We start from the raw sequence: 72,089 nt of genomic DNA, 5'->3' as shown, positions 1-72,089 counted from the left end.
GACAATTTGGACTCTGAGAGCCCACGTGTATGACATGATATGAATGCAAGACTCCGATTTTTATAGGGAACAAACAAGCAATATTCTTAATCTAGAATACGAAAAAAGGACCAGATTTATTGGGGATACGTATCAAGATTCATTATGAACTGCTTCTGCTGCTGGAGAGACTCACCACTCATTAGAACACATCCTATCTTGAACTGTCTTTGTCGCTGGAGAGACAAACCATTCATAGGGATAAACAAACACCATTATGAACTATCTCTGTTGCCAGAGAGACTTACCATTCATAAGAGGTAAGATAAGTTTCATCATGAACTATCTCTGACGGTGGAGAGACAAATCATTCATGAGAGGTCATCGGCCTCGACAATGAATTGTCTTTAATGCTGGAGAGACAAACCATTCACTAGGAAAGAACAAATTTCATTATGAATTGTCTCTGTCTTTAGAGAGACAAACCATTCTAAGGGATAAACATCAAATTTCTTAATGAACTATCTTCATCATTTTGAGAAGGCTACCCATCCATAGGAAAAGAGTGAGTTTTTCCATGAACTGTCTCTGACGCTGGAGAGACATACCATTCATAAGTTTTTTCACCGGAAATAAATAAATTGCTTCGTAGAGACTGTCATCTTCTTTCAAGAAGGAAATCTGGGACATACAAGTTTCTCAAATAAAAAGACCATCACTTGTTGTCGGGTAATAAATCTAAAAGTATCTACAATAGAAATTGCTGGGAAATAAATCCAAGTTTCTAGAGAAACACAAACAAGTTCTTGTTGAGGAGACCAAGTCTTCAATTGTGCAAAATAAATGAACTTCCAATTCAGGATTCGCTGATCCAAATAATCATATCTACTGAATACAAAGTTCAATCCAAGAAGGAGTTGGAGAGAGACATCCAAACAAGATAATTCTCAATGAGGAACAAACTCAAATGAGGGCTCATCCTAGCTTAAGATAGATGAATAAGCTAAAAAAAATCCCATGAGAAACAAACTCTTTGGGGAAACACAAGGGTATAGGTCTTTCTTCCTAAAGTTGACGCTTAAATGGAGGGAGTAAATGAAGGTGGAGAAAAACACAAGAAAGGGGGGTTTAAATTGTGTTCTTCAATATTTATTTCCCTTTCAATAAATCTTTTCTTTCTCTTAGTATCGCATCTTCTTGGATATGCTTTACATAATATTGCAGAAGCATAACAATGCATAACCAACGAGATATACATTCATTTAGATTCTTTTCTTCCTCAGAACTTTTGACTTTGTTAAGCACAATTCTGAATAAGGACTGTGTGGAAATTCTGGGTTAAATGAAGGTTCGGAAATTAAAAGACACATTCATTTTTATACTGGTTCACCTTCTCAACAAGTCTACCTCCAATCCACCTTCCTCAGGTGATTTCGCCTCTCTCAGCGAGGACTTAATTCACTATAACCAAAACTAATTACAAATGCACAACCAACTGTCGTGACTAACAATACAGTGCACAACCAACTGTTGTGACTAACTATACAATGCACAACCAACTGTTGTGATTAACTATACAGTGCACAACCAACTGTTGTGACTAACTACAATGAATTGTTCAGTGATCTGATCCACAGATATAACATTCATTGATCCCTTTGAACTTCTGACCTTCACTCGGTTTTCTAAGAGGATTTCCATAATGACCACAGTTACTGTCACCTCAAGCTTCTGACCTTTACTTGGTCACTTAAAGAATAATCGACATTAAGTTTGGTTGCAGTATGATGCTTCTCAACAGGCAGATTTTCTTGTTATCTAGGTACATATTGTTTTGACACATAGATAAGTAACCATTTCTGGTGTCTAAACAAGTGATTAGAAGATTCTTAAGAGATAACACAATATAAGTAACAACTCTTGTGTCATACATATTCTTATAGGAATTATCTTGTAGTCTTCTTGTCTTTATCTTCAGGACGAGATCTTCACTTCTTTGTTGATAAGCAGAGTAAGAGCATTAGCTCTTTGTATTGAGTGCTTCTTCAATTTGATCTTCGTCTTCATTTTTCTGAAAGTAGATTGAGAGCAACGACTCTTATTTTAAATTTCTTCTCGTGTAATGATATTCCTTTTCACTTTTAATACTGATCATGGAGCTTGTCAAGCTAGAAACACATTAATGAACTTAAGCAGACATACAACACTATAGAGCAACAACTCAGTGTATTTAGTTTCTTTAGCCATCTAATGTGAGGATTTAATATATTGATCATGTATTTATAGATTTCTTTCAGATATATTTCTAACTTTCATTACTCCACTAGAGCATACTGCATAACATGCAGAATCTTCTTTTCTTCACTCAGTTTTTCTTTATATGAATATGTTGTAATACTTGAAACACACTTACTTTCTTACTTTTCTTCTTTTTGTATTTGTGGATCTCTCTAGTGTAACTTGGTGCAATTATGCATACATTCCACACGTTTTGATTTGAAGCTCTTGTTCTTTTATAAGCAATTGAATAGTACTGTTGGAACATTTTGAATGTTTCAATAAATGCATTGTAACACGTGTACTGCAAGGAGATGATTCCAAGGCATATCTTATCTTGAATGTAGAGATAACTTGTAAGCTGAGCTTGTATATACTTTCGCATGGTTCCAAGGTTCACATGTGACTTTATCATTATTGTTTTTATTGATCACTGTGTTTGACTTATAGATGTATTGGATGTGCTGAAGCTTAATTCTTCGGAACTTCTGATCTATCTTTTGGACCTTCTCTGAACTTATGGACCTGGTAGATTTTTGATATAATTATCATGCTTGTTTCATATCCTGCATGTTGAATGAGTCTTGTAGGAACATCTGCACACTTAATGAAACTATTAGTAATAAAATTGTTACTAACAAAATATATGCTTGTTATCATAAAAACCAGATTCTGAACAAAGATCCCAATCTTGTTCTAACAATCTCCCCCTTTTTGATGATGACAAAAAAAATGTATTTTGATGGAACAATTTTATGAGGTGATAATAAATAAGCAAGTAGACTTAATGATATGCATCGATTATAAACATTTCTCCCCCTTTTTGTCGTAATGAAAAAAAAAATTATTTTACATGTTCAATCAAAATTCTATCTTTCTCCCCCTTTTTGTCATAATCAAAAAGCTTAATGAAGTTAGGCAGGTTAATATCACTTTTCTCCCCCTTAGATGTCTAATATCCCCCTGAAATGAATACTTAAAGAGAAATGTAAAAGATAACTTCCCTGAGTTCTATAATATAGCTTTTCAAAAGCGCATCTTTAGAAGTTCTATAATATATTCTTTCAGAACCAAAATTTCCTTTCCTGCATACTCTTTCAAAACAAATACTTCTTGTATACAAGTTAGAAGTGTTTGAGACTAAGTCCCATAATAACTGTCAGATCAGAATAACACTTTTGCTTTATATTCTTTATTAGATCATCAGAATGTATCACTTTCTCATATGTTTAATTAGATCAGAATGTATCACTTTCTCATATGTTTAATTAGATCAGAATGTTATGACCGTAAGTACATAGGAATGAGACAGAACTAATTTCATTGAAAGAAAATTACAAGGATAACATAGAAAAAGATTACAAAGACTTAGGCATAGAACGCTTCGCAGTTTTCTTCAACAAGAATATCATTGCTATCCGGAAACTCTGCATTACGAATAATCTGAGTTACTTCAGCAGATTCTAGCAGAGCAGATAGAATTCTCCCATATGGAATGTGAAAACTCTGACCACATCCAAAGGCGATGAGAGATTCTTTTAGATGACAGAAGATGATTGCAGGAAGATTCAGTGGACAACCATTTTCAAGTCGATGAATCAGAAAGCGATCCCTATTATACAGAAGTTGATGAAAGTTTCCTCTAGGCGTTAAGTTAGACAAAACTAACCTAAACAAAACTTGTCTAAAGGGAGTCAGAAATTCTGCATTGTTAAAGATGCGTGCGATATTTCTACTCATAGTGTGAGATGCATTCCAGCGATCAAACACAGCGATACCGACAACAGATGGGTTAGGAGCATATCCAATCGTTTCAGCGATGGATTCTTTGGTGATAATAAAAGGGATGCCATGAATGTTGGTCGTGATGCTGCGGTTGTCATCACTAACAGATGCTCTTAACCAAAAGGTTTTCACCAGATTGGTAAAGACTGGACCACAGAGAAGAACTATATAGTTAAACAATCCTTGTGTCTCCATAAGTTCCATGAAATGCTCATTTCTTTAAGCAAGTCCTATGAATTTTTCTTTGATGATGGTGAGACATGGTTGGAAATCCATTGAAGAAGGAAACCGTGGAGTGATAAACAAAATTAAGGATAAATGGATGGAGAGAGATGTGGGAGTTGCGAGAAGAGGAATGGTTGGTGATATAGATAAATGAAGAGACGATGTATTGAGAACAAAAAGAAAACAGTGAATTAAAAGGCAATTATTACTTAGCATTAATTGATTTTGACTACTAGGAAAGAGTATTGTGATTTGAAGAGATTGTAACAGTTACATATGGATTTTATCTCAGTAGCTTAACCGCATGTGACTTTTCAGAAAATGTTGAACACGCGTTCAATAATCAAGTGTTTTTGCATGCGTGAGACTTTTCACATTTAGAACTTTTGATTTTTGTAATTTTGAGTTGTTCTTCTTCACGACTTCAGCTTTATCCTAACTTCTAGATCTGACTTCGTAAACATAAACTTCTTGCTCTTTAGTATAACTGTTTCTTTATCCTTGTTAGTTTATTTTCACACGTAGTTCAGATTCTGATGATGCTTAGTTGAGACAGGAATGTGTTTGAACAGGTTTATAGAAATAGCTACATATGGAAGGTAACAATTAATTAATCTTCAAGTTCTTCAATCTTGTTCACACGGATACACTTTTCAGCAGTAAGTGCATGCTTAGGCCCCACTTTTCCAACTAATCCCCAGATTCCATCGTTCATGATTATTTCAGACAGGGTTCTTCCATGCGGAATGTAAGAATGTGTCTGATTTCTGGATATCTCAATGGAATGCCTTAAATGGTTGAACATTTTTTAGGAAGGTCAATCCTATGGTGATGTGTCAAAAGAAATACGAAAATTCTATCATCGTGAGTTATGACATTCCTTGCTGAAGTCCTAGGACAAAGATTAGTTAAGGAAAATTTGAACCAAATTTTGGAGTATGGAAGTAGGTTCTTAGGATTGTTTGATTCATAAGGAACAGAGCTATCAAACAGGATTTTGAAAGAGTTTACCAAGCTTAAATCTAATTGAAAATCATTGATGGTATCTCCAGATGAGATTCAACTAGTGGCTTTGACAATCGACAAGATGTTAACAGCAATGGGTAGTATGAAGATTTCAGAGATAATGGTTTTTCTGTCCTCACTGATTTTAGCAAATTTCCAGAATTCTTTGATCAACATAGGGAGAACTGGACCTCATAGCATTGAGTAATAGTTTGACCAGTTCTGGGTTTTTGAAGTCCATATCATTTCCTTTGCATCATCCTTGAGAGACGCAAGATTGTGATCCTTTTTCGATATAGTGTTCAGATAGTTCACATCTCCAAGGTAAGTCATGGCATACATGATTTTTAATATGGATGAAAAAGATTTGGATGGAAGAATGAGAAGGGGAATGGGTGAACTTATGTAGTTAAGATTAAGGGAGTTTTAAAGATAAGAAGCTATCCTTATGACCTATATAGGTTATGATAGTCTAAGTCAAGATATGAAGGAAATGCTCAATTCTAGTTAAAATTACTGACACACGCTTAAGAGTCTAGTCATATCCTATTACCTTAGACAGATGTGCAGGAAGAGTCAATATAGTGTTAGGGTTTGATTTATTCGAGATAAGGATAATAAATAAGAGAAATTCAATTAAACTATCTCAGAATTACAACTTATGGGAGTGTGATGCATACATGTTAATTCACTATATTTATTAATTTCTAAAGATGTTACCCTTATTCTTAATAACATATTTTCAGGATAGTTTTATGTTTCATCTTCTGCTATCATTTCTTTGATGCTTTCCACGATTCCTTGAATAAAATTTATGACAGCACTCTTCCGAAGGGAATGTAAGACTTAGTGCGATTTCTGGATTCAGAAATGGAATTCCATAGATGAATGAACATGGATTGAGGAAGATTTATCCGCATGTCATTCATCAGAAGATAGATGAACACTTGATCACCATATCTTAGAAGATCTTGGTTTTCCCTTCTAGGAAGGAAATTTGATATAACGAGCTTAAACTAGGTCTTTGGAATGGTTAGGAGATTTTCAGGATCAACGGAATTGTATACTGAAGAAACATCATGAAGAGTGCTCAACATCTCAGGCTTAATGAATTGAGTCTCAAAGGAGTTAACAACGATTCCTCGGTTCTCACAGCCAGTCGCAAGAACAAAAAAGAAACAGTTAATGGAAATCGGAATATCGAATATGAAGGATGAGATGGAGTTATTCTCAGGGTTAAGATATGCATGTTTCCAGAAGTCTTTAACAATATTCTCATAGATAGGTTTCTTGAGCATTGAAAGGTATCTTGTCCATTTTTTACAGTAGATTACATCTACGAGACTACAAGCAAAATTATTTTCAAGAGATGAAATTTCAACTTGATTTTCTAAGATTATTTCAAGAAGATTTTCATTTCCTAGAAAGGTTAGTGGAGGAATGGTGAGAGAGAAGAGAAAATAAGTTGTTGAAAATAATTGACCTTCAAACTCGTATTTTAAGGTACTCAACATCAGACAAGAGAGTTAATGAGGTGGTTGATTCGATTTTCGAGAGAGATAAAAAGACAGCGCATTGAAACTTAGAGCTATGAATAGGATAGTCAGCAATGAACAATATATCTAGTCATTACTAAGGATATCATAGAGTGACCATAATGTTTTCATAAAAAAAACTTTTAACCAGCAAGATAAATAAATAGGGGGTTTAGAAGGATCTGGCTGTTTTGAAGATATATGTTTATTTCTATCTCTTCTTTATCGCTTTAGAACCTTTGTTCTGACGAGTCTTCCTGAATTTTGATCTGATGTCTTGAGCATCCTTAAGGTTTCTTGTTGATTTACAAGTTCTTCTTGTGAAATTTGGACAATGTCTTCAGAGTCTTAAGCAAGAACTTTGCAATGATATTTCTTGAACATGGAATGTCTCTGTTCCACTTAGTTTCTAATAACACTGAGAGTAGGAGTGTGGATTCGTTTTCTCCTCAGTGTGGTTTTTCTCCTTCTGGATCTCTCTACACGGTTAAGTGTTTGATTCCAAGAATCAATAACAGAGCCATGCTATGATACCAATTGAAGGTAGAGAAAAACACAAGAAAGGGGGGGTTTAAATTGTGTTCTTCAATATTTATTTCCATTTCAATAAATCTTTTCTTTCTCTTAGTATCTCATCTTATTGGATATGCTTTAGATAATATTGCGGAAGCATAACAATACATAACTCTGAACTTCTGACTTTGTTAAGCACAATTCTGAATAAGGACTGCATGGAAATTCTGGATTAAATGAAGGTTCAGAAAGTAAAAGACACATTCATTTTTATCCTAGTTCACCTTCTCAACAAGGCTACCTCCATCAACCCTCCTCAGATGATTTTGCCTCTCTCAGCGAGGACTTAATTCACTATAACCAAAACTGATTACAAATGCATAACCAACTGTCGTGACTAACAATATAGTGCACAACCAACTATCGTGACTAACAATACAATGCACAACCAACTGTCGTGACTAACTATACAGTGCACAACCAACTGTCGTGACTAACTATACAGTGCACAACCAACTGTCGTGACTAACTATAATGAACTGTTCAGTGATCTGATCCATATATATATAACATTCATTGACCCCTTTGAACTTCTGACCTTCACTTGGTCTTCTAAGAGGATTTCCACAATGACCACAATCACTGTCATCTCAAGCTTCTGAGTTCCGACTTTTACTTGGTCACTTAAGGAATAATCGACTTATGGTGTCTAAACAATTGAAGACTGTCATCTCAAGCTTCTGAGTTCTTAACAAGCAGACTTTCTTGTTATCTAGGTACATATTGTTTTGACACATTGACAAGTAACCACTTATGGTGTCTAAACAATTGATTAGAAGATTCTCAAGAGATAACACAATATAAGTAACAACTCTTGTGTCATACGTATTCTTACAAGAATTATCTTGTAGTCTTGTTGTCTTTATCTTCAAGACGAGATCTTCACTTCTTTGTTGATAAGCAGAGTAAGAGCATTAGCTCTTTGTATTGAGTGGTTCTTCAATTTGATCTTCGTCTTCATTTTTCTGAAAGAAGATAGAGAGCAACAACTCTTGTTTTAAATTGCTTCTTGTGTAACGATCTTCCTTTTCACTTTTGATACTGATCATGGAGCTTGTCAAGCTAGAAACACATTAATGAACATAAGCAAACATACAACACTGTAGAGCAACAACTCAGTGTGTTTAGTTTCTTTAGCCATCTAATTTGAGGATTTAATATATTGATCATGTATTTATGGATTTCTTTCAGATATATTTCTAACTTTCATTACTCCACTAGAGCATACTGCATAACATGCAGAATCTTCTTTTCTTCACTCGGTTTTTCTTTATATGAATATGTTGTAGTACTTGAAACACACTTACTTTCTTACTTTTCTTCTTTTTGCATTTGTGGATCTCTCTAGTGTAACTTGGTGCAATTATGCATACATTCCACACGTTTTGATTTGAAGCTCTTGTTCTTTTATAGGCAATTGAATAGTACCGTTGGAACATTTTGAATGTTTCAATAAATGCATTGTAACACGTGTACTGCAAGGAGATGCTTCCAAGGGGCTTTGGCTAATATGCATAAGGATTTTCCTTATGCACCATGCATAAGCCTACATAAGTCATTGGATCATGTTTTTAATCCAGTATTGAGTATTGAGTATTGAGTATTGAGTGGTGAGTATTGAGTAATAACAATTGATGTCTAGAATTTGATCCAACGGTCCATAATAATCTATGCATGGTGCATAGATTTTTATCTATGCACGGTAACTGCACCCCTTCCAATTCATATCTTATCTTGAATATAGAGATAACTTGTAAGCTGGGCTTGTATCTACTTTCGCGTGGTTCCAAGGTTCACATGTGATTTTATCATTATTGTTTTTATTGATCATTGTGTTTGACTTATAGATGTATTGGATGTGCTGGAGCTTAATTTTCGGAACTTCTGATCTATCTTTTGGACCTTCTCTGAACTTCTGGATCTGGTAGATTTCTGATATAATTATCATGCTTGTTTCATATCCTGCATGTTGAATGAGTCTTGTAGTAACATCTGCACACTTAATGAAACTATTAGTAATAAAATTGTTACTAACAAAATATATGCTTGTTATCATCAAAAATAAATTTTGAACAACTATCCCAATCTTGTTCTAACAGTAAAGACATCACTTGGGGAATAATCATAATAAATTTCTCATATCAAAAGGATGCAAACAATGTGCATGTACGGAGGGAGTAAAGAGGGTTAGGTATTGATCATTCTCACTCTAACCTCTTGTACTTGCGCTCCGTTTGCTCTCCTTCTTACTTTGGCATTGGAGTACCTTGCAGGTATCCTGATTCTCAGAAGTCCAACAGGTTAACAAGTTGTAGGCCATTGATGATCTATTCTGATCAGGTACGATCAAAAGTTTTATAATTTTTCTAATTAATTCAACTTTGTTTATACTACTTTGAACTCTAATTAAATTTCAAGATTATTATTACAATGTCTCAAAATTTTAAAGGTCTTATAATTTTAAATATATTTGTAAAATATAAATATTTTAATGTTTATATCACTCGATCAGTATAATTGACACACAATTATTACACAGGTTATTTATGAGATTTATAAAACCAAAGGGCCGTGAGATATTTTATTATTTTATGACTTCAATTTTTTTTATTAATTACAACATTTCATTTTTAACATTGCAGGAAATATTTAAATAATCAATTTTCTTATATAAATGATACAAATTTCTTCATATGCATTTTTATATTTATATATAATAATCATCTTCCAATCCTTAATCTTGAATAAAACACTTGATTATTTTCTACAAATGTAAAAAACATGAGTTGTGAAAGTTGGGCCAATTCACAAAAGCCCAATCCAATAACTTATATGTTTTACCCTAGTTTTCAGCCTTCATATATATATTCACGCGGTTCTATCATTTCAGTCTCTTGTTGATACCGGCGCAGGAACACCGTTGTTAGGGTTTGTTGTCGTTCTTCTCCTCAATCAATCATCATGGGTCGTTTGCACTCAAAAGGGTATCATGTTTCAAATTTCTCTCGATTTTATAGATTCGTTTAAACTATTAACCTTCTTATTTTGTTCTAACGTTATTAGTGTTTGCATCTTTGTTGAATGTGATTTTTTCCTTCAGTAAGGGTATTTCCAGTTCAGCTCTTCCTTACAAGAGAACTGCTCCATCATGGCTCAAGATCTCTTCCGCGGATGTAAGTAATCGGAACCCCTTTTGTTAATTTTTTTTGTTATTAATTGATAGAATTATAACTTGCTGGATGTTAACTGAATCTGAAATCGAAAAATCTGTTTTTTTTTTTTTTTTGAAACTTAGCTCTGTTGTTCTACTTTTTTGAGTTATTTGTAGTTTTATGCGTGTAATTTAGGGTTTGTTAATTTGATTTAATGCGTGTAATTTAGGGTTTGAAATTTAGATTTTATTTTCTTTTTGTTATGTTTAGATTAACGAATTACAATTAATTTTCCCCTACATTTCTTAGTTTTAGTTGAACCAATTCTTTGATTTTATATAGAATCGGGCATAGAGGGAGTAGAAGTACATTGTTTGATTTCTATTTTTTATTATCTTATCTAAAAGAAGGTGTGTGGGAAATGTTGCGGTGTGAGTTAATCACCTTCTGCTACTGTTTCGTGATACTGTTTTCATGGTTTGCTGAAGCCCATTTTTTTGAATCATTAATTTTTCTGTTATTACTATTAGATTTGGCATGAAAAGCTGTAGCTTAAACAATAAGTTTTCAGATACTCTTTTTTAACTATTCAATTTATTAAGCCTAAGAATTTGTCTACTACATTTGGATTTGTATTTGGCGATATACTTGTTATACTACCATCGTGCATTGAAATTTGATTTTTGTTCTGTTTTTTATTTTGTTAAGCTGATAGGTTAATGGATGTGTGAATTCTGTTGCTTATGTTGTCTGATGTTCTTGAATTTCACAGGTTGATGAAACCATCTGCAAGTTTGCCAAGAAGGGTTTAACTCCATCTCAAATTGGTGTTATTCTTCGTGACTCCCATGGAATTGCTCAGGTTAAAAGTGTAACTGGAAGTAAGATTCTGCGCATATTGAAAGCTCATGGTATGTTCGACACCTTTGTTCATTATCACTTAACTTTCACTTATTGTTTTCAATTTGATGACTAAATTATTCGTTAATTTCTCTTTTCCTAGGTCTTGCTCCTGAAATTCCTGAAGATCTGTACCACTTGATCAAGAAGGCTGTTTCAATCAGGAAGCATTTGGAGAGAAACAGGAAGGATAAGGATTCTAAGTTCAGGCTGATTTTGGTTGAGAGCAGGATCCACCGTCTTGCTCGTTACTACAAGAAGACAAAGAAGCTTCCACCAGTATGGAAGTAGTAAGTATTCTGTCTTTAATCCCATGTTTAAAATGCTTAGTTTTCTAACTGAATTTGTTTTCATCCCCGGCCCATTATTTTTCACATTTACTGTTATATCAAATAGCATTGCAAAAAACCAATGCTTGTTAAGTGCTTATATGTAAGCTATTTTTTGAAGCTTGGGAAGTGTTTCATCTTAATTCTAATACTTGTTTGGTGTAGCTCTATTTTGCATTTATCTTCATATATATTAGAAGTATCTTAGAAGTTTAAACAAAGTATTGTGTTTCATCTTATTTCTAATACTTGTTTGGTTTACAACTATTGCAGTGAATCAACAACTGCCAGTACCCTTGTTGCTTAAGAGAGGATTGGAGAATGGATTAGTTTGTTGAGGTTTTAAAAATTTTGGAATATTTGAAGTTTATGTAAGACTCATTTATGATGTTGGATCTTCTTAATTTGATATATACTCATTTTCTCTAGTTTTTAATTTGATGATTTGGTTAAAATCAATATTTAAGAAATCTAACTAGTTAGTACACCTTAAAATAGAACTTAATTCGTCAAATAAACTACTCATGCATTTGCTTGTTGAATGATTTACTGAAAGAATATTGCATGTAATGAAAATATTGATTTTTAACGTTGAAATTATTAACACAAGGAAATTTAATTCACAATTAGATGTTTGAATGAATTTTTATTTGTTAAACGCTTCACTATTAAAAAAATTCTTTCAAAAAGTTTTTAATATAGTAGTTTTTAAAATGTATGGGGATGGATTGATTTGCAAGATTTACTTAACGAATAGAAAATAACCTATGAAAAAATGTTAGGTGATCTAGAAAGCAATAAAACAACCTGAGAATGTTAGAGGGACAAAGAGAATTATGCACCAATAATTATATTAATTATATTAGTTCAGTATGTTGTATGGTAAAAATAGATAGTTAAAAACTGAAATCTTCACTCTATTTTAAATTAATTCACCGGAACTAAGGGTGGTAAAATGTCTTGTAAAAAAAAAGAGTGGGGCCGAATAGTCACTTAGCCAGCTCTGCTTTATTTGACTAATTTTTAAATAGTTTTTTTTTAATTTTTTAATAGATTAATATCTTTTTTAATTAAATTTTTTACTTAAAAATAAGAACAATTTTTCATAAAGTTTTTTTTAACAAGTTTTACTTGAAAATATTAATGCATGTATTAACAAACAAATGAATGTATAAAATAAAATTATTAAAAATTGAAATTATTAGAATTAATTAAAAAAGGACGGACTTAAGGCGGAACGGGCTAAACGAGGTGAGACAAGCTTTGTCGGACAGTGAGTTTGGCGGAACGAGTTTTGGGGGGGTGGACTTTGGTGGGCGGAGACCCAATATCCCCACCTAATCCGCCATTTTTTGGTGGGTGCTCGAGCCGGATTAGCGGACCATGACCTGTTTTGCCACCCCTACTTGAAACCTAATCATCCTAAGATTTAGTCTACATGATATTTACTATATTCAACCGGAATTTTTTTGTTTAAGTCTTTGAATTGCAGGAGAAATTAGAAACTCTAAAATTCCGTCTTCAACAATTCACTTGATTTTATCAAAATTTTCATTCAGGGAAGAATCTCTTCGTTTGCTGTCTTCAACCATCTTCACTTGATTTTAGCAAAATTTTCATTCAGAGAAAAACTCTTCATTTTCTTCTCTGGATGTCAGCCTTCATACCAACAAAACACATTGAATCTTCAATTTGAAAGCAAAACTTTGCAAGACATTAAGACACTATTGAATCTCCTCACAATAGAAACACACGATGAGTTTTTGGCTAGAGGTTGAAGATAAGAATTTCAGAAAGAATCTCAAACACACGTATTTCAATCTCACAAATTCAACACAATAACATTTTTTTCTTCAAGATTGAATAGAGCGAGAAAGTTGTCCTTTTGAAAAATGTGAATGAGTATGCAAAAATCCCTTTGCTGCACAATTTTTTTTGCAAGCTATGTGTTATTAAAAAATACCTTTTTAATGGTTTTTATATGTGCTAGAGAATTGTATTAGAAATGAGTAAAATTTGACACTTTGATTCAAGTCAAGAGCAAAAATGGTGATTCGGGTCAAATGAGAAAATGACTTAAGTCAAGAACATAAAATTTAGATTTTGCACCCGTGATTCGAGTCAAGAAATTTTAGGATTCGAGTCACATCACTCGAAATGAATTCTAAAATGAGAAGTCCAGTCATGATTCAAATGAGGCTGTTATGAGATTTGAATCAAGCTCTTCCATGATTAGAATTAGGAAATCTTTTGATTCGAAACACACTTCTAGTGGCAATTTCCAAATTATTCAATTTGTCCATGATTCGAGTTACTCAATTTATTGATTCGAATAATGATTCTAAATTCACAGTTTTGAGGAAATAAAGTGTTCATGATTGAATCGAGAACTTATCTGACTTGAACCATCTATGTGCGAGTTTCTAAATTCATGCTTTAGACTTATTGACTTGAGTCATTTTCATTGACTTTTGGTTAAAGACTCATTTTATGCTTGCGAAAATATGTTTCAATGAACATGCTTAAACCTAAGAGGTGTGCAAAAACCTAACGATGAGGAGACTAAATTACTAAAATGACGAACAAAATAAACAAGCACACATAAGATAAGCATAAAAAACTCGCTGAAATATTGGTTTGAATTTGAAGGGTACCATGAATTTGACAAATGTAAGTGGAACCAATACAACCATCGAGGGGTGGAAGGGGGGGGGGGATTTGGCTTAACAGTTGAAAAAAATTAAGGCTTTTATGGACCATTGACATCAAAATCTTACCAACAATATATTGGAGAAAATTTAAAAGGTTAAGTAAGATCTTAATAAGGGTGGTCTTAATCTAGACTTGAAAGGGAAAACGAGATATTTAGATGAGAGAAGTGAAGGACATGTGTTTTCTATCTGCTCAATAATTTTCTTTGTCTAGACTGCAGTATTCAGTGGAAAAAATCTATAATCGTATGATTTTAGAATGAAAATGATAATTCCGAATATTTTATGAGGTGATTTCAAGTAAGAGAAGAAATAATTCTATCTTAAGCATATAAGTAGGTGGTCTTAGAGTGGAAGAGGTCGAGAATGTTAAGGAAACTATGTTTAAGCACTTTGAATCGAATTTAAAATATTAAAATAGGGTTAATACCTATTTTTACCCCTGCCATATGGGATTGGTTTGAAAAACCCCCTGCCAAAAAAAAAAGTTGTAAGAATTTCCCTAACATTTGAAGATTCTCTCGTTTTAAACCTTGCAAAAAATTTGTTTTTAAAACCAACCTTGCCATTTGAAGATTCGGTCATTTTAAACCCTATAATCTTGTAGATTATGTCATTTTAAACCCTCTGGAATATGACGGGTAAGGTTGGTTTTACTAAAAAATAATAATTTACAGGGTTAAAAATGATAGAGTCCTTCAAGTGGCAAGGTTGGCTTTAAAAATAAACTTTTTACAAGGTTTAAAACGAGAGAATCTTCAATTGTTAGGAGAATTCTTGCAACTTTTTTTTGGCAGGGGGATTTTTCAAACCAACCCCATATGGCAGGGGTAAAAATAGGTATTAACCCTTTAAAATATTTTGAATTCTAATCCTTTGATTAGAGAGTTCGATAAAATTGAGATTAAGAAAGATGTGAATGTGATAGTTTCAAGAGTAAAATATTCCACGATGTTAATTCTGCCTTCTTAAAAGAGTTCAGGGATTTAGTGAAAAATAATTTCATGAAATTTTTTCAAGAATTGTAGGTGAATTGAAAATTGATGAAAAAGTCAAAGAATACATTAATAGCCTTAATTATAAAGAAGTAAAATCATCAGTGTTTCAACGGTTTCACATCGACATCTCTAGTTGATTGCATGTATAAAGTGTTTGCCAATGTTTTGACAAATATATTGAAGTCTGTCAAGGGTAAAGTAATTTCAGAAACGCAAATAACTTTTGTGAAAGGAAGGCAAATTTGAATGGTATCTTAACCACAAATGAAGTGGTGGACAATTCATATATTAAAAATAAGGATGCTATTTTATTCAAGGTTGAGGAGAGAAAAATTGTTATGACTGTGATAAGTGGTTGGGTGTGTTTCAATGGTTTCACACCGATATCTCTAGTTGGTTGCATGTATAAAGTGTTTCGAGTGTATTGTCAAATATATTGAAGTCCGTCAAGGGTAAAGTAATTTCAGAAACGCAAATAACTTTTGTGAAAGGAAAGCAAATTTTAATGGTACCTTAATCACAAATGAAGTGGTGGACAATTCATATATTAAAAATAAGGATGCTATTTTATTCAAGGTTGAGTGTGAGAAAATTTGTTATGATTGTGATAAGTGGTTGGGTGTTCATAACATTAGTTTTTTTTAACTTTTATTCTTTCTACTTTTTTTCTTCGTTTTTTTTGCTTTATCCCTCTTGATCATCTTCATGTTCATAGTCAATTAGATTGTCATGTTCATCTTCCTCAAGTTCATCATAATCATCTTCAAAAGTTATCTCCAAAGCATTATCATAATTGAAGCTCTCATCCTCAGTATCATCATAACTAACATCATAATGCACCTCACCTCCCCCATGCATATTATCTGTTAGAACAAAAATTGGTTTTGCATTCAATCTTTAAGTTTTGATGATAACAATACATACATTTGTATGAAATAATTTATACTCTAATAGTTTCTTAAGTGTGCAGATTCACTATTTTAGTTGATTAGGATTGCTGTCCAGATAATCATCAGAATCAACGTCATCACACATTAGAGAAACTATTCATCTCAATTTTGAAGAGACGTCAGCAGTTCCGAAGAATGTTGAACAACTAATCAGAAAAGGATTTACATATATTCTGAAGCAAAACGACTATTCAGATACAAGAATTCAATTCAGAAACGTTTGATGCTTCCAATTTAAAAATTAGAATGCATCATTCAGATAGGCTGTTGCTCATGACTCTGAAGACCTCTTTATGTTTCCGAAGGTTTATCTCTCTTAGAACGTCTGCGTCACTTGATCTCCTCAACACATGCTCTACTTCAGATAAGAAGTGTAACACCCCCAATTCTATACTAAACAAATAAGGCATACATTTGCATAAATCAGAGTAAAGAAGCATGCATCTCACGAGGGCGCTACACATATTTCAAAATAAAACAACATTTTATCTTTAAACATGCAATGGTCATTTCCAAATAGCACGGGATTTAAAACAACATGCAAAACCACAGCGGAATAATCATCTCATCAAATAAATGGTAAAATCGGATGATTCCCATACATCATCCACTATATCTCAACATCTCGGCTCAAGGCCACTCATCAACAAAATAACATAATCAAATACGAAATACAATATGAGTAAACAAATATCTCCTAACATCGAGTCATAAAAATATAAACCCAAATCCCATGTGTTACATATGACCAGAGCACAAATGACTACTTAGTCACGACACTATACAAGAGATCTAATCTCTAAGCTAAGCTTCCTTCGAAGCACCACTATCCTCGAAAACCTGTGCGTTACCGACAAAGGATAACATTCAAACAGAAGGGTGGGAATTCAAGTTATTATAGATAAACATAATATGATAAATGTAAAACACAACAAGAATACATTGCAAGAATTCATCACTCTTCACATAAACATGCATCATATGCAATTAATCAAGATTCACATATTCATGTCATACAACCTAGCTCGTTCAATTCGACATAATCAAACATGATTACTAAACAATGTACATAATTTGATTTCGCCAACATATAGATTCTAAGTACATATAATTTCACATCTACATCACATATGTTTCAATCACATATATCACAATCATAACACAACAACCATTCATATCAAATGAATCATCAGATTCACTTATCACATCTCATATACACATAACAATCACATAATTGCATATATTCAAACATCACATGACACGAATGGACTCAATGCAAGACATGTGACTCTATGCATGTGGTACCCAATGTGAACCCAATGTTTCACCGCTTTTCGATTCAATATCTAGAATCCAAGCCCAACTTTCGATCCGGACAAGATCAAAGACAACACGCCTATTTCCAATTAAGGATCACGTCTGCTACGCCTGTTTCCATTCAAGGATCAACGTCTCTTACCACGTGAACCCAAGTTTCACCGCTTCCATCATAAAGCCGACCATGCTATGAATGTATGTACAATTACCAAAAATTTATGCAATTAAGATTATCTCATCAATCTTAACTTACCGCATACCACAATAATCCAACTCTATGAATTATCTACCAATTGTACACAACATTCACAACACAATTAACAATTACAAAAAACACTATCACCATCATATATCCAATCACAATCATCATGAATATATTACCACACATCGTACCAATAGTTGTTATTCATCACATACCAAAACGTAACGCACATAAAAGCATTTACATGTATTCAAGTCTAGCATTATCATTATTCAATCCACATCTCAATACATACACATTTAAATGATCATTATCTACAAGACACATTCAAATAGTATATATATATATATATATATATTCATACCAACATATCATGGATATCACATTCACTTAACAATCTATGAATATTAGTCACAAGTCATTAATTCATAATACACGCATAAGTAATCACATGTTATCCATATATTATCATCAAAATTAAACAACTCAACATCAACCAATCCTATCCTATCATATATATAATCTCATTAGCTTCCTAACGCTTTGAACTGCGCATAAAACGGAGTTACGGATCAAAAGTTATGGTCTTTACAAAAATCTGCCAAAAATGGAAATCTGCAGGTCGACGCAAGGGATTCATAGGTCGACGCATGGATGTTTTCTACCCCTCTCGGGTTAGCTCAAGTCGACTAATGAGTCGACGCAAGGCATTCTATAGGTCTACTCACAACATTCATAGGTCGACGCATGCTGAAGGAAAATGGATTTTCTACCGTTTTGGGCTGCTCAGGTCGACTCATGCTTCTGTGTAGGTCGACCTACACTGCATAAAACTTAGAAAATCACCATTTTTCTTTCCCATTCCCCTCATAAAACAACCATTAACCCATATACAAATTATACATCAATTGAAAGCAAATTTAGCACACATATAATGTTCCTAAACATGTTTCTAACCATGGGTCATTCATACAACACATCAAACATGAACAAATCACAAAATCCAATTGATTTCACATAATATTAGGGTTCATACATTTTCATGGGATTTCAAAGATTAAAGAGAATCACACAAACACATACATTACCCAATCATATAAACCTATAAGAACTTGGATTCTAACCCTTACCTCAAGTTAATCTCCTTCTATATTCAAGAATCTCCCAAAATCCTCTTCTCTTCTCTATGCCTCTTTTCTCTTCTCTTCTCCCTAACTTCCCACAATTATGAGAAATGACCTAACTTAGTTCTTACTATCTTTCTCTCTAATTTGGGCTTAACCCAATTATTACCCAATACCTTATTCCACTAATTAGGCCCAACAACTTATTATTTCATTAATAGCTCTATTAACCAAATAACACAAATACACATATAATTAAATACTCAATTAATCATTATACCACATAATAATTAATTAGAATAAATAATTAATAAAAACACCTAATAAGCTAATTAAATAAATATCTAATAAAATTGGGATGTTACAAGAAGTATATGACAACTGAAGGATGGTCAGACAATTGCAAAAGAAGCAACATGGTACAAAAGTACATTACCTTTTCTATTTTTTCAGAACACAGTTGTAGCGGGGAAAATTTGAGATCAAAGCCATTGATTGACTTGACTCATATTTAGTGAAAGTCGCCACTGTGCTTTATTGTTTCCAAAGGAAATGGGAAAAGAGCAAAATAAACCAAAAAGAATTTTTTAAATGAAAAACAACAAAAAACAGATATCTTAGGTACGAATGTTGATTATACAATGGGAAGGTGTTAGCACCCCTCATATCTGTGGTAATCCATAATTTTCAAAATCTGTGTGTTAAAAGATATTGTGTGAAAAAAATAAGGGTTTATTTTTTAAAACAATACTCGGCAAAACATAACATCTTGTGCCTACCTACCTCCTCAGTGAAATGGAGAAGTCAAAGCAAATGTAGTTTCACTTAAAAGGGAAACAAAAGATTTTAAAACGAGATAGACACTTTGTCATCATAGTAGAGAAAACTCAGTCAACCATACTTGAACATGAGTTGAGCTGTCAAGTGGGCCGGCCCAGCCCGCTTCGGCCCGGTAGGCTAACACATATAAATGGGTCAGAGTGGGTCGACCCAATTATTTTATGGGCTGTCAAAATTGAGCCTGACCCAGTTCCTTATGGGCCATGAAACCCGATGGGCCTGGCCCACCTATATATTTCAATAGTATTAATTTTAATTTGTAAATTTAAAGAAAATAAAATACATTCATATAGAACAAAATAATTACCCATATAACAATTCAAATTTGATAGCAAAATAAATTATAAAGGAGACAATTTTGTGGTCTAAGTCCCATGAACACTTGGTGAATCCAACAATTGTCACATAGCATAACTTAAGAGATAATAGAATACATTCTTTCATACATACATAATAAATTGATTAATCATCTAACAATTTAAAATAGATAACAAAATAAATTATAAAGTAGACAATTTTGTGGTCTAACTTCAAAGTCCCATGAACACTTGGTGAATCCAACAATTGTCATATAGTGTAACTTTAGAGCCAATAGAATACATTCATTTATACATAACAAAATAATTAATCATCTAACAATTCAAAATAGATAACAAAATGAATTATAAAGTAGACTGTTAGAACAAGATTTGTTCTGATCAATATTCTTAGTTTTGATGATAACAAGGATATGAATTTTGTGTGAGATAATGTGGTACTCTAATAAATTGCAATTTCCCTTTCAGGAAATATACAAAGAGTATGCACAAATCAGCGCTCAGAAGCTTTGTCTCAGAAGGTTCAGCATGCAACATCAGAACATGGTCTGGCAAGACATCAGAAGATGGTCAAGGCAGAATCAGAACATGGGTCTATGGAAGCATTAGAAGAACTTGAGATCAGAAGCAGAAGCACTGAAGTTCTCATGGTATCACGCTCAGAAGCACTTCAAGGTCAGAAGACAAGAAGATGCTATGCACCAAGCTGTTTGACTCTGATGATATTCAAACGTTGTATACACAAACATCAGATCAGAAGAAAGTACAGGTGGCAGGCTACGCTGACTGACAAAAGGAACGTTAGAAGCTATTAACTGCAACGTCAGTAGTCACTGCAAACGCAAGGCTCGAGGTAGTTGACAAAAGAGTGAAACATTAAATGCAATGCTGTACGGAATACGCAAAGCATTAAATGCTCCCAACGGTCATCTTCTCAAGTGCCTATAAATATGAAGTTCTGATGAGAAGCAAGGTTAACAATTCTGAAAGAACTTACTCTGAAAAACTTGCTGAAACGCTGTTCAACTCAAAGCTCAGAAACTTCATCTTCATCAAAGCTCACTACATTGCTGTTGTAATATATTAGTGAGATTAAGCTTAAACTTTAAGAGAAATATCACTGTTGTGATTATAGATTTTCAGAAGCATTGTAAAACTCTTATTTGATTACATTAATTTGTAAGTAACTAGAGTGATCAAGTGTTGATCAGGATACTCTAGGAAGTCTTAGCTTGTGTCTAAGCAGTTGTAATTAGAGTGATCACGTGGTGGTCAGGATACTCTAAGAAAGTCTTAGCTTGTGTCTAAGCATTTGTTCCTAGAGTGATCAGGTTGTGATCAGGATACTCTAGAAGACTTAGTCGTGGGCTAAGTGGAAAACCATTGTAATCTGTTGCGATTAGTGGATTAAATCCTCAGGTGAGGTAAATCACTCCGTGGGGGTGGACTGAAGTAGTTTAGTTAACAACGAACCAGGATAAAAATAACTGTGCAAATTGTTTTTATCATTCAAGTTTTTAGACTACACTTATTCAAACCCCCCTTTCTAAGTGTTTTTCTATCCTTCAATTGGCATCAGAGCGCCGGTTCTAAGGTGCAAGCACTTAACCGTGTTTAGTAAAGATTCAGGAAGAGAAAAACGCTTCAGTAAAAGATGGCTGGTGAAATTCCAACAGATCCACCTGCATCTACATCTGGCTCTGCTGAGCAATACAATGGTAACAATGGTTATACTAGACCACCAGTATTTGATGGTGAAAACTTTGAATACTGGAAAGATAAACTGGAAAGTTACTTTCTTGGTCTAGATGGTGAATTATGGGATCTTCTGATGGATGGTTACAAACATCCAGTGAAAGCCAGTGGCGTAAGGCTTACAAGGCAAGAAATGGATGATGATCAGAAGAAGCTTTTCAAGAATCATCATAAATGTAGGACTGTTTTGCTGAATGCTATCTCTCATGCTGAGTATGAGAAGATATCTAACAGAGAAACTGCCCATGATATATATGAGTCATTGAAAATGACCCATGAGGGAAATGCTCAAGTCAAGGAGACTAAAGCTCTTGCTCTAATCCAGAGATATGAAGCCTTCAAGATGGAGGATGATGAAAACATTGAGAAAATGTTCTCAAGATTTCAAACGCTAACTGCTGGATTAAGAGTTCTGGATAAAGGCTACACCAAGGCTGATCATGTAAAGAAGATTATCAGAAGCTTACCCAGAAGATGGGGTCCAATGGTGACTGCATTCAAGATTGCCAAGAATCTGAATGAAGTTTCGTTGGAAGAGCTTATCAGTGCCTTGAGAAGCCATGAAATAGAGCTGGATGCAAACGAGCCTCAGAAGAAAGGTAAGTCTATTGCATTAAAATCTAATGTTAAAAAATGCACTAACGCTTTTCAGGCTAGAGAAGAAGATCCTGAAGAATCAGAATCTGAAGAAGAAGATGAACTGTCCATGATCTCCAGAAGGGTAAACCAACTCTGGAAGAGCAAGCAAAGGAAGTTCAGAAGCTTCAGAAGTTCAAAGAGATTTGAACGAGGAGAATCTTCTGGTGACAGAAGATCTGACAAGAAGAAGGCTGTCTGCTATGAGTGCAATGAGCCTGGACATTACAAGAACGAGTGTCCAAAACTTCAGAAGGAGAATCCCAAGAAGAATTTTCATAAGAAGAAAGGTCTTACGACAACATGGGATGATTCTGAATCAGAATCAGAATCAAACTCTGAAGAAGAGCAAGCCAACTTCGCGCTGATGGCTACAGAAGATGATGGATCAGAATCTACATCAGAATCAGATTCTGAAGAGGTATTTTCTGAACTATCTAGAGAAGAGTTAGTTTCCAGTTTAACAGAACTTCTGGAACTCAAGGCTCATCTTAGTATCAAATACAAAAAGCTGAAAAAGCAGTTTGAATTTGAAACTAAGAAGCTGGAATTGGAAAATTCTGAACTGAAGGAAAAAGTTTTAAATCTATCCAAAGATAGTGGATCTCCTTCTGAAACAGAAAAATCCATTCCCAGCATGAATCATATTCTGAAAGAATATGACTTGAGTTTCAGAAAGTTTTTATCTAGAAGTATTGGCAGAAGTCAACTTGCTTCTATGATATATGCTGTGTCAGGAAACAAAAGAGCTGGCATTGGTTATGAGGGTGAAATCCCATACAAGCTTGAATCTGTGGATGATATGAAAATATCATACAAGCCTCTGTATAACCAATTTAAATTTGGCCACTCCCATGATATTAGGCACACATCACATGCTCAAAGCTTTCACATAACACACACCAAGAAGCATGTGACAAAACCTAAGAAATATCATGGAACTCATAACATAAACTATCATTCTGTTCCTCCTATTTCATATAATGCTAAACCCATGTTCAATCAGAACTTGAGGAAAACTAACAAGAAAGGACCCAAGAAGATGTGGGTACCTGAGGAAAAGATTATTCCTATTGCAGATATCCTTGGCTGCAAAGAAGGAAAAGCACAACATGTCATGGTACCTGGACTCTGGATGCTCGCGACACATGACAGGAAGAAGGTCTATGTTCCAAGACCTGGTGCTTAAATCTGCTGGAGAAGTGAAGTTTGGAGGAGATCAGAAGGGCAAAATTATTGGCTTAGGAACTATAAAGTCTGGTAACTCTCCTTCTATTTCTAATGTTCTTCTAGTAGATGGATTAGCTCATAACTTATTGTCCATAAGTCAATTAAGTGACAATGGTTATTGTCGCAGGGAAAAATCGTATCCTTTTTCGGGATGAGACACCTGATGCCTTCTTTGGGCTCGAGTGCTCAAAAAAATGATTTTTCTTTTGTTTCGACCAAACTTTTTATTGTTTCCAAAGTAGGAAAAGGAAAAAAGATGCAATAACCTTAAAAGTGGGGGAGAGATCTTTGGGTAAGAGGGTTGGTTATACGAAGGGAAGGTATTAGCACCCAACGTATCTATAGTACTCTATAGGTTTCTTTTCTATGTTTTTCATTCCATGTTATTGAGAGGTTCTTGTGAAATAGGTGGGACCTAAGGTGTTTGTTTGATTATGCTCGCAAAGATCATCGCGATCCTCTGCATACATATCCCTTAGAGGGAATCAGAGCATCTGTAGCTCGGGTCTACGGGTGCTAAGGTTTGAATGGTTTGAGGGAGAAGTTTTGCTCGCCAAGGATACGACCTTGTGCCTACGTATTCTCAAAGGGATGTTGAGAAAGTCAGAGCAATCGTAGTTCCCACTTATGCTAGTGGAAGCAAAGGATAAGAGACAAATGTCATCTAAATGTTCGATGTATCTAATCTATATCATCACATACATCTGTTTGATTTTGTTTGAAATCTTTTCATTATAAGCCCTGGGCCATGCCACTTATGGTGCTTAGAATGATAAAGATGTTTTTTTAGCCAGCCTTGTGGTAAAAACTTTCAATGAAGTTAGCCTTGTGACAAAAAGTTTTGATTAATCAGCCAGCCTTGTGGCAAAAGTTTCAATGAAGTCAGCCTTGTGACAAAAACTTTGATTAATCAGCCAGTATGGTGGCAAAAAAGGGTTTGATTGATTAGCCAGCCTTGTGGAAAAAAGAGTTATTTGATTGATTGATTGTTTGTGATGATATAGAAGAGATACTCCTATCATAGAGATGAAAAATGTCTAATCTCCTAGGGTATTTGATTTGGATATTGGGGATGCTTATAAGAAGCCCGTGGGTCCTTGTACGAAGCCCAAGAGGAGGCTATCCGAGGGTCCTTGCATTGTAAGCCAAAGAGGAGGCTATGGGAGGGACAATCGAGGGTCCTTGCATTGTAAGCCCAAGAGGAGGCTATGGGAGGGACAAGTCGTTTGTACAAAGCCCAAGAGGAGGCATGGTATAGTTGGTTTGAGCTCTTAGAGAGATTTCACCGGGAAACCATACTCTATGTCCTAACCTAAACTAGGGAGATTCTTTGCACGAAGCCCAATAGGAGGCTATGGGGAACCTAGTGTTGTACTAAGTTGAACAAGCATATATAACATGAACAAACACATGAACAAGTATGAACAAACATGGACAAACATGAACAAGTATGAACAATTACATATATATGTCAAGGTGTGTGTATACAATGGAGTTTATGAAGGAAATATACCTGTAAGCATGATCCGTCTGTAAACACGGGGGCTCGGGACTTATACTCGGGGAGAGACCCACTTGAGTTTGTTCAAAAGCTATGTAAACAGGTATTTGCAAAGGGGCTTGGGACTTATACCTACATGGAGGCCCATGGTATTTTTGGGAAGATTTAAAGAAAACCTTCATTTTTGATTTGTTGTTCGAAGTTAAAAAAAACAAATTGAACGAGATATATACAAAAAGGTGTGTGTACAATGAAATACCTAATTTCATGTACAGGAATGGGACTTATACCTACATGGAGGCCCATGTTTTATTTTATAAAACATGGTTGATTGTTTTATTAAAAGCGCGAGGTTTTGAAAACAGTTTGAAAGTTTTTGTTTTGAAAGAAGTTTTCTGTTTAAAGAAAAACTGTACAAAGAAAAAGGAAAGGGACTTATACTCTCTAATATTCGAGAGGCCCATGTTTGAAAATCAATTGATCAATCCAAAAAAAGATTTAATCAATAGTTTCTTTTGAAAAGAAAAACCAAAAAGAAACGGTTTATCGTTTTGAAAAATTGTGATCGTTTGTTTTAAAACGGTTTGAATTTTGACAAGAGTCAACTTAATTAAGATAAAAAAACAAATTTCATGCTTAATTAAGACCTAAATAATTAGGGTTTGATCACAAAATATTTACAAGTGATTAAGTTTGAAAAATCAAACGAAAAAAACAAATTTTAAAGTATAAAAAATACTTAAAAATATGTCATTTTAAACTTAATTAAAAATGTATTAAATTAATATTTTTTTGTGATTTTTTTTGGATGTTCATAAAATACATATATTAAATAAGGAGTGTACAAAAAATGAAGTGAAAATGAATTATTTTGTTTGGTTAAATTAATTGAAGAAGTTGTGTAAAAAATTGAAGAAAAAAGTGATAAAAAAAATTGGTTTTGTCTTCACTAAGGCTTGAACCCACGCCCTCTCTCTCACCAACTAAAACAATGACCAACTGAGCTGCGCGCGCAGCTTGTTATACCTATGCCTCCAATTAATTATATTTTAAAACAAAAATTTGAATTTCCTGAACAAAAATGGCGCCAAGAACACACCCTAATTTGATTTTTGAAAATCTCTAAAACTGGATTGTTTTGATCAAGTAGATAGTCTATCTTGCTCGGTTTTGGACGAGGAACATGATGGTGATCTTTAATTTCATTTATTTTTGTTCTAAGATGGTTAATTTTCTGATGAACACGAAGAACCCTAATATGAAAAATCATTGTGAAATCGTGTATGATCATGATATGATGCAATTGATTGAGGGTTATTATTCAGTGATGGTGCAGAAACAAGATAGCAATTCAATTTTTCATTTATGATGCATGTATGTATGAGTTTGAATTTCATGAGGCTTACCTTCAAAAACGGCCAAACTGAGAATCGAATCCTGCAAATGAGAGGTTCCAGATGTTGTTTCTTGATCTGGACAGCTTCAGTGGACCTTATGGAACATGTTTGGATGATTGGAATGAACTGAAAACCTCTGGACCAGTTGGTGATGCTCGATCTGCAGTAGGACTCAAGTGAGGATCAAGCTTGGTGATTTTGGAGTTACAGGTCAGGGATGATGATTGGGATAGTTCATATATGGTATATGGGATGTGTTTGGATGGTTAGATTGGACAGAACTGAGCTTGAATGAAAATTGGCATGATAAGGCTTATGTTATGCATATTTGAGAAGTGAGGTAGTGATTCTGAGTTCTTGGTGTTTTTGGGGTGTATGGATGGATCAGACACATCACATATGATGTTTATGAGTTGTGGGAAGCATCACTTTGCTCAGAACTTCAAAGGTTTGGAGGTTGGGATTTCTACCTCACTTTGAAACTTGAAACTTGCAATTCAAGAAAGAAGAGAGAAAACCTATGATTGTGAGGTTTTGGTGTGATTTGAAGAGTGATTTGCACCTCTATTTATAGGCCAAGCTTTCTGAATACAAAGCCCTTGCAAGTTGATCCAAGAATGATGATTTGGCTTAAGAGATAAAATGGAATCTTTCACATTTAATGCAAAATGGTTAAAGTAACTTAACCATGGTCATTCTTCCAAGCTTCTTATCCTCTTCCATTCTGATCTTCAAATCAGAAAATATCTTCAATTATTGTCTTGATGCATCATTACTTGCATTATTTGGCAAAATGGTTCATAACTTAGTGAAAATGGCTTGAAATTTCAAGTGAAAATGATCACTAAATGCATAATTCAAAACCATAGCTATGCTCCATATTTTTTCATGCTCTTGGACATTTTGGAAAGCTCATATTACACACTTCAAAACCCTAGTTGAAAGTTTCTTCAAGACCTTTAGGGAAATGGGTGAAAAAGATCCATGAACTTTGAAGAAAATGAGGTTTTAAGTGAAATTTTCAAAAGATACCAACTTTGAAGCTCCATATCTCTTAAATGGTTGATCTTTTGGAAAAAAATTATATGTGACAAAGTTGTAGGTGAAATTTTGAGTTATTCCCTTCCAAAGTTTGGAAAAAACCATTGAAAAACACTTAGAATTTTTTCTAAGTATAAAAGTCAAACTTTTGACTTTTTGATTCTTGATTGATTTTCTTGATTTTTCTTGATCAAATGACTTCATATATCATATATTGATGATTCAAAACTTCAAAAGTCAAGGTTGACCAAAATTCCCCAAAAGTCAATGGTGATCTTGTGCAGTTGACTTTTTAGACGAATCGCGTTTCTGGAGATTTTAAATGAACCAAGCTATCCTCACCAAATGAATGGTATGAATGGATCATATTGAGTTATTGGAGGAGCTTGAGCCATGGTTTAAGTTATGGCACCATGATCTGATTAAAAAGTCAGTTGTTCAGTGAATTAGGTCAAAAACCCTAATTGTCGACCTGATGAAATTGATGACTGTGGATCTTGAATTGAGATGTAATTTCCATTGGATGTTGTCATAGGGACTATTTGAGGATGATTGAAACCTTTGATTGACTTCATGGTGATTTCTAGGGTTTCCCAAATGTGATCCCTGATTTCAGTCCCTGATAGTTCAAAACCCTAATCTGATGATTTGAAATTTCACTGTTGATCAATCCTTGTGTAGGAGATGTCTTGAGCCAATAGATTAGGCCAAAATGATGTACTTGGGGTCTTGAGGTCATGTCCCAAGTCATTAGGTCAAATCCTGAGCAAAAGTCAGGGGTGTGCTATCTTCAGTCAAAACCCTAATCTGGTTGATTCAAAGCCTCTGAGCTTGTTGAAATGAATCTTTGAGGACCAGATGTTGATTGTTGGTGAAGATGGTTCTTTTGAGATGAAGGGAAAACAAAACCCTAATTGATTGTTGCTTGTACTGATGAGTGATTTCTTGATTAAACCCTGCTGAGTCACAAGTGGCAAACACAAGCTATGCAATTTGTTAGAGATGCAAATGATGCATATGCTATGATATGAGGTGGTATCTTAGGTCAAAAATTGGGGTATGACAGTTATGACATAATCTTTAATCAAAAGTCTTGCAAGGCTGTAAGTCAGAAGGATGGCTCAATCCTATTTACAGGCAAGAGAAAGAACAACATTTATAAGACAAATCTTCAGGATCTTAAGAATCAGAAGGTGACTTGTCTTATGTCTGTTTCTGAAGAGCAATGGGTCTGGCACAGAAGATTAGGACATGCTAGTTTGAGAAAGATTTCTCAGATTAACAAACTAAATCTTGTCAGAGGACTCCCTAATCTGAAATACAAATCAGATGCTCTTTGTGAAGCATGTCAGAAGGGCAAGTTCTCCAAACCTGCATTCCAGTCTAAGAATGTTGTCTCTTCCTCAAGGCCGTTAGAACTTTTGCACATTGATCTGTTTGGCCTAGTCAAAACAGCATCTGTCAAAGGGAAGAAATATGGATTAGTCATCGTTGATGATTATAGCCGCTGGACATGGGTAAAGTTCTTGAAACACAAGGATGAGTCTCATTCAGTGTTCTTTGAATTCTGCACTCAGACCCAAACTGAGAAGGAGTGTAAAATCATAAAGGTCAGAAGTGATCATGATGGTGAATTTGAGAACAAATTCTTTGAGGAGTTCTTCAAAGAAAATGGTATTGCCCATGATTTCTCTTGTCCTAGAACTCCACAACAAAATGGAGTTGTAGAACGAAAGAATAGGACTCTACAAGAAATGGCAAGAACCATGATCAACGGAACCAATATGGCTAAGCACTTCTGGGCAGAAACAATAAACACTGCATGTTATATTCAGAATAGAATCTCTATAAGACCTATTCTAAATAAGACTCCTTATGAATTGTGGAAGAACAGAAAGCCCAACATTTCATATTTTCATCCTTTTGGATGTGTTTGTTTTATTCTGAACACTAAAGATCATCTTGGTAAGTTTGATTCTAAGGCACAAAAGTGTTTCCTTCTTGGATATTCTGAACGCTCTAAAGGCTACAGAGTATACAATACTGAAACATTGGTTGTAGAAGAATCAATCAATATCAGGTTTGATGATAAGCTTGGTCTTGAAAAGCCAAAGCAGTTTGAAAATTTTGCAGATATTGATATTGATATCTCAGAAGTTGAAGAACCAAGAAGAAAAGTTTCAGAAGCTGAAAACCAAAGCAGCAAAGAATCAGAAGATCAAATTGCTGCATCCTTGGAAAATCTGAGATTTTCTGAAGAACCAACTATTAGAAGATCATCTAGACTCACATCTGCTCACTCAGAAGATGTCATTATTGGAAAGAAAGATGATCCTATCAGAACAAAAGCATTCCTCAAGAACAATGCTGAATGTCAATTAGGTCTGGTTTCTCTGATCGAGCCAACTTCTGTTGATCAAGCTCTAGAAGATACAGACTGGATAATTGCCATGCAAGAAGAGTTAAACCAGTTTACAAGGAATGATGTTTGGGATCTTGTTCCAAGACCTAAAGGATTCAATATTATAGGAACAAAATGGGTTTTCAGAAACAAGCTGAGTGAGAAAGGTGAAGTGGTAAGAAACAAAGCCAGACTGGTGGCTCAGGGTTATAGTCAGCAAGAAGGGATTGACTATACAGAAACCTTTGCACCAGTGGCCAGGTTAGAATCTATTCGTCTATTAATTTCTTTTGCCACTCAACACAACATCACTCTTTATCAGATGGATGTTAAGAGTACCTTCTTAAATGGTTACATAGATGAAGAAGTTTATGTCCATCAACCTCCTGGTTTTGAAGACTCCATGTCTCCAAATCATGTCTTTAAATTAAAGAAATCATTATACGGATTGAAACAAGCTCCTAGAGCTTGGTATGAACGTTTGAGTTCTTTCCTTCTGGAAAATGGTTTCACTAGAGGAAAAGTGGACACTACTCTCTTCTGTAAAACATTTAAAAAGGATATTTTAATTTGTCAAATATATGTTGATGATATTATCTCTGGAACATCTAATGCTACACTTGGAAAGGAGTTTGCTGAGTCTATGCAGGCTGAATTTGAGATGAGCATGATGGGTGAACTCAAGTATTTCCTTGGGATTCAAATCAATCAAACATCAGAAGGAACGTATGTTCATCAAACCAAGTATGTGAAAGAACTTCTGAAGAAGTTTAATCTTTCTGACTGGAAAGAAGCCAAAACTCCTATGCATCCAACATGCATACTAGGTAAGGATGAGGTAAGTAAGAAGGTAGATCAGAAGTTGTACAGAGGTATGATTGGATCTCCTATATTTAACTGCTTCTAGACCTGACATTCTGTTCAGTGTTTGTTTGTGTGCTAGATTCTAATCATATCCTAGAGAATCTCATTTAACTGCGGTTAAGAGAATTCTGAGGTATCTGAAAGGTACTACTAATGTTGGTTTAGTTTACAGAAGATCACTACGCCAAATATGATCTTTTGCAGCACCCCTACGAGAGCGCTTTTAGGGAAAAGCGCTCTTATAGATTTCGCTAAAAACAAAACAAAAAAAACAAGGGAAAAAGCGCTGGTAAATGGTGGGGGTACGAGAGCGCTTTCTAGAAAGCGCTGGTAAAGGGGGGGGGTACGAGAGCGCTTTCTAAAAGCGCTCTTATAGGGGGTGGGTATGAAAGCGCTTTCTAAAAGCGCTCTTATAGGGGGTGGGTATGAAAGCGCTTTTAAAAGCGCTCTTATAGGGGGTAGGTACGAAAGCGCTTTTAGTAATAAAGCGCTGGTATAAAGGGGCATATGAAAGCGCTTCTGAAAAGCGCTCTAGTAGCCTTTTTTTAAATTTATATTTCATAAAATTAAAACACCCTATTTGTTTCAGAAAACAAAAAAGGGTCTTCTTCTTCCTCGCTCATCACCCAGTCTCTCACATCTCTCGTTGTCTCTCACAAACCTTTAACTCTCTCTCTACAACACATCTCTCGCCGTCTCTCACAAAACAACTTGCCGCCGCCTCCGTTCGTACTCCCTCCGCCGCCCACTGTTCGTATTCCCTCCGACGGTTGCAGTTGCAGAGCTGCCGTTCGTACTCCCTCCGTCGTCGTACTCCCAAAACAACTAGCCGCCGCCGCCGTTCGTACTCCCTTCGAGAAAAAACGCAGGTTCGAACCCTATCCCTATGAACTGATTTTGGATTTGTGTTTGGTATTTCATACCTTGTTACTTTCTGATGGCAATGTCAAAAAGAAGTTCTGCTATTGTGGTTTTGTGGATTGTACTGCTATTGTGGTTCTGCTATTTTGGATTTGTATTTGGTTTTGTGGATTTGTATTTGTGGATTGTACTGCTATTGTGGTTCTGCTATTTTGGATTATACTGTTTTGGAATTCTTGCTGGCTAGAGTTGGAGGACAGATTTTTGTTTGTTTGAAGGGTAGAGAGTGTTTCTAATGCAGGTTGATTGTTGTTTGTGGTACTGCATTTGGGATAAATTCAATTCTATCTCTTTGCTCACTTATTTCTAATGTTTGCAACTTTTCCTATTTATACTTTAGAGTTGAGCATTTGAGTGCAGTATTTCAGACTTGTCCTCTGTTGTTTTTTCCACTACTTTTAACTCATAAAAATGCTTTGAAATGTGGTTGTACGAAGGTATATAGATGCAGGAATTTTGGTGTTGCTTTAGTGATTGATAATGTGAATTGTATTGCTTATTTGGTGGACATTTGATGCTGGAAATTTCTATGATGGTTGGTGGTGTTGTTAACATGTAAATTGAGAGAATGATGAGTTTCAATGGTGTTGAAATGCTGGAAATTAAATGGACAATTGATAATAGTGTTGTTTTGAGTTCATTGCAACTTGTTAGAGCATGAAAAATGGTAATGACATTAGTGTTTTGGTGCTAATTAGAGCAGGTCGAGCAGCTGAAAATTAATTGGTACCATGTTTATGTGAATTATTGTGCATTTTAAATAATTGAGTTCTAGATTGGGTTTATTTTGATATTTGTTAGTAGTGGTGTATTTAACTGCATCGTGTATATGTTTAATTTTACAGTTACTTTGAAGTCTCTGGTTTCTACTTGTACAACGCCGATTCAAACCTACCCATCTCCCACATCAAGTCTAACTCAGGTTACTATCCCTTTCTTCTTGCTTATAATTTGTTGTTTTCTGCTTAATTTCAATTTCAATTTATATGAGAACCATAACTTAAAGATGATGGATTATTATATCATGTGTTGTTAACATGATATTAGAGGATATTACCTTGAAATAAGGTAATGTCTTCTTTAAGAAATCGGGTATTCTGATTAGGTATTCTGATTAGGTATTCTATTATTCACACTTTATAGGATCTCACTAGGTATTTTGATCAAGACATAATGATGATAGCTATTTATTATCTTGACAGAATTCCTTAGTACCTGATAGAGAAACCAAGAAGCATTTGTTTAGCTTAATTAAGTCATGGATAAGACATGGATGAGATCAAACCGATTGTCGAAAGAGTACGAGAAAAGGGTATGGAAATTCGTTGAGTTTGCGGTTGCGCACTCCGAAGACCCGATTTTTTAATGTAAATGAATTACAGGAGACCTTGTCGCAATCGGCATCCACCGGTGAGGGGAGCATACTTAGTAGAGCACTAGATGCTCCTGAGTATCCCGGTCGGGTGAGGGGTAAGGGTCATGGTGTGACTCCAACCTCTTTTTACAAGAGTCCTAGGAGAAGAAATCCTTCAAATGAAGAAGTGTTGCAAAAGTTGGCGGAATTGCAAGCACAAGTCTCTGAATTGCAAAGAGATAAAGAGGCGTATATGAGAGAAAAGTGCAACACTTCATCGGTGAAAGAAACTAGTGATAAGGCTAGTATCAACTATCAAAGGAAATTTCCCGAGGTAATTATAATTTTTTTTCCTTTTAAATTGTTCTATTTTATTAATGATAATGACTTTATATTTACTATTGGTTTAGGGCATTTCATCTTGCCAACTATACTTATCGGAACCGAGTTATCGACTAGTTGGCAAGGGAAAAGTGCACAACACTTTGGGAGATTTACTTCACCATAGACCGCTCCCGGATGGACACCTGAAAGTATCGGTGGATGTTGTAGTAGATCATGATGCGATGCTACCGGTACCTGACATGGTCTCAGAGACGACATTGCTGCGAGATGCAATAGGATCATTTGTTGCATGGCCCTCGGAGCTCATTACCATTAGTGATGAGGTATATTGAAAATGATTATGAATCATTTAGTTTTCGAATGTCAATTCTAAACCGTTTATTAATTATTTTTTACATTTTAATTTTAGACTGCTCCTATAAAACCCACAGTTAAGGGTAAAGGGATTTTACAGGAGGAGGAGTCCGTTGCATCACTAAAAGAGGTACATTTAAAGTGTTAATAATTAATCTGAATCTAAATCTGCATGATTTTATATTTTACATAACTTATATGATTTTTAGGCATCCGCTCGAGAGTCACAACAAGTGACGCAGCAAGTTCATACCGTACCACCCACTGGTCCTCCGAAGCCAGCGGGAAAAAAAGGCGGTGCTTTTGTGCCTCGGTACCGGTCGACGCTCGCAACAATGGTTGATATGTCCGATTTGACGGATGGTGCTGCACGTGAAATCGTTATGGATGAGAGTGTCTTCGGTATTGAATTCAAGTCACTTATTACACTTGATGACTTGGAGGAGATTTTTAAGCATGATCAACTAGGCGTCAATAACATGCACTCATACATTCGGTAATATTCCCTCATCCGATATATTATTTAATTAGTCCCACAATATAATTTATTTACACATTTCAATGAAAATAATCTAATGTTTATTATGTTTTTATTTAAGGTTGTTGTATGACAGAGTGTTGCGCGGGACTCCGTTGTCTAACAGATTCCGTTTCGTGTCTTCCGCCCACTGCAGCGGAATGGCAATTGATTCGGAACCGGAATCAGTTAGACAGTGCTTAGTAGATAGATTCATGTCCACCGGCAATACAGAATGTCTGCATCTTTGGGCGTATAATACTCGACCAGTAGGGTTAGTTTCTCATTCTTTGTTCATCTAATCTCTGTTTCTTTTGTGTATAGCAAAATTTTCATATAACCTATTGTTTTTATTTATAGAGCACACTGGTTGCTGCTTGCTATCAACCCTATAAGGGAAGTCGTGTATTATCTGAATTCGGTAAATGGTGAATGGACCAATTATCCGGCCATGAAGGACATCGTTGATTTGTAAGTGGGATCGTTCTAAATATATATTCGTGTATATTTATATATATATATTTACTTATTTGTGGGATTGATCTAAACATATGCTTTTATATATTTGTTAATTAGATCAATACAAGTGTTCCGAAGTCAACGGGACGCACAGGTATCCCGAACTAAATCTAGCAACATTACTTGGATCCAAGTGCAGGTACATTATTTTTCACAATGTTGCTTATAATATATTTATGCTACTTGATAAAACAATGCACAACTATAGAATCTTATTTGTTTTTCTATGTAGTGCCCGCAACAGAAAAACAGTTACGATTGCGGATACTTTGTATTGAGGTTTATGAAAGAAATCCTTCAGGCAAATCAATTAGAGATTCCGATCACGGTATGAATTTATAACTTAAGATAATTTCATATAATTTATTACATTTAACTAAATGTATCATTCATATTTTGTTTTTGTTTTGTAGTACCTTGACGAATTCCGTGCCACTGGATACCCGAGACTTAAGTTGGAAGAAATAAAAGAGGATTTGTGTCATTTTTATATTAAGCGCTTTTTCATGTAGGATTTGTGTCGAATTGAAGTACTATAATATTATTGATGTTGTAATGATGTATATATATAATATTGGATATTATAATGGTATTATATTAGTATATATATATATTGTCTTACTGATGGCTGAAATAATATCGTCGAAAATAAATTACAGGTCGAAAATATTACAGGCTGAAAACATATTACAGGTCGAAAATATTACAGGTCGACTGGGAGGATTAAATTACAGGCTGCACATTAAAATACCTCATTTAGCTACTAAAGCGCTTTTTAAAAAAGCGCTCTTAAAGGACAACATACTAAAGCGCTTCTATTTAAAAGCGCTGCCAAAGATTACTAAAAAAGCAAAAAAAAAAAAAAAAAAACAACATACTAAAGCGCTTTTGTAAAAGCGCTCTTATAGGGGGGGCTATAAGAGCGCTTTTTCTGGAAAAAGCGCTCTTAAAGCCCACCCTATAAGAGCGCTTTTACAAAAGCGCTTTAGTATGTTGCGTTTTTTTTTTAATTTTTTCTCTCACAGGTGGGCCTATCACAGCGCTTTTCTGGAAAAAGCGCACTTAAAGGGGGGCCTACCAGAGCGCTTTTACCTGAAAAGCGCTCTTAAAGGGGGGCCTACAAGAGCGCTTTTTCCAGAAAAGCGCTCTTATAGGGGGGCCTACCAGAGCGCTTTTAAAAGCGCTTTCGTAGCCTATGCCAGCGCTGGCTTTGGCAGCGCTTTAAAGCGCTGTTAAAGGCCAAAAAAAGCGCTTTAAAAGCCCTTCCTCGTTGTAGTGGATCCAAAGATTACAACTTAGTAGGATTCTGTGATGCTGACTATGCTGGAGATAGAATAGAAAGGAAGAGTACTTCTGGAAGTTGTCAATTTCTTGGAAGTCACCTGATCTCATGGTACGACAAGAAGCAAGCTACTATTGCCCTCTCAACAACAGAAGCAGAATATGTTCCTGCTGCTGGTTGTAGCACACAAATGCTCTGGATGAGAAGTCAGCTAGAAGATTATCAGATATATGAGAGTAACATTCCTATTTTCTGTGATAATACTTCTGCTATTTGTTTATCTAAAAATCCTATCTTACATTCAAAAGCTAAACATATTGAGATTAAACATCATTTCATAAGGGACTATGTTCAGAAGGGTGTTTTATCTTTAAACTTTATGGATACAGACCATCAATGGGCTGATATCTTTATAAAACCCCTTGCTGAAGATAGGTTTAAGTTCATTCTGAAGAATATCAGTATGGATTTATGCCCAGAATGAGAAGATGAGAAGATCTTATGTATGAGTATCTTCTGAAATGAGATTGGATTAGTCTTTTATAAGAAGTTCTGATTGTAATCAATTAGAAGTAGTGATTCTGTTATTACTAACGTTTCATTGTCTAAGTTGATTCAGAATATCTTTTAAAGTAAATACAGCTGTATCTAGCTTTCCAGATGGTAACACATGTCTACCCTATTTGGACAAGCATGCGTGCAGTTGAGGAGGCGCCTTTCCTAGGTAACTGTTCTATCACTTCATTTGTCATAATTTCTCTCTCCTCGTGCCACGTAACATTAAATGCTATTCATCATTTCAGTTTATTTTTTTATATTCTTCAAACGCTTCTTTTCCCTCTTATATTTCTCTTTCTTGCATTCAGTTTCCTTTTTGCTCTCTCTCTCTCTCTCTCTCTCTCTCTCTCTCTCTCTCTCTCTCTCTCTCTCTCTCTCTCTCTCTCTCTCTCTCTCTCTCTCTCTCTCTCTTTGCATTCATATCATAAACCCTAGCGGTTCTCACTATCTGCAAAGTCACCATGAATCCTTTGTCAAGCTCACCAAATCAAGAAATTGACCGCAAACAAAAGAGAATGGCATCTGATGAACCTGAAAACAAACCAAAAAGGGTAAGGATCACCTACGATCCTCTCAAGGTGAATCCTTTTGAAGCTATGATGTCTGGAAACTACTCTAGACGTGTGTATCAACCCCTTGAAGGTATCCCTGAATCACCTCCCTCTTCACAGACCTCCACCACCTCTTCTTTTTCTTTCACCTCTCTGGAACCACCATCTTCACCATCTGATATCCAGAAGATCACTGACCGGATTCATGACATACTGGCGCAGATTTTGTATAGGCTAGGGTCTTAGTCTTTGGTCTTTGTAGTTTTCTTTGGTTGCTGCATCTACTTATTCAGCATACTTCTTTTGTAATTCTGTTGGTTTAATCAATGAAAAGTTTTTTCTGCATAACTCTTGTACTTCTGCTTATTTTATCAATGACTATTTGTTTCTCTTTCCATTTGTCCTGTGGTTACATCTGAATCTTTTACATTCTTTTTGATGTTATGACAAAAAGGGGGAGAAATAGTGATAAATGATTTGATTTATATTAGCAGTTGCTGGGAAGAAAGACCCCCACATTACTAACAGAAGCTGCAAGCTTCATATCTTTCTAAGTTGTTTTGCAAGATTGAAAGCTCAACATTAGAAGCGAAATCATGAGGAATCGCAAATTCTGTAAAAGGAATATGCTCATGGAAACTGAAGCAAGCTGAGTGCTATGAAGCTTCAGAATCAGAAGCAAGAATCAAGAAGGAAGAATGTTCAGATATTCTGATAGAATATGATCTGAAACATTATGTCTATTTGTTCTGATACATTTTATATGGCTCTGATACATATTATGTGTTCTGAAACATATTCTATGTTCTGACTCATTCATGCTGACTTTTGTCGTTTAGTTTTGTTCTGTAACATTTCAGGATGTAGAGATGCTCTGATGATGCTCTGGTACATTCAACAATGTTCTGATACAATCTAGCATGAAGTGATGTAAGAAGAAATTCAAGCTCTGAAGCTGTCCCAATGGAAGAAAGAATCAGAAGCTGTGGATGTTCTGAAGATCTAAAGAAATTCAAGTTCTGAAGCTGTCCGATGGAAGCAGAAGTCAGAAGCTGGGAATGTTTTGAAGATCAAAGAAATTCAAGTTCTGAAGCTGTCCGATGGAAGCAGAAGTCAAAAGCTGTGAATGTTCTGAGGATCTAAAGAAATTCAATGTTCTGAAGTTGTCCTATGGAAGCAGAAATCAGAAGTCAAGAATGTTCTGAAGATCAAGCACTGTGAACGTCTCTACTGAAATACTCAGGGAAGTCTTTTATTTATAAAATTCTTCTAGTATTAATTTCAGGGGGAGATTATTCATCTCAGGGGGAGATTGTTAATCTCAGGGGGAGACATATTCACATGCTTATGCTATAGCTGTGTAAATTGTCTTTAGCCGTCTGCTCTTTCTGATCGCAAATTCATATCATTTATATATGTTTTTGTCATCATCAAAAAGGGGGAGATTGTTAGAACAAGATTTGTTCTGATCAATATTCTTAGTTTTGATGATAACAAGGATATGAATTTTGTGTGATATAATGTGGTACTCTAATACATTGCAATTTCCCTTTCAGGAAATATATAAAGAGTATGCACAAATCAGCGCTCAGAAGCTTTGTCTCAGAAGGTTCAGCATGCAACATCAGAACATGGTCTAGCAAGACATCAGAAGATGGTCAAGGCAGAATCAGAACATGGGTCTATGGAAGCATTAGAAGAACTTGAGATCAGAAGCAGAAGCACTGAAGTTCTCATGGTATCACGCTCAGAAGCACTTCAAGGTCAGAAGACAAGAAGATGCTATGCACCAAGCTGTTTGACTCTGATGATATTCAAACGTTGTATACACAAACATCAGATCAGAAGAAAGTACAGGTGGCAGGCTACGCTGACTGACAAAAGGAACGTTAGAAGCTATTAACTACAACGTCAGTAGTCACAGCAAACGCAAGGCTCGAGATAGTTGACAAAAGAGTGAAACATTAAATGCAATGCTGTACGGAATACGCAAAGCATTAAATGCTCCCAACGGTCATCTTCTCAAGTGCCTATAAATATGAAGTTCTGATGAGAAGCAAGGTTAACAATTCTGAAAGAACTTACTCTGAAAAACTTGCTGAGACGCTGTTCAACTCAAAGCTCAGAAACTTCATCTTCATCAAAGCTCACTACATTGCTGTTGTAATATATTAGTGAGATTAAGCTTAAACTTTAAGAGAAATATCACTGTTGTGATTATAGCTTTTCAGAAGCATTGTAAAACTCTTATTTGATTACATTAATTTGTAAGTAACTAGAGTGATCAAGTGTTGATCAGGATACTCTAGGAAGTCTTAGCTTGTGTCTAAGCAGTTGTAATTAGAGTGATCACGTGGTGGTCAGGATACTCTAAGAAAGTCTTAGCTTGTGTCTAAGCATTTGTTCCTAGAGTGATCAGGTTGTGATCAGGATACTCTAGAAGACTTAGTCGTGGGCTAAGTGGAAAACCATTGTAATCTGTTGCGATTAGTGGATTAAATCCTCAGGTGAGGTAAATCACTCCGTGGGGGTGGACTGGAGTAGTTTAGTTAACAATGAACCAGGATAAAAATAACTGTGCAAATTGTTTTTATCGTTCAAGTTTTTAGACTACACTTATTCAAACCCCCCCTTTCTAAGTGTTTTTCTATCCTTCATAGACAACATCGTGGCCTAAGTCTATTAAAAACTTGGTGAATACAACAATTGTATCTCCTCCACTTCTACTATATCTGAAATCCATAAAACATGATAAGTCAATAGCTTCTCGAGAGTGAATCTCTGTAAGCCCTACTATCAAATTTCCACTGCTTCAATAACGATGCTTTACTATCCAACATAAGCCTCACATCTTCATAGCTTGTAATTCTATGACATTTAGAAACATGGCGCGTTAAGTGACTGGTACCATCACCACCTGAATACATAACCCCACAACCATTACATTTACATTTTTCTCTCCTGTCAACTATACCAACCTTTGTAAAATAATTCCAAACAGTTGACGTACCTACCTTTTTTTTCTTAGCATCTTTTTCTCCATGGTCATCTTTAGCAACCGGAGGAGAATCTAACATTACCAAATCATCATTATCATCCATAGCTACAGTATATAGGCATAAAATTCAAATATATCATGATAATTAAATAAGCTAAGAGTTTAGTTAAGAGATAAATATGATACAAAAAGTGATTAAAAAAGATAAATATTTCAAGATAAATATATCAATTTAAATCATCATTATCATCAAGTTAAATGTTTCTCTACTTCTACATTTATTTAAGAGATAAATATGATACAGAAAGTGAAAAAGTGTTAATGCACTCTTTAAAAAGATTAATATGCATACTTCCAAATTAAAATCACATAATGCATACTTTCACATACTTTCAAATTAACATGCATACTTGGTACTCGATAGTTCTCCAATCAAAATCACATGGAATTCAAAACAAATATGGCATTTATCTATAATTGAAACCAGTTTGACATTTAAGTTTATTAAATGCTGTGTACTAGTAGCACAATTAGCAAGCTTCGTTTGGGCTTCTGCTACTAATCTCTGTTGTTGCTCTAAAAGTATATTCAGTAACATGGTTGGATTTACAACTATATTTGTCATGGTCAAATTACTAGAACTACTACTCATAGTCCTTTTGAGTTCAGTTTCCCCCATTTGAATTAAATGGTTTCATTCTATCAACTGAGATCCAACCAATGTATTTTCTTCCTCTTTTTTAAATCAGTTTGACATTTTTTAAGGTTTCTTCAACTCATTGTATTGCTAGTGTACTGATATATTAATAAACAAAGAGCAAAATGTTGAATGGTACATAACAAGGAAAGACACACTTACCCACGAATCCACGATGTCACTTTACAGCTAACCAATCGTCGCCGTCGGAGTCACGAATCACCGTCGTCGCCAAGTTGGAAGGAGGCTTTTTTTCACGTTGTTGCTACTGTGACTCACAAATCTCACAATGTCTCTGTTTTGCTTTATTAACTTCTAACCCTAAAATAACATTGAATGAGAGGTTAGAAAATAAACTTAGTTATTGGGCCTTCTTTAAAATATATTTTAGCCCTTTTTCCTTTTAAAATGAACAAAAATAATTTTTATTTTTTTTTAAAATAAATTATTATTTATAATATTTTTTAGCAGGCCAGCCCGAAGCCCGCTAGGCCGGCCCGGCCCGACCCATAAAAATCACAGGCTCGATGGACTTGCCCAAAAAGATAGCGTTGTATTTTTTCATACTTTTTTACGGTCCGACCTGTGCTAAAATATAGGGCTTATGGGCCAACCCAGTGGACTGGGCCATTTTGACAACTCTAAACATGAGAACAGATGGATCATTTGCATCACAAATAAAAGAAGGGCTCCAACTTGGATAAATTAACAAGTATGCCGCTAGCTCTTTCAAATGGAAAAGGATCAATCATATCAATCAATATCAAGGGGTTAGGGGATTACAACTCCACCATAACAATTAGTCATGTCTAAACTTTTGAAAGAAGGGCCATTAAGGGCAAAAGATTTTAAAAGAAAGTTTATAAAAGAAGTTTGCAAACATAAGAAGATTTTGAAAAAGGGAGAAGATTTTGAAAATCAAAGAAGATGGGAAGAGGTGAAGGGACTATCCTAAAGCATAAAGTAAAAAGCTAATGACAAGAACATTCTAACCAAAGAAGAAGCCAACACTTGACATTAAAGAGTCAATGTAGATTTCCCATCCTTTGAACTTAAACCATAACCAAGCAAGCACCATACCAACTATAGGATTTAGATGAACTTAACATCTTCATGTATAACTTGCACAAAGCCTTGGAAATACACCATGAGAACTTGAGGCAAAAAATGGGTAGAGTAACAATTGTATTCAGGTGAATTCCTCATCACAGTGCCTTGGAATTAACCATCAAAGACTTTTAAAGAATCACCTGCATACCCAAAGAGAAATAATCCAATGCCTTGGAGTAAACTCCAAGGACTTCCAGACAAACAAACACAATATAATCAAAGTATTAAGAACTCATATGAAACTCTAAAGTGCTAGGGTCAAGATCCTAATTCTAAGTCCATAGGTCTATCCTCCAAGCTTAGGGTAGGGTGGCCAAAGCTCAAGTCCACATTAAGTCTTTTATAGTTCAAGTTGATTATTAGTGTTTTTAAGCACGAGGTAAAAGTATGGTCCAAGTGGGCAAAAGGAAAAGTGCATAAACATACACATGATAATGAATGAATGATAGATGATAATCAATCGACTTGTAAGAATAATAACAATTGTCATGAAATTATAACTCAAATACCACAAAATAAGGAAATATATGAAGGATAGAAAAACACTTAGAAAGGGGGGGTTTGAATAAGTGTAGTCTAAAAACTTGAACGATAAAAACAATTTGCACAGTTATTTTTATCCTGGTTCGTTGTTAACTAAACTACTCCAGTCCACCCCCACGGAGTGATTTACCTCACCTGAGGATTTAATCCACTAATCGCAACAGATTACAATGGTTTTCCACTTAGCCCACGACTAAGTCTTCTAGAGTATCCTGATCACAACCTGATCACTCTAGGAACAAATGCTTAGACACAAGCTAAGACTTTCTTAGAGTATCCTGACCACCATGTGATCACTCTAATTACAACTGCTTAGACACAAGCTAAGACTTCCTAGAGTATCCTGATCAACACTTGATCACTCTAGTTACTTATAAATTAATGTAATCAATTCTAAGAGTATTACAAATGCTTCTGAAAAGCTATAATCACAACAGTGATATTTCTCTTAACATTTAAGCTTAATCTCACTAATATATTACAACAGCAATGTAGTGAGCTTTGATGAAGATGAAGTTTCTGAGCTTTGATTTGAACAGCGTTTCAGCAAGTTAATATTCACAGAAATCGTCAAGAATTGGTTAACCTTGCTTCTCATCAGAACTTCATATTTATAGGCACTTGAGAAGATGACCGTTGGGATCATTTAATGCTTTGCGTATTCCGTACAACATTGCATTTAATGTTTCACACTTTTGTCAACTACCTCGAGCCTTGTTCACGCTGTGTCTACTGACGTTGCCTTTAATAGCTTCCAACGTTCCTTTTGTCAGTCAGCGTAGCCTGCCACCTGTACTTTCTTCTGATCTGATGTTTGTGTATACAACGTTTGAATATCATCAGAGTCAAACAGCTTGGTGCATAACATCTTCTTGTCTTCTGACCTTGAAGTGCTTCTGAGCGTGATACCATGAGAACTTCAGTGCTTCTGCTTCTGATCTCAAGTTCTTCTGATGCTTCCATAGACCCATGTTCTGATTCTGCTTTGACCATCTTCTGATGTCTTACCAGACCATGTTCTGATGTTGCATGCTGAACCTTCTGAGTCAAAGCTTTTGAGCGCTGATTTGTGCATACTCTTTATATATTTCCTGAAAAGGAAATTGCAATGTATTAGAGTACCACATTATCTCACACAAAATTCATATCCTTGTTATCATCAAAACTAAGAATATTGATCAGAACAAATCTTGTTCTAACAATATAAAATAGAGAGAAATATAGTTCAATGTTTGTCCATCAAATACTATGAAAAACTTTTTTTAAAAAACATTAATTGTACTAGGCATGCTTTATTTATTGTTGTTCTGAATCAATATTTTAAGATCCGCTTTATTTTGTCTCTTGAGATTGCGACATAATCTAAAAATATTTTTTGACAAGTATAGATCAACATTTTCTGATGATTGACGTTGAAATTTGTTAATTGTAATAGCGAAAGAAATAATAATTAAAAATTGTCTTCTTACCTGTTTCTAATGATCAACATCTTTGAGATATAGATGATGTTTCCAATATTTTTGTCAATAATGATTTAAACTTCAATGACATGATTAACAAGTCTAATCACTTTAAGCCTCGTATCGTTCCATAAATTTTTAGATTGATTCGAATTTCGCAACAACATAATAATTGTCTCAGTTTTCAATTTGATTGAATGGTTAAATTTTTAAACAATTTAAGAATTTAAGAATTCAAGAGTTATATACTCAAATACATCAAAGCCAATAGATTTAGATCTCTCAATTAAATCACTACTTAAATATTTGTTTTCTTCTTCTTTAAAATAAAACAATTGGTTAGTATGTAGTTATACATAAAGCTACTAATATTTACATTTTGGAATATAAAAAGTATATATGAATATAACATAATTTGGAATATATATAAAGATTTGAAAGTGGAAGAGAAGAAACAAGAGCCACAAATGAAAAACACACAGAACATGAGTTGGTTGGAAGTGTGTGTATATGTGGCAGAGTGACAAGCGACATAATCGCTAACTAAAAGATGGGTTTTGTAGGAGCAGCGACTTCTACCTCACTGCACTCTCCGCTACTATACCCATTTCTCTTCCCTTCTTCTTCTTCTTCTCGTCGTCATCGAAACACTAACCCTCGTTCTCCGGTTGTGTGTTGCTCTCGCCATCAACACGATCCAGTATGCAACAAAAGGACGTTTCTTTTCATGGGTGTCGCTATTCTTCCCTTTCTACAATTCGATACTGCACCTGCTCTTGAAGGAGTCATTCCATCACCAAGTATGTTTCTTTCGTTTCAATCTTTGAATTGCTCTTCTTATTGTTTTATTTGCTAATTATGGACCAATTGATTATTATTATTATGGCTTGATACACATATGAATGTCTCGTTTTAGGGTTAGGTTAATCGATCTATTTTGGTTTTTTTTGGCTCAATTATAAGTAAGAAAGAAAAAAAAACTTATTTTTCAATTGGATTAATTGCTTTGAATCCTTTTTTATATGTTACTATGTAATATGAGATAAATGTTTACTAAAAGCTATGGGATATAAGGTTGGCTTGCTGGTTGGAATAGGGAGGTAAGGAGTGGAATGATATGGAGAACGAGTGTTCGATTTTCATCCCCAATGTAATACTAACGATAGTAATATTTGTTGTGAGAAATGTTTACTAGAAACTCAATTAATGTGTGTAAAATATTTGATGTCGAGGGTATGTAATGGATTAAATTTCAACTTTATACAGTATATAAGCTTTTTGGTCTTGGTGATTATTGTGATTTTTTCTTATATACATGTAGATTTTCTGGTAAGGAGAATGATTAGACGGAGAGAAGTCTGATTGTTAGAGGTAGAGGAAGACCTAGAAAAATCATAAGAGAAGTTGTTAAGAAAGATCTCAAAATTAACGATTTGGATAGGAGTATGGTTCTGGATGGAACATTATGGTGGAAGTTGATCTATGTAGCGGATCCCACTTAGTGGGATAAGGCTTGGTTGTTGTTGTATACGTTAGAGATCGAAGGTAGTATTAATTATCGTCTATGAAGCATGACACACTTGGGTTTAGGCGTAACCGCGTTGGAGTTGGACATTCACAATCTTTCTACACATGTTCTTGGCTTTGATACTCTATGTCTGGTAGATGTTCTGCTCTAACAAAAACAAAAAATAATGCTTTTAAAAGTTACTCCCTCTGTTTTTTAATAAGTCGCTTGGGGGGATAGATTTGTACTAAAATATAAGTCGTTTTGCAATACCAAGGAATCATTAATGTTATTTTTCATATTACACATGGAAGTATTTATTATAGTCTCTTTTAATTATTTAAATTTATCTTTCCCATGCAATTAATGAAGGACAATATTGTAAAATCCTTCATAATTTCTCTTTCCCATGCAACAATGATTACTTTTCTTAATGTGTGAAAAGTCCAAAACGACTTATAAAAAAAAATGGAGGGAGTATAAAACAGTATTTAAGTTTGGCATTTGAAATGTCCTGTCTATAGAAGTCTTCCTCTTCTTTGGTTTTCATCTGCTTTTCCCAATTTCCCATATTTGATTCTCCATTTCCGGTCTCATAGTCGTCTTTTTTTCAGTCTTCGTCTTCATTTCATCTCGTATTCGTAGACAACGTCTTCCTTCATCTCGGGACACTGTTCGCAGTCGACGTCTTCGCTCTATTCGCAGACAACGTATGCTTTCTGACGATGTCCCGTTGCCTACCTTTAGTATCAATGTCCCCCTCTCAGACGTTGTCTCTCCCTCATCTGTATCTTCATCTGCTTCTGCAAATTCAGGTACCTCTTTGATTGGTTACTTGATGATCTTAGCTGTAGTTTCATGATAGCTTAGTTTGAAAGTTACTCTTCACTAGTTTCTTTGCTTTTTATATATTTGTCAACATTTTAAAATGTTAAAAAAGCATTTGTGCAGTATGTTTTAAAGCATTTGCCTAGGTCTGCTAGTGAGGAGAATATACACAAAGCTGTTCCTCACTAGGACTTCTTTTGTTCGGCTCCATCAGCCTCAAATAGGATTGTCTACTAAGAGGATTCACGTGGATTTCATTAAAAAAAATCGTGTTGTGTTACATTCATTTGTAAAAGCTGAGTGCGTGCGGATTATTATATGGTAACTGGTAATGTTAATTTACATGTAACTAAAACAGAAGATATATACCATTTCTATAACATGATAGAGAGATCTAAATCAGACGCATAATTTGGACGGGTGACATAACTATTTGCAGCAAACCAAACTAAGTATTTAAGGGTATAATAGGAAAAATAACATTGATGATTTATTGATATTGCAAAACGACTTATAATTTGGTACCATTTCTTTTTTGCAAAGAACTTCTAATAAAAAACAGAGAGTAACTCAATAAATTAAATATCAAAGTATCAACCTTTTTCCCTTGCCGATTTGCTACTTTACAGTTGTGATTTGTGCTATATTGCAATATACTATTAGAGCTCCATAAGTATGTTAAAAGTAGATCTCTGTATTTTTAGACACCACAGTTTTTGTGATGCATTTCATTTTCTCATATTTAATTTTGGGATGTGGAGTATGATTTGTAACTATTTTCAAATTGCTTAGTACAGTATCACAGGGTTCTTATATTTAGTAACTGTGTAATTATCCATTCTACTTTCAGAAGAAAGTGAGGTGAAGATACCAGAGGATAAAAAGCAAGCAGAGGTTTGTTTGCTGTAAAATTCAGAAGCAAATGTTGAATATTAATCTAAATTTTTGCCTGTTTTTGTTGTTTGGATGTTTATGCATTCTAAACTTAATGCTTCTATGGACAGACAGCACCTGAAATGCAGAAATCATCGAATTCCTTTGTGTCTCTTCTGAATGGAATTGGAATTGTATCTTCTGGTCTGTTGGGTGCTCTCTATGCACTCTCCCAGAAAGAAAAATCGGCTGCTGTGGCGACAATAGAAACAGTAAGCTTCTATGTACTTTGTTTATGATTCTTGATAACTGTATGGCATGTATTAACGGTAAAATTTCTATCATTAGAGGCTATTACATGACATGTCATTGGAACATGTCACATTGCACGAAGATCCCACATCAATGCCTATTTGTTGAAGTCTAATTTGCCGAAGAAATTTAGATTATCTAAAAGACAAATTTGTTAGTAATTGAAATTGTGTATTTACTAATTAACGGTAAAATTTAACATGGAAGGGGCACATATTCGGTCAACGTTCATTGTCTTTAACAGTCAAAATTAGTAGAAGGACTATTCTAACAGATGTATTGTCTATTTGAAACGATGTGGGACTATTTTGAGAGTTGCTTACATTTTTAATGACCAATTTACATTTTTACTCGACAACAGTTTTTTATCTAGTTTGATTTTAGATGGTACTTTTTCGAAGAAAGATATAGTATTTACATTTTATTTTACTGGCCAATGTGCACAGATGAACAACAAACTGAAGGAAAAAGAAGAGCAAATTGTTTCGTTGAAGAGGAATTACGAATTGAAGTTATCAAATGAACAGGAGGAACAAGCCAAGCTACTTGGAAAGGCAAAAGAAGAGCAGAATGCACTGATTGACCAACTAAATTCTGCAAAGAGTACCGTCACCAGTTTGGGAAAGGAGCTAAAAAGCGAGAAAAGTTTTATTGCCGAGCTGAAACTTCAAATTGACAGGCTTGAAACTAACCTTTCAAAGACCGATACAGATAAGAAAGACCTTGAAAACAATTTGAAAGAAAAGGTAGATTCTATCGAAATTTTACAGAAAAGAATTGATCTGCTAAGTGAAGACCTTAAGGACAAAGAACGAGCCGTTCAGAATCTGAATTCATTGCTCGCAGATAAGGAGTTGGAATTGAGGAATTTGAATACTACCTATGACCAAACCAAGGATGAATTATCCAATGCTCATTTGCATATTCAAGGGTTGAAAGATGAAATACTGAAAAGCCAAGAGAAACTAGAAGGAAAGGATTCCATTGTGATTGAACTAAATTCGAGAGTTGATGCCTTAACTCTCGAGAACAATAACTTTAGGAGCGAATATGATGTATTGGAGAAGGAATACAATGACCTAAAGTTGACTTCTGAAAAGAAGGCTGTTTTGGATGCTAAGATTCTAAAAGAAAAGGAAGACGAACTTCATCAGCTAACGGATAAACTTGAACTCGCCCTAAATGAATCGAGCAAAAACCTGGTAATCATCGCTGATTTGACCCAAGAACGAGAAGGTTTAAAGGAGTCTTTGCAGAATGAATCTAAAAAAGTGAATAATTTGAAGTACGAACTTCAAGTCACTCTGGAGAATCTTGAAAATTCAAGAAATGACTCTTCCGAACTGGAGAAACAGCTAAATAAGTCAAATAATCTGCGCCAAGAGCTTGCGCTTCAAGTGTCTAACCTTTCAGCTGAGCTCACCAAAGTTAAGGAGTCACTACAGCGGAAACTTGATGATGTGAATCTTGAGGCGGAAAAACTGGCCAACGAGCTTACGACTGTAAAGGAACATTTGAAGAAAGCAGAAGCAGAGCTGCAGAGTACATCCCATGAGCTAACTGCCACTCTTGAAAACCGCGACACCCTACAACGAGAATTAATTGAGATCTACAAAAAGGCTGAAGCGACATCAGAGGATCTGAAGGAAGAAAAGAAGTTAGTTACTTCGTTGAACAAAGATTTACAAGCTTTGAAGAAGCAAGTCTTGAAGGACAAGGAGTCACAGAAAACTATTGAAATGGATCTCGAGGAAGCTACCAAATCACTAGATGAGATGAACCGAAATTCGGTGATCCTTTCTAAAGAGCTAGAAGGGTCTAAATCTCGTATTTCTAGCCTTGAAAATGAGAAAGAGGTTCTTACCCAGTACCTTTCAGAACAAAGAAATGCAAGCAAGGAGGCTCAAGAAAACATTGAAGATGCTCATAACCTCATCACTAGACTTGGCAAAGAGAGAGAAACTTTAGAGAGCAGAGGGAAGAAATTGGAAGACGAATTGGCTTCTGCCAAGGGTGAAATATTGCGGTTGAGAAGTCAAATCAACACTTCAAAATCAAAAGCTGTTGTTAACAATGAGCAGCGAGTACAGAAAGATGAAGGCGAAACCCAAGAAGCCGCTGTAAGTGTACGGAAGAATGTTCGAAGAAGAAAAACTAACCCTTCATAACCAACAGAATCGAGAGGTTCGTATTAAAAATATAAAATCATGATTGAAGAGAATGATATTCTGTGATAAATAATTTGGAGGGAAGTTTGGTATTATTGCACTTTATTCACTTTGGATAAGTTTTCATGTGGCAATAGTATTGTACAAATGAAATAACACATTAGGGATTGTTGAGCTAAACTTGTAGGAGTGTTGATTTGTAATAATTTTCGTAATAACCTGAAGAAAAAAATTGAGAATGCTGGGTTGTATTTTACATGGAAAATTGTTTGTTGGTCCTTGTCTATCAAGAAAACCATGATGCTTCCATTTTCCAACTACTTTTTTTTTTTGTTTAGTGGTTGAAATTTCAGTTCTTCTTATGAGGGGCGGAAGGGTACACAACATTATTTTTCAAATTTTCTAAGAGGTGTTTATGAGTTAACTTAGAGGAAGATTTTCACTGATTCGGTTAGTGAAGTTTGTACTCCAGTTAAACCAAGAGGGGAAAATTGTTTAGTTTGTTCGATTCAAAGATGTGGGTGATTGTAGGTTTATGGCAGAAAAAAAGTAAGAAAATTGAAGAAGGAAATACTATGAAAAGGAAATTCGATTATCATTTAGCAGTACACTTAATAGTATTTTGAATTTAAAAATAAAACACTATCACTATTCCCAAAATATAGGAACATGGGGTGACAGCTTACTTCCTTCTAAAGTTTAGGAAAATAGAAACAATAATAAAATGAAAACATCTCACCATGAGTTTCTTACGCACCATCGAATTGACTAAAATGTCATCGTATTTTTGTAGATGCAACTTTTTTTTAAACATTGTTTTATTCCATAGCTGCACTTACGGAGCTCTTTCCCTCCCTCATTCTCTTCATTTCAAACTATCAACCCTCAAACACTCTCAAACCCAAATTTCAAACTCTCAAACTTTCTCCTGAGTTCGGCTACGTTGTCAACATCATATTTAAATCTCTATCAAGTTCAAAGCTATATTTTAATTGGTAAGTTTTTTAAATTTTGAGTTATTTTAGAGTATTTTTGAAATCGAATTAGAATTTGATATTTAGGTTTAGAAAATATTGGATAGATTTAGAGATATTGTTTAGAGACAATGTAGGTGTTGTTTGAGATTTATTACGGACGATCAAGCCAAAAATGGAGGTTTTGGGTGATTGAACAGTGGAGTTACGCCATTGTTGTGTTTCTGAGCTTCAGTGCCTTCCGTAGATGCACCTACGAAAGAGATGAACGTTAGGGCCTTCCGTAGATGCATCTACGGAAGCACCATAAATTTTGAAACTAAGGTGCTTCCGTAGATGCATCTACGGAAAGAGTAATTTTTTTCCTTTTCTTGTTTATTTATAAATCATTGTTCATGTATAGATACATAGTAGCTAACTAGATGTTATCACAATGTAGACATTATGACCCACGGTCTGGATAGGGATATACATGGGAGGACTGCACAACACGCATCCGTGCGGCGTGAACATGCACGTGTAATATCTTAGGTCACTGATGGAGCTGTCATTCTACACCTGATACACCCGTTCCAGCCGGGCCTTCTCCATCTGTCCCAGTTGAGGGGATCTCTACGTCTATTCCAATTGATACACCCGCTCCAGCCGGGCCTTCTTCATCTGTCCCTGTTGAGGGGCCTTCCCCGTCTACTACTACACCACGGAGGCCCCGAGATGATGCTGAGGGTTCCTTAAATATGTCACCCCCTGCAGACGTCGTCGTGGCACTTCTTTTACTTCTACTTCTGTGCTTGTGCCAGTGGCAGTCGATGCAGGATCTGCTGAGCCACCTTCGGAGGGACGCGAGGATGAGCCGGTGACAGAGCCTATCTGGTACCTGGGGGGTCCTATAGACGCATCCCTTTTGACAGAGTATGACGATAATGCAGCCAGGCGTATATGGGATGGAGAGGTAAATTTTTGTTAATTACTTATTTTTCTTCTATTTCTGAATTTGCTTATTAATAATCGTGTTTTTTTTTAAATATCAGGATAAGGATCCGCAGAGGTTCTACAACCACGGCCGAACGATTGCGGCTCTTGTGCAGCCTGACCAACCGTGGTTCCAGGATGTACTAGCAGCTTCTGACTTGAGGTACCTCTGCCAGGTGGGCTACACGAAGATACATAATGGGATGCTGATGGAATTTGCGGAGAGATGACATATGGAGACTTCCTCATTTCATCTTCCTCACGGTGAGATTACCATCACTCTTGATGATGTGGCATGCCTTCTGCATCTACATATCAAGGCTATCCTTCTTGGTCACGGTAGGTTGACGACGGAGGAAGCGATGGAAATGCTTATTGCTGAGCTGGGGTGCGATCCGGATGATGCACTTGAGGAGGTGGAGAGGACACGCGGGGCACATGTGAGGTTTCACACCTTGCAGAGGTTATATGATGTGGAGCTTCTTGCGGCACATCAGGCTATTGGCAACAAGGTGGAGACAGATATACACAGAGAGCAGGCGCTGAGATGTTACTTCCTATATTTGATAGACACTCAGCTCTTTGTGGACACGAGCTCGTCGTACACAGACGTTGTCTACCTAACGTACTTATCAGATACAACATGTATCCATGAGTACAACAGGAGAGCGGCTATACTGGCGTACTGTTACTACAGACTCGGAGAGGGATGCCTGTGGAAGTCAAGGACAGTCACAGACAATTGTACCCTTATAGTGTAACAATCTTATCCCATTCTACTTAATATATATTTGTGATAGTAAATTAAAATAACCGTGTTTTTTTCAGGCTTAGATACTACAACACTTCCCAGACATTATTTGTTGGGGAGAGGTGTCGGCCTACATTGAGCTCATGCCGCATGCTAGTAGATTTAGCCCACGTAGAGGGAACCAGGTGCCGGATCCTTACAGGCGCAGACTTGATCGCATGGATGCCGAGGACGTACGTTATGACTGCTATGTTGAGCAGGGAGACAGTTCCCTTAAATGAGATAGCATTGTATTCTGGATGGTTCGCCGCCAACTCGACCATCATTGTACATTATCTTCCGGAGCGCGTCATGCATCAGTTTGGCTACGCACGGACGATACCTTGCGACCCTATAGTCCCCACTCCTATCACCATGACCTGTCAGCAGTTAGATGAGGTCTTTGCAGACTGGGAGCATCACATGATTCCTGAGGAGGCTCGGGCGACGAGAGAAGAGAGGGACTGGAGCTGCGTCGAGGGGTACATCACCTGGTACTACAGGGTGTCACACCCGTACATCTTGTCCACTGCACCTGGAGATCCTCCCAAACCAGCCCACGAGGAGATTCTGCAGAATCATCAGGCTGAGTTGGACCACACTCACGATCTTCTTCCTCAGTGTCGTCAGATAGATGACACGGGTCTGGGAGCCATTGTAGATGGTTTATTCTCGGAGGGGTATGCGGAGAGGCGTGTGGTGGATGTTATTATTAGGCTGGCACATGAGGCATTTTTATATCGTAGAAATTGTGACAGGACTGATGGGGCACTTGACGCTAGAGGCAGAGCCAGGAGAGGGCGTGGTGGACGTAGAGGCGGAGGCGGGGCCATAGGCAGAGGAGAGCAGCAGGATGATGTCCGGTACACATAGTAGTGATGTGTGGTTTTTTTATGTTTGTATTTCTTTGATGATGTATGTATGTTACTTATGTTATTTTGATGATGTATTCAACATTATGATCGATATTATTTATAGGATGTATGTTTTTTGGTCTACCTACTATTTTCTTTAAAATGCATTACTTTAATTCTACATTTTTGCAATAAAAAATGAGTTTTTGAGTGAAATGAACATAATTTGAAAATATAGCAGTCTGTTCCATAGGTGCATCCACGGAACACTCTGTTTTCACCACGTTCCGTAGATGCATCAAATTTTATTTTTTGTAAAAATTTAGTTTGACGATATATTTCTAAATAAATTCAAAATTAATTTAGAGATGTATCTCCGAAAATACGATTTGTTTCAATATTAACTATGCATTTTAATGGTAAGTATTTATGAGTTCTAATTTATGAGTTATTAATAATAAATAAATAAATATTTATTTGTATAATAAAAAGAAAATACAATCTTTTATATATGTATATATATATATATATATATATATATATATATATATGGGGAGCATATCAAGTGAGAGCAATTTTTAAATGAGAGATGAGAGGAAGAAATATCAACCTTTGGATTCATCAAGAGAGAGAAATTAATAGTCTCATTAATGTGTTAACATTCTCTCTCTTGATGAATCAAATGGTTGATATTTCTTCCTCTCATCTCTCATTTAAAAATGCTCTCACTTGATATATATATATATATATATATATATATATATATATATATATATATATATATATATATATATATATTAATGCAATTACTTAAGTTTAATAATAATAGTAATAATAATAATAAAACACAATTGAATTTTAAATTTCTATTATTAAAGAGAAATAAATATTTAAATGTTTATAATATTTTAATATATGATAAATGTATTATTTAAAAGTAATATTTTTTATCGCAAATTTAGTTTTTTTATATAATTAAAACTATTTTTGTTTTTACAATTTGACAAAAAAGTAATATTTAATTTTTTACTTAAACTTTTTTTTAGTTTTTATTGTTGACATGATAAATATTTGTTAAATTTAAAATATATTATGATATACTCTCTCTTTCATAAAATAAATGTCACATTTAAAAAAAATTGTCCAAAAATATATGTCACTTTATATTATCAATGCAATTTTATATTTAACTTCCAATTATATCCTCTAATTAATTTATTGTTTTCTCACTTAATATTAATGTTATTTCGAATACACCAATAGTTAATCTGGATAATTTGGTAAAGTCATCATTTTCTCTCTTTTATTTATGGGTTAATACCATTTTACCCCCCTGCCATATAGGTCATTATTGGTTTACCCCCTGTAAATTTTTTTTTTTGAAAAACAACCTTGTCATATCAAAACACTAACTTTTTAGCCCCTAAAGTCAAAATCCGCAGGAAAATCCGAAAGAAAATCCGCAGGAAACATGCAGATTTTCTTGCGGATTTTGACTTTAGGGGCTAAAAAGTTAGTACTTTGAAATGACAGGGTTGTTTTTCAAAAAAATATTTTTACAGGGGGTAAACCAGAAATGACCTATATGACAGGGGGTAAAATGGTAATAACCCTTTATTTATTAGTGTTTCTTAATCTGTGTGAAGTGAGCCATTGCGACAAATAATTTGGGACAGATCGAGTAATTAAAGTGGAGTATTATAAGTAAAAATGTAACTTAAATTATGAAACTAAGAATTCATATAAGTTTATGATAAAATTAAATAATAAATGCATTAATCATTATCCTTTCTTTCATTTTCATTCGAACAAATGGCATTTTCGGAGTTACATCTCCGAATTAACCTTGGATTTATTCAGATATGTATCTCCGAGCTAAAATAAGCCAAAAATGGAATTTGAAGCGTCTGAAGATATATCTCCGAAAACGGAAGACACTTTAGTATTTTCGCGCAGGGCCTGGGAGAAATAGTAAGGGTGCAATTACAAATTTCCTAATATTTTGAACTAATGTTGGTCGGAGTACAGTTTTTATTTCGTTGAAGAAATCGCTATTGTTAAAGAGGGTCTATTAGTGAGTTTTTTTTCGTTAATCCCTTTTTTCAAAAATAATCCTTAAGTGTTGCAAAAAATGCTCATCCTATTCCACTAAAACCCGATCCAAATAAAAATAATATATTGATCCAAAAAATGGTAAAAAGAAATCAAATATTATTAGATGTGTTTGAATTTCTTTATATGGAAACTGCTCATATAAGATCATATTTTTGATTGGTTTTTCAAAACTAATCTAAACCGAACTAAACTTCATGCATATGTTTAAATATTTATTTTTTATTAGTAAGATGTATTGCATGAATTTCTTATTCATTGCTATTTAGTTTATTTTAATACTCCCTTTGTCCCAAAATAAATGTCACAAAAAAAAATTGTCCCAAAATACTTGTCACTTTACATTGCCAATGCAATTTTATATTTAATCTTCCAATTGTACCCACTAATAAATACTCTTAATTTATTGTTTTCTCACTTAATATTAATGTTATTTCGAATACACCAATAGTTAATCAGGATAATTGGATAAAGTCACCATTCTCTCTCTTTCATTTATTACTGTTTCTTAATCTGTGTGAAGTGGGTCATTGCGACATATAATTTGGGACGGAGGGAGTACTATTTAGGCTAAATACTATTTTACGTCCCTTATAATTATCTTGGGGTCCACTTTGTTCCTTAAATTTTAAATAGACCAATTTGATTCCTTATTTCTTTATGTTTTCCCTTTTTGTTAGTGTTGTTAGTCAAAGTTAAATATTGTAGACATGTCACATACACGTAGCGTTGACGTGGAGATTAAATTAAAAAAGCACTACATGTCTGATTGATTAAAGGAAAAGCCTCAAATAAAGTTGGTTTCTCAATTTCATTTTTCCACTCACAAAATTTTAATAGAAGAGTAACTTATGGAGAAGAAGATGAAAACAAAGAGACGGAGTGCGTATGTGGAATCGAAGGTGAGAAAAGTGTTTTCTGGGGAACACAAGTGCAAAGGCGCCAATGAAGATTGAGTTTAGGGTTTTTCTTGTTCAATTGTTATTAGAATTTTTCTTGTTCAATTGTTATTAGAATTTTAGGGTTTTTCTTGTCTAATTTAGCTTTTAGGGTTTTTCTTGTTCAATTGTTATTAGAATTTTTCGTTTTCAACTATTATCTATTTTAGATTTTTTCCGTTATCAACTGTTATCTGTTTTAGGTTTTAGGTTTTAGTTTTGATGTGTAACTCTATGTTAAGCTTTAATTTTAGGTATTAAGGTTATCCTAATTTTTTCCCTTTCTAATTATAATTTTTCTTAACATAGGTAGTAATGAAAGAAAATTTGCATTTGTTGATTCATCATGGTGGTTCTTTTTTGGATAATAAACTTATTGAATACAAAGGAGTAATAGCTATTGAATTAAAAATTAATGTTGACATGCGGAGTTATTTTGAGTTGGTAGGTATAGTGAAAGAACTAGGTTATATGGAAATAGATACAATATGGTACAAGACCCAACATTTAGGATGAATGTTTTGAATGATTACAAAGTGCAACACGGTGGGAGAACTGACTTTAATTTTATTTTCGCAAACGAATGTTGCGGTGAGCAAGAGTCGCCACCGACTTTTACTTTATCCAATTAGGAAAAGTATAAAAGAACAGGAAATACCTTCTTTGAAAAGAGATTGAGTTCGGGGGGTAGGTTATACAAAGGGAAGGTATAAGCACCCTTTGCATCCATGGTTATCCATGGGCTCTTAATTGCTTAGCTCACTTGTTTTTGTTTGAAATATTTGTAAAAGGTGTCGTGTGTGTTTAGAAAAACAATTTTGTTTTTGAGAATGTCTAAAAAGACAACGTTAGAAAACGGGTGTGTGAAAAGCATTTGATTTGTTGTGAGCAAGCATTTAAGAGTTACCTACCATAAGTTCGTAAGGTCTTTCCTATTCTAAAGACTTTCCTTGAGCGATAGTACTATCCATACCATATAAGGGTAGGTAGTCCTATACATTGGATGTGCGGGTCATCGAAGGGTCATTGAATCGTCATAGGGGTTATCTATACCATAAAGAGGGTAGGAAGTCCTATGAGATATGAATAGTCATAGAGAAAACCAGTAGAGATACCTTAGCATTCGAAGGGACTTGACTATTTTTATCGAAAGGCATCGGAAGAGGAGTTACCCTAGAGGTGAGTGTGTGCAGCAATCACGTGTGTTAGATTCAAGTATTTATCTTTGAATTAGGGTTATTCTAAGATTTCTTTTAGTCTTGCCATACACACCCTAATTATCATACATCTAACAGTCAGAATATAGCAGTTATATTTGTGCGGAAAGTAAAAAGTACGGAATATAGAAGCTACAATATTACAAAAATAACCTTGCGACCTATACATCGATTACTAAAATTTTAAATGTAAAGCAGTAAAATAGCATACATGCGACAATCATGGAGAAATTGAGAGGGAGAAGAAGAATCGAGAGGTTTTAAAGTTGGAGAAAATTTAATTAAAAATCTGAATCTAAGTCAATTATCTACTTGTGAAAATTAGCCTAAATCTAATTAATTAAAGGAATTAATCTACAAATTAAATCAATTTACATGTAATTAAATATAATTGATTTTATAACCTAAAATTAGTTGAAATCCTAATTACTAAGTTAATTTGAAAGAAGATCAAAATTTAAATTGATATTAATCTACATTTATTTTTTTTTTTTGTATTTTTTATGCTTAGAGTGATTAAAAACTAATTAATTTAGATTAGTATGAGAAATAGTTGGTGACAAAAAAAACAATCCTAATTATACTAATTAATTAACCTAAGTGTGTTAGATTGTTATTAAAAGAAAAAAGTGGTTAGTAAAAAAAATAGAGAAAGAAATTATAACAATATATAAAAAAAAAAAGAGGAAGAGTGAGCGCATGATCTGGTGTGGCAGCCCTCTGAGGTACTACGATGGACAAGCGATTTCTGGAACCCTTGGATCTGGATCATTGGAGATTGTCTTACCCCAAAATTTGCCCACTATATTTCAAGCTTTGATTCACAAAACAGCTCAAATGATCAACAGTCGATTGATTTGACCTAAAAGTCAACTGTGGTCAAAGTGCAGTCAAAATTCCTGATTTTTGGTCAACATCCTCATTTTGAAGTATCATCCATCATTTGATCAAGGATTGATCATGATTCATCAAGGAAAGTTCAAAGATCAACAAAACTCAAAGTTTCTAAATTAGGGTTTTTGATTTAAAAGTCAACTAAACTTTGACCAGCCATAACTTTCACATGGAACATCATAAATTTCCCATCCAAAGCCTATTTTGAAGGAAATTGAATTCTCTACAACTTTGTCTCTCACATGCTAAGGCTACAAATGCTTCATTTGAGAGATATGGATCAAAATATTATAGGTCCTTTCTGAAAGTCAACCAAAAGCAGTTTTTTGTCAAAGCCCATATCATCAAGATAAAATATTAAAATAGAAAAAAGATTCCAAAGTGGATTATATAGGATATCTTGAGCTTTCCAAAAAGTCCTAGAAATCCTTCATATCTTAAAAATTGAGAGAGATATGCCTTGTCAAAGTTGGGCAATATTTAGAGGAAAATGTGAAGTAAAAGTGGTTAAAAATGGACTTCTTTGCAAATGAGCCCAAGTTTTTAAGATCTAATCTTCATCCTCATGATATCCAAGAGTCAAAATCCAATTCCCAAGAAATTATATGATTTATTTGATTTATTATGAATTTTTATTCATTTTCAAAGATGATTAAGGATAAATAAATCAAAGGGAAATCAAAGATATGGTTAAAGAAGTGATTTGAATCAAATATAATCACCATTTATACCTCATTGCCAATCAAATTTCATGCATAATTGAATTAGAAGAGATTGGATGAAATATTGGCCAATTTAGAAAGTTCCATAAATCAAATTTTCTAATCAAAGTGTAATACCCGGTATTATAATTGTCCAATTACCAATTCTAAATTAAATTGAGATGAGTAATGGATAAATATGATACACATTCTTACTAATAGGTTTATCACTTAAAACCATGTCAATTAGTGAGAATGAGGGTATTATGGACATTTCCCACTTGAATAAGAATTAAAGCTTGAATTAAGGTTTGTTTGGCTTTTATGTGTCTAACCATTTGAAAGCAAAAACCATAATTTTGTGAGGGAGAGAAAGAAAGAAGCGTGGAAAGAGAAGGAGAGGAAGAAGAGTCCCAAAACCTAGTCCAAGCCTCATCTTTGCATGCAACAGATTCTGTTCCAATTCTTGTTCCTATCATCATCTTGCTTCAGCATCTTCATCTTCATCCACTGATTCCTGCTCTGAGGTGAGTTCATAGTTAGTGAACTTGGGGTTTGCATGTGAGGGTTTCTAATTGGGGTTTTGGGAATGTGAGTAATATATGAATCAAATGCTAATCTTTGTTAGTCCTGATAAAATCCTTATCTACTGATGATTCTAATTGAGCTTGTTTACCATAAATTCGTTGGAACTGAGTTGGTAGTGCAAGGGATCCATTATAGAGCTTTGGGACTGTCATGGACTTTAGAAAACGCAGAAAAATGATTCTGGTTCAGTGTAACCGGTTACGGGTTTGAGTGTAACCGGTTACGCTGTTGAAAAACTGAGAATCTAGGCATTTTGCGTGACCGTAACCGGTTACGGTTCCTGGTGTAACCGGTTACACTGGGCGCAGAAGTAAAAATTCAGTAACTTGGGAAATTCATATCTCCCGCTTAGTACGTCCGATTGACGCGTACCATATACCGTTAGGAAGCTAAATAAATGTACTATCTAGGAAAATTAACCTCGGTGTTTGAATATTATTTTTCGGCATATCAGACGTACCCTTAGTAAAGAGCGACATGAATAATATGCTGTTATGATGAATTTTTCTCTTCAAATACTATGCTATATTATTGTATGCTATGCTGGCAGTATGAAAACTCCGTCGTTTTGGTTGAACGATCGGATTGCTTGTCTTGTTTGTGACCTTTACTTTATGTCATATTTTTGTATGCTTGAATCGAAGTGGCCGGCAGGCTAGATTGGGACGTTGCTCTGACCGTGTAGTCTATGAGCCCTCCCGGACCGTGTAGTCCAATGGAATAACCCGTTCATGTGTATTGTTCGATATGGTGTGCATCTGAGCTACCGTTGCAGTGTGCTCGTGAGTTTCCGTACGGGGTTTTACTCACCTGGCATTAACACACGTGCGTGCTCGGTATGGTGGGGTTATGCGGCTATGTAGGCCAATGCATAATGTGATAACTCACCTCTAGTGAAGTCACGTAGACTAACACTAGGCTTTCGCCCGATGGGCTCAGGCGTCAAGGTGGCGGTTTGTACTCGGTGTGACTCACTAGCGTGAAGGAGGTTAACGGGATGATGACGCCAATTAGGCCAGGTCATCGCACGGCCATTTAGGTTTGTGTGGACTCGTTTAACCATCCTGCAGTGTGCTTGTACAAGTCCCTTGACAAATAGGCAGGAGGTTACTCATCGAGGATGCATTTATTCCATAATCCTAGCCGGGGTTAGTTACACTTCTGGATTCCCCGTATGTGGATGCGGGTTTGCATACTTGTTTGCTATACAATGTGTATTTGCTTGAGACAAGTCCAATGGTGGACGAGTCGCCTTGTTCGCTCCGTACTTGTACCGGATGTGAGGTTGAACCCCGAATCCATGGTGGATTCGCTTATTTTTGCATGTTCCCTTTAGATCCGAGTGGACTAATAGGATAGGTGGACTCACTGAGATTTAGTAATCTCATCCCATTCCAATTATTTATTTTTCAGGTGGTTCGAGGCAAGATCGCGGTAAGGGAAAGATGGATTAGATCTCTTGGCGATGCTTGGATATTTCTTTTAGTTTTATCGTGCTTACTATCTATTGTATTTTGGATATGTACTGATATGATGTACTTGTATTTTGGCCATGATACATTCGGCTTATGTACTCATTCACTTCTACTTTCCGCTGCAAAACATTATGTATTTGTTGTCTTATGAGCCATTTATAATACTTTATGCATATTATTCTAGACAAATATGTGTGGGGTGTTACAGTTGGTATCAGAGCAGGTCGATCCTCGACTTTGCTAAGACACATCATAATGCAGTACAATTCTGCCTCATATGTGTATAATCAGTATGATTCCTTATGTCTTATTTATGGTATTAAGCCTGATCAACTTGATTCCATGCGTAGGACAGACAGGGAGATGGCTGGACAACGCAGAGGTCCCGGAAGGCCCAGAACAAGGAATGTGGAGCCCGAGCAACCATCCGGAAGTGCAGGCGTGCCTTGGCAACAGATGATGCAGCAGATGATGCAGCAGAACCAGATGATGGCTCAAATGATGCAAGGCATGCAGGGACAACAACCTCCTACTCAAGCCCCCGTTCCTCAAGCTGCAGTTGGACCAGATTTTCGTGCCTTCTTCAGGATGGATCCTCCAGAGTTTGTTGGCGGACTTGATTCACTCTTGGCTCATGATTGGTTAGCTGGTATGGAGAGGGTGTTTCAAGCTATTCAGTGTACTGAAGAAGAGAAGGTGATCTTTGCTACTCAGAAGATGAAGGGACCAGCTCTTAGGTGGTGGAACACTGCATCCACTTATTTCACCACACAAGAGATTCCTAAGGATTGGCAACACTTTAAAGTGGCATTCTTGGAGAAGTATTTTCCTAATAGTGTGAGAACTCAGAAGGAGCGAGAATTTCAGAACTTCAAGCAAGGTGACATGTCTGTTTCAGAATATGCAGAGAAGTTCGAGGACTTGGCAGACTACTCCAGACAGACTGTTTATGCTCCAGATGAACTATGGAAGATCGATCAGTTTATGATGGGTTTGAGGGCCGACATTGCCCATAGTGTTTCCCAAAGAGAGTTCACCACTTATGCTGAATGTCTAAGACAATGCTATGTTGCTGAAAACAGTTTGAAGAGGGTTCAGGAAGAGAGGAACCAGAATAGGGCTAATTTCAGAGAGCAAGGAAGGTCTACTCAACACTTGAGGCCCCGTAATCCTCCACCAAAGAAGAAGCAGGTTTATGGTGATCAGTCGACTCAACTGCCACAGTGTCGCAAGTGTGGAAGAAAACATGCGGGGGAGTGCAAGTATGTGTCTGTGACTTGCTATAGATGTGGCGAGCAAGGCCATATAGCTCCACAGTGTCCACAAAGGAGGATTTCTGAGAAGACTGCAGGTCGTGTTTACACTTTGGATTCGAGGAAGGCCAAGGGAAACAACAATCTCATTGCGGGTACGTGCTATGTTAACAATCAACCTTTATGTGTTTTAGTTGATTGTGGAGCCACTCATTCTTTTGTCTCTACCGAGTGTGTTTATCGACTTGGTTTGGAAGTTACTCCATTACCCACTCCCATGATTATTTCTTCGGCAACGGATGATACTGTGGAAGCTCGACTAATTTGTAAAGATTGTTCGGTGTCTTTTAATGGTCGTGACTTCCCGATTGATCTAATTTGCTTACCCCTCAAGAGGCTAAATGTTATTCTAGGGATGGATTGGCTGTCTCTTAACTCGGTGTACATTGGTTGCAAGGAGAAGGCCATATTCATTCCTGCTGAAGAGACTTCTTCCGATGATGCAATTACCAAGTTGATAGAAGGTACAATCAGCACGGTTAATTATCTCTTTTCTCAAGAGAGATCCTTTCTTTTAGTTCTTTCCAAGGAGCCTTCTGTGAGAATTGAATTGTCGGAAATTCCGGTGGTGTGCGAGTTTTCTGATGTATTTCCTGAGGATATCACTTCTCTTCCTCCAGAAAGGGAAGCGGAATTCTCCATCGATCTTGTTCCTGGGACAGCCCCAGTTTCCATCACTCCTTATAGGATGTCTCCTATTGAACTCAGAGAACTGAAACGTCAATTGGAAGAGCTTCTTGATAAGCATTTCATCCAACCCAGTGTTTCTCCATGGGGAGCCCCTGTTCTTTTAGTGAAGAAGAAAGACGGAAGTATGCGCCTGTGCATCGATTATCGTCAGCTGAACAAAGTCACCATAAAGAACAAATATCCTTTACCACGGATTGATGACCTCCTAGATCAGTTGAAAGGAGCCAGTGTGTTCTCGAAGATTGATCTTAGGTCAGGATACCATCAAATCTGAGTGAGGAGCTCAGATGTGCCTAAGACTGCATTTAGGACTCGATATGGTCACTATGAGTTTTTAGTTATGCCTTTTGGTGTGACTAATGCTCCGGCAGTTTTCATGGATTACATGAATCGAATCTTTCAACCATATCTGGACCAGTTTGTAGTAATCTTCATTGATGACATTCTTGTGTATTCTCGTACTCCCGAGGATCATGAAGAGCATTTGCGGATTGTGTTATCTACCCTTCGAGAGAAACAATTGTATGCCAAGTTCAATAAGTGTGAATTTTGGCTATCTGAAGTGAGTTTTCTTGGTCACGTCATCTCTGGAGGAGGCGTGGCAGTGGATCCTTCTAAAGTAGAAGCAGTGGTGAATTGGGAGAGGCCAAAGAGCGTGACTGAGGTCAGAAGCTTCTTAGGCTTGGCTGGTTATTACCGGAGGTTTATCATGGGGTTTGCTAAGTTAGCCTTACCATTGACAAAGCTTACACGAAAGGAGGTTGCTTTTGAATGGGACTCCGAGTGTGAGCAGATTTTCCAGAAACTTAAGAAGAAGTTGACTACTGCACCCGTGTTAGTAATTCCGGATCCAAACCGATCCTATGAGGTGTTCTGCGACGCTTCTAAGAAAGGTTTAGGCGGAGTATTGATGCAAGATGGCCAGGTGGTAGCTTATGCCTCTCGGCAGTTGAGATCTCATGAAGAGAATTACCCGACCCATGATCTTGAGCTCGCTGCGATAGTTTTTGCACTCAAGGTGTGGCGACATTACCTATATGGCGTTCACTTTGAGATGTTCAGTGATCATAAGAGCTTGAGATATCTTTTCGACCAGAAGGAGTTGAATATGCGACAAAGGAGATGGATGGAGTACCTCAAAGATTATGACTTTGAATTGAAGTATCATCCAGGAAAGGCTAACAAAGTGGCAGATGCGTTAAGTAGGAAGGAATTTCGAGTTGCGGAGTTGATGATGTTAGAACATGACTTATTGGAACGGTTTCGAAATCTTAACCTTCAGTTTGAATGGACACCCAATGGCGTGTTGATCAGTAACTTGAGCATCCAGAATGAGCTACGAGGAAGAATTCGGGTATCACAAGGGTATGATGAACAATTGCAAGCGAGCGAAGGCATGCATGATTTTGTGAGAGCACCTGATGGAGTAATCTTGTTTAAGCAACGAATGTGTGTACCTAATGATTCCGAGTTGAAGCGTTTGATTCTGGATGAAGCACACAAGAGTAGATTTTCTATTCATCCTGGATCGACCAAAATGTATCAAGACTTGAGGAAAGACTTTTGGTGGCCAGGGATGAAGAAGGAGATTGCAGAGTATGTAGCACAATGTCCCATTTGTCAACAGGTTAAGATTGAGCATCAGAGACCAGGAGGAATGTTACAACCACTGGAGGTACCAACGTGGAAATGGGATTCTATCTCTATGGATTTCATTGTGGGATTACCTCGTACTCGAGGCGGACATGATTCGATATGGGTAATAGTGGACAGGTTGACTAAGTCTGCTCACTTTTTACTTGTAAAGACCACTCACAAGGTGATTCATCTCGCAAGGCTTTTCATAGCAGAGATTGTACGATTGCATGGCGTGCCGTCCAGTATAGTGTCTGATCGTGATCCAAAATTCACTTCGAGATTTTGGAAGATGTTTCATAAGGAATTAGGGACTAGATTGGATATGAGTACGTCGAACCATCCTCAATCCGATGGGCAGACGGAGAGGACGATTCAGACAATAGAGGATATGTTGAGAACTTGCATTCTAGAGGAAGGTGGGAGTTGGAAAGATCATTTGCCATTGATAGAGTTCGCATACAATAACAGTTACCATGCTAGTTTGGGTATGGCTCCCTATGAAGCTCTATACGGGAGAAAATGTCGATCACCTTTGTGCTGGGCCGAAGTAGGGGAGAAGAGTATTCTTGGACTGGAGATTATACAAGAAACCACCGAGAAAGTTAAGATAATCCGAGATAATCTCAAGAAAGCCCAAGACCGACAAAAGAACTATGCAGACAAGCGGAGGAGACCTTTAGAATTTGAAGTTGGTGATCATGTGTATTTGAAGGTCACTCCAAGATTGAGGTTGGGAGGACCGTTCAAAACACGTAAACTCAGTCCGAGATATGTAGGACCGTATCAGATTATGAGCCGGGTAGGCGAAGTGGACTATCAGTTAGCATTACCACCTTCACTATCCGGGTTGCATGATGTGTTCCACGTATCTCAGCTCCGGAAGTTCGTACCTGATACTTTTCATCCTATTCTTCCGGATTCTGTTGAAGTAGAGCCAGATCTTTCCTACGATCCTCAACCTTGCCGTATCCTAGAGCGTGCGAGCAAGTCCCTCCGGAGTAAGGAGATACCTATCGTGAAGGTGATGTGGGATGAGGCGCGTCCTGAGGAAGCTACTTGGGAGCTTGAGTCAGAAATGCGGGAATCCTACCCTCACTTGTTTTGGTAATTTTTCGAATTCGAGGACGAATTCTATTTAAGGGGGGAGAATGTAATACCCGGTATTATAATTGTCCAATTACCAATTCTTAATTAAATTGAGATGAGTAATGGATAAATATGATACACATTCTTACTAATAGGTTTATCACTTAAAACCATGTAAATTAGTGAGAATGAGGGTATTATGGACATTTCCCACTTGAATAAGAATTAAAGCTTGAATTAAGGTTTGTTTGGCTTTTATGTGTCTAACCATTTGAAAGCAAAAACCATAATTTTGTGAGGGAGAGAAAGAAGGAAGCGTGGAAAGAGAAGGAGAGGAAGAAGAGTCCCAAAACCTAGTCCAAGCCTCATCTTTGCATGCAACAGATTCTGTTCCAATTCTTGTTCCTATCATCATCTTGCTTCAGTATCTTCATCTTCATCCACTGATTCCTGCTCTGAGGTGAGTTCATAGTTAGTGAACTTGGGGTTTGCATGTGAGGGTTTCTAATTGGGGTTTTGGGAATGTGAGTAATATATGAATCAAATGCTAATCTTTGTTAGTCCTGATGAAATCCTTATCTACTGATGATTCTAATTGAGCTTGTTTACCATAAATTCGTTGGAACTGAGTTGGTAGTGCAAGGGATCCATTATAGAGCTTTGGGACTGTCATGGACTTTAGAAAACGCAGAAAAATGATTCTGGTTCAGTGTAACCGGTTACGGGTTTGAGTGTAACCGGTTACGCTGTTGAAAAACTGAGAATCTAGGCATTTTGCGTGACCGTAACCGGTTACGGTTCCTGGTGTAACCGGTTACACTGGGCGCAGAAGTAAAAATTCAGTAACTTGGGAAATTCATATCTCCCGCTTCGTACGTCCGATTGACGCGTACCATATACCGTTAGGAAGCTAAATAAATGTACTATCTAGGAAAATTAACCTCGGTGTTTGAATATTATTTTTCGGCATATCAGACGTACCCTTAAAGAGCGACATGAATAATATTTGGATAATATGGTGTTATGATGAATTTTTCTCTTCAAATACTATGCTATATTATTGTATGATATGCTGGCAGTATGAAAACTCCGTCGTTTTGGTTGAACGATCGGATTGCTTGTCTTGTTTGTGACCTTGACTTTATGTCATATTTTTGTATGCTTGAATCGAAGTGGCCGGCAGGCTAGATTGGGACGTTGCTCTGACCGTGTAGTCTATGAGCCCTCCCGGACCGTGTAGTCCAATGGAATAACCCGTTCATGTGTATTGTTCGATATGGTGTGCATCTGAGCTACCGTTGCAGTGTGCTCGTGAGTTTCCGTACGGGGTTTTACTCACCTGGCATTAACACACGTGCGTGCTCGGTATGGTGGGGTTATGCGGCTATGTAGGCCAATGCATAATGTGATAACTCACCTCTAGTGAAGTCACGTAGACTAACACTAGGCTTTCGCCCGATGGGCTCAGGCGTCAAGGTGGCGGTTTGTACTCGGTGTGACTCACTAGCGTGAAGGAGGTTAACGGGATGATGACGCCAATTAGGCCAGGTCATCGCACGGCCATTTAGGTTTGTGTGGACTCGTTTAACCATCCTGCAGTGTGCTTGTACAAGTCCCTTGACAAATAGGCAGGAGGTTACTCATCGAGGATGCATTTATTCCATAATCCTAGCCGGGGTTATTTACACTTCTGGATTCCCCGTATGTGGATGCGGGTTTGCATACTTGTTTGCTATACAATGTGTATTTGCTTGAGACAAGTCCAATGGTGGACGAGTCGCCTTGTTCGCTCCGTACTTGTACCGGATGTGAGGTTGAACCCCGAATCCATGGTGGATTCGCTTATTTTTGCATGTTCCCTTTAGATCCGAGTGGACTAATAGGATAGGTGGACTCACTGAGATTTAGTAATCTCATCCCATTCCAATTATTTATTTTTCAGGTGGTTCGAGGCAAGATCGCGGTAAGGGAAAGATGGATTAGATCTCTTGGCGATGCTTGGATATTTCTTTTAGTTTTATCGTGCTTACTATCTATTGTATTTTGGATATGTACTGATATGATGTACTTGTATTTTGGCAATGATACATTCGGCTTATGTACTCATTCACTTCTACTTTCCGCTGCAAAACATTATGTATTTGTTGTCTTATGAGCCATTTATAATACTTTATGCAAATTATTCTAGACAAATATGTGTGGGGTGTTACACAAAGATTCAATAAGATTTCGTCTAAAAATATTGCCCTAAATCCTTCTATTATATAAGAACAAGCATTGCAGATCATGAGGGGACAGAATTTTGCAGACAAGAACCACCTTCAAGTTTTCAAAAAATTCAAGAACAAGTCAAGATCGAGTTTGGAGTTAGAGGGAGATTCAAGGAATTCTAAAGGTCCCAATACATTCCTTGGATGATTCTGAAGTTGTCCAGACTATCACCTTCCACCCATACGTCCAGAATCACGCTCGTGAACTCACGGTTTGCTATTCCTATTTTCGCTCGATTCACATGATTCATGCATTTTTAATGAGTTTTAATTGTATAATTATGATTGTATGAATGTATGGAAGCTTTCTGGATAGTTTGGCTGAGTTTGAACGCAGGTACACTGATCCACCATTGTTGGATTCTCGAGCTTCAAATTGGGGGTTTTGGTTAGAGGCCAAACAAGGTGAAATCAAGGGCACCGGTGGACTCGGGGATCAATTCCCCATCGATCTATGTCCCTGGATTAAATTTATTGTTGTTATCTATGCGTTTTGATATCTGCAGGGTCTATAGCAACGCAAAAAAACTGTAGCTAAAGATGTAGTGACGCTTCGTCCGTTGCTAAAGGTCAGTGCAGGGTTTAGGCAACTGATGGGGGTTGAAGATGACATTGTGGCAGCGTCTCATTGGCCCTTTTCAAACAAGAAGCGCGCGAGTCATTTTTAAAACTGTTCATGGATCCGGTGTGTTTCATCTCTGTACGTACTATGCATCTCTATACCTCCAACCGTTTGATGCTTCCTTCCTCAGATCAAACGCATGCTAGGATTCAGGCGTACCATGGACTCCCTAGGCCTGCCACACATGATCCGGACGCCAGGTTTTAATTTTTTTTATTTTTTATTATATAATTTTTCTATTTTCTTTTCTCTTTCTTTTCTTTTTCTATTTTCTTTTTACAAAATTTTTAAAAATCTTTTTTTATAAAACTAAAAAACCTTTTTCATAAAAAATCAAAAGTTTGTTTTTTTATTCAAATAATTTTATTTTAAATTCAATAATTATTTTAATTAGTGTTTAATTAATTAGGCTTAGATTTTAATTGATTAAAAAATTAAGTTAATTTAGTAAAATTAGGATTAGTTAATTTAGGTCAATTAAAAAATAAATTAGGGTTCCTAAAAATTAATTTAATCAAGATTAGTCAATTTTAAAATTAATTAGGTTAAAAACCAATAATTAATTTTTAGGGTTTGTCTAGCCTCGATTAATTTAAAACCCTAGCAGCCATAGGGGTCTTAGGCAGGTGTTGCTCATTAACTGTAGGTTTAGGTTTCTATTATTAACATTATTTTCTTGGTGTTAACCTTTTGCCTTCTAACCCTGATTTTATTTTGCCTGTTATAAAATGCTTTCTATCACTATCACTTGATTTTTTGCAGGTTTATCATCTACTTAATTATTTCTTGTGGTTTCCCCGCAAGCTTTTTTGCCTTATTATGTAACTGCTCACAGGATGTAATAGTTTAATTAGGGTTTACTTTTCTGCATTTTTATTTTATTTTATTAACTGCGTGGTTAGTAATTTAGGGAGTGCAACCTTGAATTGAACTTAGAGTCATTAATTACAAGATAATATATTTGAATTTAATCACGTGGTTGTGCCACACACACCTTTGGGGTAACCTCTCTTGTTGCCTTGTTGCCTGTTGCCTTATTATTTGTTGCCTTTAACTATAATTCTGAATAGTCAAAGTCCCTCGATCCCGAGGATACCTAAGCAAAACAAATGTTGCCTTTAGTTCATTCATCATCAATTTTGTCCCTCGAGGGTGCCTTATAAACGATGATTGTCCCCATTGCTAAGGTATCCTCGTCTATTGCCTAAAAGATTAAATGACTATTATATTCTTCCCTTAGACTACCTACCCTCTTTATGGTAGGGACAGTCTTATGGCGAACGATAATTCCGATGACCCTTTTTAAATCCAATGAAAGGACTACCTGCCCTCTTTATGGTATGGATAGCCCTTTCAAACTGAAAAGCTTAAAGAACATAAATCTTAAAATTAGGGTAGTTGCTACTAATATCTTGCTCTGATTTAAATTCAAAAATCTCTTTTCCCACTCATTTTCAAATTAATTTAAAAAAGGCTACGCTTATTTACAAGCTAAAGTCCTTATTCAAATCTTTTCCTAATCACACACGATACTCTTTCAAACAATTCAAACAAATAAGTGAGCTAAGCAATTAAGAGCCCGTGGATAACCATGGATACGAAGGGTGCTTACACCTTCCTTTTGTATAACTTACCCCCGAACTCAAAGTCTTTTAAAAGGTTTTTTCTGTTCTTTTTGCCTTTCCAATTGGATAAAATAAAAGTCGATGGCGCCTCTTACTATCTGCAACATTTTAAAAAGTCAGTTCTCCCACCGTATTACAGAGATCAACCGACCATTGTACGGTGGAGTACCATGGACCTGCGAGGGCTGGGTGTGCTGAATCTGCACGTCAAGAAACTAAAAGAAAAAGTGTATAACACATGATTCGAACCCAGGTCTTTGATGTTCCAAGTCTCCATTTGTTGCCAATCGTACCAAGTTTGTTTGTTGATCTTAACACAAACAAGAAAAAATAAATAGGTAAATAAAGGTAAATTGGAAAAAATTCAAACTCATTCAAACCAGGGCCCACTATTGTTCACCAGCGGCCAATCAAAATGGGAAAGAGCAACAAGACTTTTTGACCAGCGAACAGAAGCCTGCCACGCGTGCAGAGAGAAGTAGGATGGTTGATTGCCCAATCACATAGCACCGCGTGTGGTGCTTCACTATTCATCTTCTTCTTCAAATATTACTCATAATTTGCTGCGGATTTTCTTGCCCTTTTTGCTTCCAGTTTACCTGCGGATTTTCTGCAACAATCAAACTTACAAAAATTCACGTTATACAAACGAGATGGGTGCCCAGATTTACTAATTATGGCCCTACGAACTCAGTGGTGTTGTTTGTTTTGGTCAATAACGCGCGTAAGTAGGAAAACGAAAGCTAAGCTTTCTCATGCCCTAACAATAGCAAACATGGATTTAGGGCTCCACACCCTCATGCTACACACCGATCCTTCTCTAAAGAATGTCAGAAACTCAAATCAAACGTTAGTTTAAGTTAGGACATGAAAAAAATATAGAAAACAAAAATCCAAAACACATGAACATGATGAATGAGAAGCATGCGTTTTAAGGCCTTTTGATCGCGTGTCTTAGTCTATACCTTCCCTTTTGCACCTTACAAGAAGGATGGAATCTTTTGTTAAGGGTTGATATCAGCTGCAAACAAGAATACGAAAAGTAACTTTTATGTGAGATTTTTGAACTTTTTGATATCCTTTAGAGGCTAGGGTTTTCTCCCCTTTCACGTTATGATCATGGTCCCTATATATATATATATATATATATATATATATATATATATATATATATATATATTAGTGTGAATTAGGGTTCCTCAAATTGGAAAAGAATCACTCTTTTGATTAAAAAGAATTTGATTTGGTCCTTGCACCAAAATTTCCTTTTTTGTCCAAATCTATTTCCATGCTTTACTTCACGTGTTATAGGCCCTTGGATGATGATTTGAATCTGAATAAATGAAGAAGAAATAATCCATAGTATATTCTTTCATTAAATCATAATTT

The 72,089-nt window shown here is 35.8% G+C and overlaps 2 protein-coding genes across 3 annotated transcripts; both read left to right on the top strand.

The window, feature by feature from the left end:
- Nucleotides 1-10,223: 10,223 nt before the first annotated feature.
- On the top strand, nucleotides 10,224-12,196 carry LOC131635089 (small ribosomal subunit protein uS15). The gene is made up of 5 exons (XM_058905687.1): nucleotides 10,224-10,363; nucleotides 10,480-10,552; nucleotides 11,304-11,442; nucleotides 11,535-11,721; nucleotides 12,034-12,196. The coding sequence occupies exons 1-5, from the start codon at nucleotides 10,341-10,343 to the stop codon at nucleotides 12,065-12,067; spliced, it is 456 nt and encodes a 151-aa protein (XP_058761670.1). The 5' UTR covers nucleotides 10,224-10,340; the 3' UTR covers nucleotides 12,068-12,196.
- A 32,506-nt stretch (nucleotides 12,197-44,702) lies between these two features.
- On the top strand, nucleotides 44,703-50,250 carry LOC131635095 (MAR-binding filament-like protein 1-1). 2 transcript variants are annotated; one of them, XM_058905694.1, is made up of 5 exons: nucleotides 44,703-45,053; nucleotides 46,375-46,575; nucleotides 47,439-47,482; nucleotides 47,593-47,733; nucleotides 48,220-50,250. In XM_058905694.1, the coding sequence occupies exons 1-5, from the start codon at nucleotides 44,804-44,806 to the stop codon at nucleotides 49,939-49,941; spliced, it is 2,358 nt and encodes a 785-aa protein (XP_058761677.1). In that variant the 5' UTR covers nucleotides 44,703-44,803; the 3' UTR covers nucleotides 49,942-50,250. The 2 variants fall into 2 exon arrangements, with proteins under 2 accessions (XP_058761677.1, XP_058761678.1); XM_058905695.1 differs by lacking the exon at nucleotides 46,375-46,575.
- The last annotated feature ends 21,839 nt before the right edge of the window (nucleotides 50,251-72,089 follow it).

Source organism: Vicia villosa, unplaced genomic scaffold (assembly GCF_029867415.1).
Source record: "Vicia villosa cultivar HV-30 ecotype Madison, WI unplaced genomic scaffold, Vvil1.0 ctg.001422F_1_1_3, whole genome shotgun sequence".
NCBI classification, from domain to species: domain Eukaryota; kingdom Viridiplantae; phylum Streptophyta; class Magnoliopsida; order Fabales; family Fabaceae; genus Vicia; species Vicia villosa.
The sequence above is the reverse complement of the archived record's forward strand: the minus strand, read 5'-3'. Positions and strand labels throughout refer to the sequence as shown.

Coding starts and splice junctions, on each gene's coding strand:
- LOC131635089 (XM_058905687.1), top strand. CDS start 10,341: ATGGGTCGTTTGCACTCAAAAGG. Junction 10,553..11,303: donor TCAAGATCTCTTCCGCGGAT/GTAAGTAATCGG, acceptor TGAATTTCACAG/GTTGATGAAACCATCTGCAA. Junction 11,722..12,033: donor CTTCCACCAGTATGGAAGTA/GTAAGTATTCTG, acceptor CAACTATTGCAG/TGAATCAACAACTGCCAGTA.
- LOC131635095 (XM_058905694.1), top strand. CDS start 44,804: ATGGGTTTTGTAGGAGCAGCGACTTCTACCTCACTGCACTCTCCGCTA. Junction 45,054..46,374: donor AGGAGTCATTCCATCACCAA/GTATGTTTCTTT, acceptor TCTTTTTTTCAG/TCTTCGTCTTCATTTCATCT. Junction 46,576..47,438: donor ATCTGCTTCTGCAAATTCAG/GTACCTCTTTGA, acceptor TTCTACTTTCAG/AAGAAAGTGAGGTGAAGATA.